The 72089-nt window shown below is 40.1% G+C and overlaps 1 long non-coding RNA gene across 1 annotated transcript; it reads right to left on the reverse strand.

The window, feature by feature from the left end:
* Positions 1 to 30601: 30601 nt before the first annotated feature.
* Positions 30602 to 57149, reverse strand: LOC125696570 (uncharacterized). Its single transcript, XR_007378415.1, has 3 exons — positions 57103 to 57149; positions 30716 to 30776; positions 30602 to 30640 (listed from the first exon to the last, which is right to left on the reverse strand). It is a non-coding gene; the product is annotated as an uncharacterized LOC125696570 (long non-coding RNA).
* Between the last annotated feature and the right edge of the window lie 14940 nt (positions 57150 to 72089).

Here is a 72089-nt window from a genome sequence, read left to right on the forward strand (position 1 = left end):
CAGAGCATATTTCCGCTGCTAATATTCTCACTCACAAGTTGAAGAAAAAAGAGTCTTCTGTGAATCTTCTCCAATATTTGCTTCAAGCTTCTGTGTAAGTCAACGTATTTGCCAGAAAACTTGCTCAATAGCATATTTTGGGAAATGCAAAAACAACAGGAAAGCTACAAGAAGAAACTGAATCGATTTTCTTCATCAAGCTCTATGAGAAATGAAGACAGTCAGATTTGTCTATGTAACTGCTTTCAGGACACAGTCATAGGGTCAATTCATTTTTACCATTCTCAAATATTTAAAATCAAAATCATTTTATTTCCTGGGATGTCATCCATCATTAAATCAATGAGTCTCTCACATCTGAAGTCATAGTACATTTTAGAGCTCCTATTCTCTCTTGGGGATTTTAAGCCATAGAGGAAACATAATCAAAAAATTTTTAACTTTTAAGAAAAATCTTGCAGCTGTCTTTAAAAACAAAACCCCACATATACTGATGCTATCTTACACTTATCTTACACTTCAAAATACAATATAAAATATCAGAACACTGAAAAGAGTGAGGTCTGGTGCAATACTCCTACACCATCCACCCTGTAGACGTTGTAGGACCGTCTCTCCAGACGTCAGGAATAAACTGCCCAGCATCTAGGCCCGATTTCTGATTTTCCTGGGCTACAATCTCACCATCCTTGCAAAGGTGCTGAGATGCATCTGTGATCAGACAGAACAGGTCTGCACTAGGAAATGAAATTCCTCAGTTTCTCATCTAGCTTATATCATCACAGCATCTGGCATAAGGGTGCAGCTACCAAAGCAAGCAAGTGGTCCAGCATTGCTAACTCAGACCTACAGCGCACCCGCACCTCTATGTCCTCTCTGTTTTTCTTCTTGCCTCAGTGTCCCTGGGTGGAGAAGTAGTGCTTGTTTAGGCAGATTCTTATAAAATAGGTCCAAGCTTCAGATAACTTTTTGCCTTCCACAAGCAGGAGAGATGACCGAGTGCTGTAGGCTTAGTCCTTCAAGAACTTCCTGCCAGGCAACGTGCTCACACCTACAGCACCTCTTGTAATAGTCAGTGAGAGACTTTTCAACCGAAAGGTTCTACCCTTTTCTGTCTTGCTACCAAGGATGGAGATCTGCCCTCCTTGCCAGCTATGGATTTCCTTGTCAATTAGAAACAATACCTACTGCAATATAAATCTGACACTGGGGGTGGTGTCACAAGACAGAGATGTTCCTCAGTACATTACAGGGAGGAGCTGAGTGAGCTACAGAAGAAATTAGCCTGCTTTAATTTAGGTCTGAAGCTCACCATGCTCCAAGAGTCACATAGATCAAATGCAATAAATTGTTTGTTGCCAAGACAAAGGATTTATACACTCTGTGTGTGTTTATATTTTACACCCCTCACCTTGCCTCTGCGGGGCTGATTTTGGAAATGCCATGAGAGAATGATAATTATGGCTATCTGTGGCTATAAAAGTGAGGTCTTGGGAAATTTATAAAAGGCTCAAGGAATTTTTTCAGGATTTTTTTGCTTTTTCATGCAAGGTGGATTTCTCCAATGTATTGTTAGGAGAATGTCATAAAATATAAATTAATGATTGCATTTTTGTCCTTTTGATGTGCCATTTAATGAAGTATATGCTTTTTCATACTTGAAATCAAAAAGATAACTTCTGGAATTTTTTCACCTATACATCAAATGATTTTTTAAGTTAATAAGTATAATCATCTAGGCAAAAGAATACCTGCTTTCTTGTCAACTGATTTACAACTGATCTGAGACAGAATGATGCAGTGTGACCCTTGTCAAATACTAATGCTTACTCACTAGCATAACAGGGAAATTTATGTGCAAGTACTGCAGGCCCCGTCCATTTTGCTTTCCAGACTCAAGTGAAAGGGAACTGGCTCCCAGTTTATCTAAGTGCCAGTGAAGGGCAGTAACTAAATGTGATGATGGATTGTGTTAAGCCAAAAAGAAGAGCAGTGTTAGAGTTTTACTTATCCGTTTGCTGCTCTGCTAACAGTAGAATTCAGTAGCTCTGAAACACTTAAAGGGGAGAGGCCAATCCTCGACACATAGAGAACAGCATGAACTGAACTTTGTAGTCTGCTGCTCCCAACTCTCTGAGCTTTTCCATTCCTGAACAAGAGCTAAGTATGGTTTATTGATGAGGCAAGAAATGGAATGTGTCTTGTTTGTCAACATATGGACACAGAGCAATTTGACTCTATTACACATATCCTATGTTTGAACTTTCAAGTATTACTGCAGTTGTTCTAAGCCTTTATTTGTCTCTTCTGGTGCTATTTGTTTATAAAATAGGAAGACAGTTGTTTTGTTTTGCCTCCCGATCTGCTCTGTGCAGGGAGTAGCACTGACTGGAAGGCTGAATAAGAATTAAAATACTTAATGGCTAGAAGTCACACTCAGGCTCTTCACATCATAAACCTACGGGTCCAAAGGAAATCTTCACAATACCAAAAGCCCTCATAATGTTTTTTACTGATAATTACATCTGCAGCTTCTTGGAGCCCACATGCATATTTTAAACGTACTCCACACACCTTTTACTTATCAGTGTGTATAGCTTTCATTTTAATCTATATCTTCCTGTTTAAAGGCTCCTACTTCCAACAGCTCCAGCCTTTATAATTATACCTCTAAAGTGAACACAATTAGTGTGAAAGCACTTAGCAAAAACTTTTTAGATGGTGTGTTGAATATATATATATTCAGTTTCTCATAATAGTTGTTGCTTCTGCAGGTAACTAACATTTTTAAATAACAGTCACACCATAGTTACATCTTGAACAAATTTTGACTTTCAGAACAAATTTCCTCCTAGACAGCAGTACTTTATGTGGCTTGGCTGTTAGACTGGTTTCTTTCCACGTGAAACAACAAGGACATATTAACGTTTCAATTCAGGCAAGTTTTGCAACTTTTGTCACTGATTATGCTCTTGTTCTGGCCCACACGGCTGGAAGAACACACAGAAAATGCCTTCCTTTGGAATTTGTTTCCTCTGTCTTTAAGCAATGTTTTTAACTCTTGGTTAGCTACTAATGCAAGGTCACTCAACTTTTCCCTTTCTATACTGCTTAAAGCTGCTCCTTGTGGGGATGAGTTATTTATCATCTGGACATTATCTTTCACTTCTTGCTAAGCTTGATGTCATGAAGGTATTATTTTTTGCCATTTCTGTAGGTTTTAATGGGACTTGAGCTAATGTCCCAGTAGATAGCAGCATTGCCTAAAAGTGTTGGGAATTTCTATAAAGAAGCTTTCAAATACCCATTCCTAAAATTCACATTATACCTTTAGACTATTCATTCAAACACATGATGGGCAAATTGCAAGATGTCTTCGAAAATATGATTTGTAACAAATATGAATTTCAACATTCATTTTTTGCATGTCTCTGTATTTTATAAACCTGTTCTTGTTTGTGCTATCTGGTCATTCAGGCTTAGCGCCTAAAGATATTTTAGAAAGACCTGTGGAACTACTTTAAAAAATAATGAGAGGAAGCTCTGTTTCATTTAAGAAAAAAAAATCCAACCTGAGGCAATCTTTGGAGGTCTTGGTTTGAAAACTGGGTCACGTTCTCTATAGTTTACTGGTAGACTTAACATTGACCATTAGTTGGACTTGACAACCTTATAGGTCTTTTCCGACCTAAATAAGTCTATGATTCATAATGATTTGATATGCAAAACCTCTTTTTCTACTTCTTCTTTCTATTTCCCAATGGCAGGGCTGGCTGAAGCAATTCCCTAGAGCAGAGCTGCACACTGTTTTGCAGATACACTGGAAACTATTCTTCAGAACTAAACAGAAGGTTGACATGCATGGATCTGGATGCAATTCAGTAAGCACAAACACTAGTGCTGTTACACAGTTTGTTCCTGTTATTTTTCAAGGACGCATCATAAATACATTATTTCAATATAAATTTTACATTAATACTTCACTATTTGTCATCGATTAATTGCTGATCTGTAACTACAACTTCAAGTCCTAAGTTTAACTACCTATTTTCTAAGAGGGGCATTTGGCTAAAGAATGCCTTTTGAACCATGTTTGTAAACAAAGGCGATAAGCATTCAGTTAACGCTCAGATTTTTTAAATCTAATTTCACCAAGTCTTCTCACCGTGACAGTATATTTTATATGTATGAAAGACTATTGTAAGAAACACCAAACTGTTAAGTTGAAATCTAAAGCCTGTTGCAGTGTTCAAAGCTCTTAGACAGAAGCTCATTCTTCCCACAGACCTTCAGCTGACAGGTGGCTCTGCAAGGGTGTTTAAATATATCTTTGAGGATTCAAAAATAGCTTTATACCAGAAGGCAAATACACAGTAGCTGCTTCTGTGAAGCTTATCTTTCAATTGCCAATAAATAGTTTATGGCTCAGGGATTTTGATATAGTTTGGCCTATTTATTCTGTTATACCTGAATGGATTGCTTTAATATACTATTGAGATGAACTCCCACTCTGGAAGGTCGTTAAATGGTAATGAACGATCATCTTTTCTTCTCCTAGATACTGAAGCACAGCTTCCTCAGTCTGTGATAATCTCAGTAGTGGTCTGTGGGGAGAGGTCACTGGGAAAGGTGCTCCAGGCGAGGTGGCTCTGCAGCCAGCGGACTTTGCCTTTTATCAGCGCATCATCTCTCTCCTGGGAGGCTGCCATGTCTTTATCACACAGCAGACTTTAAAACATATCTTTCTCCTGTGACTTTCGACTGCTAACTTCATTGAGAAAGGTGACATTTAAAGCTTCACATCATTTTCTATCATTTTGTTTGAGATAGTTTTCATCTTTTTTTTTTTTTTTTTTGTTAAAGAAAGAAAGAACAGCATGCCATATGAATATTCTTTGGGGAAAAGTAGATTTTAGAAAAAAGCACAGGTTTGGGATTTTTCTCGAAGATCATTTCATATCACAACCATAGAGAACTATAATGACCTCTAATTGAAAACTTTCTGCTTCTCACATATTTCACTTTCTAAATATATATGAATATTTACTGAATAAAATGTGGAGTCTGAATTGAATTGAAAATCAAGGTGAACCTTGATGAACTGGGTCCTTGGACTGCATCACTATAGGTAGTGACTACTGTATGTGGGTAAAAGAGCTTTTATTCAATATTTGACCTGAAGAAGTTTCAGACATAAAGAAATGTCAGCTAGTACAGAGGTTACTGAAGGTGAATAATATGTGAGTTCCTCTCATACAAAAATTCTGCAGATGCAGATGCAGAAAAGACTAATTCTGATCAATAAACCATAGAGCAATCATTGAGATGTGGGATAGCTAGCTACTACTGGAAGGTGGAATTCTGTGAGACAAACAGGTCTGTACATTGGCAGCAGGTGACATTCCAAGTTACACAAAAGAAAACTCTTCTCCCCTTACTCCTTTACAAAACCATTACTTGTTTAATCATTAGAATTAATCTTCTACATTACATGGAAAAAGTATTTCTAGTAGAGGTAAAATGCCATTTTTTTCACTTTCTTTCTTTTTCTTTTTTTATTAATAAGCAAAAGTTCTTTGTTCTTTTAGGGAATATGCTTTTGCCCCACATCCTTTCCAGGGGTTGAGTCATACTCCAGCTGATCTACAGTCTGTGATTTCAAAGAAGACCAAAGTAAATTTCTGTGAGCAATCTGCCTCCTGTTATTATAAGGTAGAAATGGAGCAGGCTGCAAAGGTCTCACCAGAACTAAAATTTATCAGGTTTGTTCTGTTCTGAGGTAAACTACTGTATCTGACTTAGGAAATAGGCTGGAGAAAAAAGTCATGTTCCGCTCGTTTAGATATCACCTATAAATACAGTTAATTCTATACAGGTTAAACATGGTTCTAAGGTGCCAGAAAAATAGATGATGCATAAAACAAGCCTTTCAGGAAATAATGCTCCAGTAAATTGTGCTTTTGCTCATAATGAATCTATATATAAACTACACAATGAGGCAAGTCATGCTCACACTGAACCACTGAGTAGTATGCCAAACCAGCTGTTATTACTTCATTATTCTTGATTCCTCCAGAAAATCTGTTGTTTGCTGCTTTGAAAAGGTATCTTATTCTTTATATAAAAAGAAATCATAACGGTCCTGTATTGTCCCATTCTTACAAAATAGGAGCATGATTAAGCTTTAAAGATGCACAGACAACTCCCAGACCACACATTAGAGAGGTGGCATGATAATCAGATTAGAGTCCATTGTCTACATCTCAACTTCTGGTTTTTCTTTGGTAGTGGTTAAGATCTTAAATTTGAATTTGGCTTTATCGTCTAAAAAACTGAGGTGCACTGATGTTTTCTATATCCATTCTCATTGCGTTAGAATGAATGAGATCTCAGCAAAGTGCAACTGGAGATGGGAAAGGGCTGGTCACTGCCCCCAGTTTACAATTATTCTTGGTAAGCTACAAATCTGTGTGTGTCCTGGCAGGCAGAAGATTGATTTTCATGGTATCATGTGGCTACTTATGTAACAAAGATTGAAAGAACATTTTAAGATATATTGAATTTCTAATTTTACTAAAATAAAGCAATGCCTGTCCCACCCACAGAGCTGATATTTTTAGATAATGCAAATCATCAGCATGAGAAATCATATATTTTTTTTTAACAGGTGCGCAGCATCATTACCGTGTATTAGGAAACATAAAGACATGGCACGTAAAAATGAATCTCTGGTGTCACGTACTCTCAAGTAAATGAAAAATAATTTCACTCCTGTCAGTAGAGCTTAACCAACATTAAACTACAGCAAAAGAGACCCGAATCTCTGAGATGATGTGACATATTAAAGAAGAGATAGTAAAGTATATCAGCAGCTATATAGACTGTGATTAATTATCTATTTCCCCAAACTACTGTTACTGGCCTGAAGTAAACTGCCTGTCTTTTAAATACAAGTAACAAATTCCAAATCCAATTTCACTTCATTTGTATAAGCTACAAGTTAGAACCTGCTTTCATTGTTAAGAGCAACACTAGTAAGGTATTTAGATTAGGGAAAAATGACAATAGGATTGCCTAAGACAGCCATAGCAAAACATGCCCTGTTTGAAAACGGTACATGAAGAAAGCAATGTGCATTAGTAATATGCAAATCCTTGCTAATTATTATACTCAGAACGATCTCCTTTTTGCAGTGATGTACCATAACACCTGAAGGCTAAAAGCAAATTGCTTTCTTGAAGAAAGGAATTCAAAGGCAACATTACTTGTAATCATGTTTATGTAAAAAGCATAGTCATAAAGAAGTCTGTACTTCTATATTTGGTCTCACACACAGTGGGTCTGGGTGAAAGTTCTTAATTATTACTTAATTGAACATATATTTGTATTTGACATATATAAATAATTGGTATGTATGAAGGTGACATAAATAAACAGGTTTTCAGTCCCACAGACTCTAACAAGCATTGAAATAACTCGAGTCTCAAACTATTAGCCATGCAATTAATTGTTTTTCAGTGGTAATTGGAAGCCTCAAAACATTTTGCTGTCTTTTTAATCAGAATTTGTTTCCAAATTAGGGATTCTTGCTCAGACATTGTGCCTGCTGCCTTCTGAACCCCAAGATATCAATCCAAATAGAAAACAATCAAATAAACGTTAGCATACTCCAAAATCCCTGCAGAACAGAAATTAAAATCTCTTTGGTGTTGGTTTTTTGTGTGTGTGTAAAGCTACACACCAGATTAGTCAGACACATAAAATCTTTCTCCATCACTTCTCCCCTCCAGAACTGCTTTGGCAAGGCAGTGTCAAGTGAAAAGTTTTCTCCCCAAATGGGGTTTTGACTGCGTAGGTACAAATGCAGCCTCACACAAGGTTGTTTTTCCCTCGTACTCTCATGACAAGGTATGAGATCAATTGCTGTAATTAAGAATTCAACACATTCTAATTTTAGAAAGGAAATAGCATTTTTATTGTAAACCTTTACTCAGGGGGAAAAAAACACCTCACTAAACTAGAATTCCCAGAAGCCTTTGAGGGAACATTTGAAACCTGGCAGAGCAGAGATAAATGCAAAGAAAAGAAAACACTCTGAAAGCATCTTTCTAGCAATATATTTCAAAGTGCTACCAATAAAAAAACCAACTCACAGTTCCATTACCACATCAGTTTGCAACTGTAAACCTGTGCAAATACTTGGAAACAAAACAAAACAAAACAACAAAATGAAAACAACAAAGAAAAAAATCTACCTCTGAGGAGTCACTACCCATACAGTCCTAATTGCAGCAACCTAAAAGCACACAGTTGTGTTGTGTGTCACTGGAAATGCTGTGGCTCTGACAGCTGCTGGCACTGCCCTGCAGCACCGGGTGTTGCTTTCCCAGCGCCTGCTTCTGCTTTTATACTGGAAGTTAGTAATTAGTTTCTGAAATAACAAATTCCTCTCTGTTCAATATGCAGTAGAAACAAAGTACAAACTGTTGTTGTTTGTATCTTAGGCATTGCAGGATTGAGGGTAACATCTCCAAAATCCCGTTGAGACAGATCTCAATTCCTTATTTTCACAGATAGGAGAGACACTTCACACCTAGAGTATTTTTTGTGGGAGATGTGCTTAGTTAGAAATGCTGAGACACTACAGATGATACAAGAGAAAAAACTTCTGGTTGGCTGATACAGAAAGAGCAACAGCTTATGAAAAGGAAAAACAGAAAACATCTCAGAGAAAACCCTTCTGGATTTGTCTCAGGACAGGGTTCAGAACAGCCACGTTTATGTGAAGGCATAAGGCAAACGCCCTCTCAGATTTACAACTAAGTTTGATAAAGGGAATTACTGATTGCTGACAAAATACTAGCACTGGGTTAAATACAATTTATTCAACAGGTAGTTATGCCATTAATGAAGAGAAGCATTCCTATACTTCAGATCTGTTAGAGAATGAAAAAAAAAGCTCAGGCTTACAATGTTTTTACAAAGTATTCAAAAATCATTTTGAGTCAAAACCTGATATCCCATTTTTAGTATTGTGTTAATATGATGTCTGGTTTTGGTCAGAATATTAGAAAGAGCATCACAAACCGGTTGTTAACTGATTAACGAATGCAGTACACAAAAAGATGCTGTTCTTGCCTCGTGGTTATTTACTGCTTGTTCTTATTGAAAGCAGCTAATTAAAGAAACAAAGTGATTCTTGTCAAAGTTGTCCTACAAGGGAGAAGCAGTTCTGGAGTTAGCAATTCCAGAAGCAGCAAAGAATTTAACCTGGAACCTCAAACAAAACTAATCAATTCTTTCTTGCACAGAAACTTCTGTTGGTTTTTTTTCTGAAGGCATTCATTTTTCTGTCTTTTTATAAGACTACGGGATTTGATTACAATGGGTAAAAAAGAACATAACATTTCATTTTTTCCTGCCTTAAAGTGCATTGGCTCACTTCTACATCTCCTGGAACATTTGGAGCAGAACTGAGTTCCACTGAAGCCAACAGCAAACATCCCACTGACTTCAGTAGAATAAAGATGTCCTTCATAGTTTTTGAGAAGACTAGTGGCAGATTCTCTTAAAAAAGTTATAGTGGTATAATTTTGCCAGAAGATAAGACTTTACACACACCCCCACGTGGATCTGACAATCTCTCGAGTGGCAGTAAGCCTAAAGCCTCTGTATTGGCAAGAAGCAAAGAACAGCACCCTTATTCCAAAAACCTACTTATGTAAAAATTATGGCAGCGATGCAGTGCAACAGGCTCAGGACATACAGACCACACAGACCGCGTTCCTGCTCTGCCACCACCTCTTGGCAACTATTTACTAAAGTTATGTTTTGTTCAGAAACATGTAAGAGATTGCACAAAAAGTGTCCCTGTAGGCCAGTAAAGCAACCCTATGCCCAGTGTTACGGTTTAATGATATGCTGCAATCCATACAGCTGTGCAGTGAGTGCTACAGTGACCCTAGAATGCCTTGGGCTGGAAGGGCCCTCAAAGATCATCTGGTTCCAAACCCATGCCATGGGCAGGGTTACCAACCTCTAAAACAGGTGCTAAATCAAGTGGCTCAGGGCCTCACCTAACCTGGCATTGAATAAGTTTGTATTCCCAACAAATAATTCACTAGTGAAGAAATCATTGATTCTGGTGAACGAGCAGTCCCAGACAGTGATGTTCTTTTTTGACCTTGGATTCACATTTCAATGTGTTACCTGAGGCAGCAAATCTCTGCTGAAAACACATAGCAGTTTGTGCTCTGAGTTATTCCTGTTATGATAATGGCTCCTATGCCCTGCTGGTCTGCTTTTCCTAGTTTTGCCCTTGCTTTGCCCACATTGCCACTAGGGAGTCCTGAGATGGGACTGGACAACCAAGAACAGCCCTGGGACATGAGCTGTGCTCGGTGGTAAGTCAGCCCAGAGAAAGGAGGAGTAGAAGAGCAGCTCACCTGCCAAGTGTGCTTTCTAAGGGAAATGGGCAGCTTCCCTTGCGGGTGAGAAATGGGTGAGAACCAGAAAACAGTCAACTGGAATTCAGCAAGGTCAGGGGACTTCAGGCAGCAAAGTCAATACTTCTCTGCGGCACTAAAACTTAGCATGGAAATTTTTTGCACATGACTTTTACCTCTCTGAAAATAAAGTCTGATAATGAAGCTGTAGACATGAGCTTAATGATCTCAGTGTGAAAGGGCTCCTATAAAATCATTTCTCCTTTTGTTGGCTGTTTCCAACCAACACTTTAGAAACACATAAACAATTTACAGCAACAAAGGGCTTTTTTCCTTGACCTGAATGCAATAATTACAGCATTTACTTTATGGTTCTCCTTTTGGAAAAAAAAATCGATGATGATCAGAGCAGAGGACACACAGAGCCAAAGGAGATAGGTGACAGATGGTTGCTGAATGACCGTGCAAAGTCATAATATCTGAGATCCTGGAAGGGACTCCGGATGGGGAATGAGTAGCAAGATACCGCCTCCAAACCCTAAGTAGGTACTTCTGAAACATAACTCTAACATCACTCTGAAGTATTTTTAAAACTCTTCCACACTGTGCCTGGGGGGAAGCTATTTTTTTTGCTTTGGCGGTGATTTCAGGAATGAATTTTGGCAAGCTCAGCTGAGTTCCCTCACTGCACAGTACATGGTAATGTTCATTGTGATTATACCAAATACGATCCACTCTGTGCAGAACTAAATTTATCTAATTTTGAAATGGATTCAAACTCCTTAATACCCGGGTGTGTTCCAGAACCAGATTTTTCCTGGTAATTAGTCCACCAGTCCTTGATGGTTAATTTTTTTCATACTGTACAAAAAGCTTAGAGCCTTTTATGTTACCGCTTTTAGCGTGGAGAATATTGTAGCGCTGCAATAACTGGGTCTGCTATTCCATTTTCTTTGTTAGATACCAAGCAGCAGCAACAACAGACCAGAAAGAGCCCAGAGCTCACTCTGTGCTCTGTCCTGGAAGTAGCAGAATGCCTTTCCAGTTTCCAGTGCTGAAGCTCTGGAGAGTTTTGAGTGTTAAAAGTTTCTAATCTTTTATTCTGTCTTACTCATCCTGTGATACATATGCATGAGGAAGGTCATTATAGCAGCACCCAGTAGTGTGGCTCAGTTTCACGTGGTGGCACTCCACATTTAACAGCCATATTCACAGAAGAGCATGGCCAAGAAGTGAGTACCAGGGTAGTTAGAAGAAAGCAATTTTCTGAAACCTAATGAAACCAGAAAGTTTTCACTTTCATTATTGGGCTACCAGTGAGAAAAGAAATCTCTAACTTACTTGAGACTGTCTTCCTTCAGATTCTAAAATGCCACTTAGAGATCATTACGGCAGGTGCTGCGTTATCTGTGTTTGGGAGTCTGAGATGCGCTGCAGGGGAGAGCAAGCACCCTGAGAGGAAGGGCAAGGATACCAGCTTAGCCTGGCCTCTGAATTTCAGAAAAAAGCAGGCTAAGATAATAGTGCAAGGGTTCAGCTGGAGTCTGTGACTGCTCCAGAGTTTGACAATGGACTTGATGGCACCGAAAAGCTTCCGGTACAAAACAAACTAATTTATCAGCCAGCGTTAGGTAATGCTCTGACGCAGAGCTGAGAATTTAATGGATGCTTCCTGAGTCTCCCTCTGATCCTTCAGCTCAGTGCAGTCCTACCTGTCCCAGTGGTTCACCCCAGAGCTGTCCACTTGTCCTGAGTGTGAGAACATGCAATACAAGGCATCCCCTTTAAAACAGCTCATCACAAACACCTGAAAGCCCCAGCCACCTCTGAGTATCTTGCCTCACCTCGGGTGATTTGTACTTTTGTCACAACATAAAACTATTTTTTCATGTCTTTCATTATAACAAAACTGCATGCAGATATATAAAGACAAATATATTCTAGCTAAAATGCAAGAATCCTGCCTCTCTTCAATACCTCTCTCTAATTTTGGAATGAAGAGATCAAATTGTGGTCCTGTTTTTCCCTTTCTTTAGCACCAACTTCACCTTCGCTATTATGCAGGATTGGCACTAAGTTCCTTCACCTGTTTGTTTCAGAGATTACAAGGTAAAATTTTGATAACATCACTGTCCCTCGACTGCTGTCACCTGTGCCTGTATCTTTGCTGTACTTACCTATATTCTACCCATGATATCACCCTGAAAAGTTTTCCCTGCTCCCCTAAATTTGCTTTTAATACTCTTGAGTCTGCATTTGAGTGCTGGCCAACCCAGCGGCAGTGATAACCGAAACAAGCTGGCAGTATCCACAGGTCTCTGTACAGCAGGATGACCTGAAAGCCTTCTGCACAGCTGGGGGTGCATCTCTGCTGCAAACCCCACACAGGCTGCTGGCATGCTTGGGACTGCTGCACTCAGTGCCGCAGGGCACACGGCTGTACTTCAGGGGCTGGTCCCACTGGCACTGCAATGGCGTGACGCAGGGGATGCCCTACAGAACTGCTCATTCCTCCTATATTTTTACACCAATTTGGTGGCCAGAAAATTGCCTTTTCTTTTTAATATTTTTTAAATGGCAATCTAGTTTCCATTTTTATGCAGTTTTGTGGGTTTCTTTTTGTTTTTTGGTTTTTTTTTTTTTTTTTTTAATTCGAAGAAAGAAGAGATTTTCCTCTGCTCAAATGGCTTTTATCAGAATATTCTTAAAATTAAACAATATTGCCATTCACTGAGTTAAAACCACTACCCTCTAGAGACTATTAAAAATTCAGTAACCTTGGCAACAAAATAAAATGCTATACTGGTTTGGTTGCTTAAAATGAGGAACATACACCATTACATGTGGGAACATATTGTTAACAGATTGGTTTTGGTTGTTTTTATTTTCTTAATTATATGGCTTAATCTCACATTTCCCTTCTCTTCCTTCCTTGAACACTCCAGTATTAAAAAATACTTTTTGTTTTTGGCTACATACAACCTGTCCTACATCGCAGAATGCTATTTACTCAGGGGAAAAAAAAAAAAAAAAAAGAAAAATAACAACACTACAACACTCTCCCTGCAACAGGACCAGAAAGTGCCCATATAGCAGTGCCAGAGCCTATGGAAAATAAACGAAGAATAAAAGTAGACACTCAAGTAATTTTTCAAAGCAAACTGAGTAGTCACTCACGATTATTTTCATATCTAACCTTTTAGAAATGTTATGAACCAGCTCTATTCTATTTCAGCTGGTGCTTTCCAGAAGTCTAGCACTATATTTGAAAAGACTAAAAAGTGCATGAAGAAGTAGCTAGCATGTTTCTTCAAGCTTGGAAACAAAGAGAAGAAACATTCCCTGAGGTTAAAGTCTGGTACAGCTTCAGAAGCTGATACGCATGTGAAGAGGTTAATTTGGTGAGTGAGGACTGTGGCTGTGAATATGGAAATGTCTGCAAATAGTGGGTAAGGAACAACATTCCAGCAGGGCTCAGAAGCTCAGTAAAACCTAATTTCCTTCAGGTTGGAACCTCTTATTGTAGGTTATGTGGCAGCTGAAGTATACAGCTTGTGGGACAAATGCTTACACCACAGCCAGCATCACCAGTACCACTGATGCCCCATAGCTGGGGAGCTGCGCCTGGCACCCTGAGGTGCCTCTGTGTGTTCATCCCCTCCTACACAGGAGGCTGGAGCCAGTTTATTCGTACTGGTTTCAGGCACCTTTTCAGCAAAACTATCTTGAAATAAAGCCCTATCTGTCCAACTACAGAGTGACAGTCATGGACTTGGAAATGTACACATATACAGAGTGGGAGAAAAACTACTTTAGAGCAGCCCTGCTGAGGACTTGAGGATCCTGGTAGATGAAAATCTGAACAGAAGCCAGTAGTGTGCAATTGTAGCCCAGAAGGCCATCAGTATCCTGGGCTGCATCAGAAGAGGGATGGCCAGAAGGGAGGGGAAGGAGATTATCTCTCTCTACTCTGCCCTTGTGAGGCCCCATCTGGAGTACTGCATGCAAGTCTGGGGCCCTCCATACAGGAAAGGTGGAGCTGCTGGATGGGGTGCAAAGGATGATCACAAAGATGAGGGTGGTCAGGTGCTGGAACAGGCTGCCCAGAGAGGCTGTGGAAGCATCCCTGAAGCCATTTAATATAAGACTGGATGGGGCCGTAAGCATTCTCATCTAGCAGTTGGCTATGCTGCCTGGGGCAAGAGGGCTGAAAATTGATGGTCCAGGAGGCCGCTTCCCATCCCAGCCATTCTATGAGCCTGTGATCTATTTGCTGCTATTAATTAATAGCATTATGCTCTGTCTTAAAAATTATGGAGCAGAATGAGAAATCAAATTTCCTTTTTCAGAAGCAGATATCTCAAATCACATACATTGCAATTACAAAGGAAAATCGCTCTTGTATTTGGCTGCCTGGGTCTTGGTGTGTGCATTTACTTTAGAAATGGTACCAAAGTATTCCTCTCATTCATATATGGGATTTGAGGCAGTAAGTTCAGGCTATCTAACAGCAAACTCTGAAAAGTGCTGTATGTTTTCTTTTTTAAGTTTGTGAAATAATTTGTTTCCCCAAACTACTGATAATATGGATTTGGAGCACAGCTTTTCCAGATTTATTTAATAAAAGGCTGCCATTTTTCTTTCAGCAGAAACAGGCAGAGAAAAGAAAGCTATTCTCCTCCACACAATGGAAGGTAGGATTATAGAGTAAATGCAAGGGAGATAAGAAAGGTGAATCAATTTAAATGACCTTTATTCAAGCTCCATTGAAACAAATGAATAAGAGGATTTATCCCCCAGAAAATAAAGCCGAAATAAGAAAATAATGACTAAATAGCAAACTAAAGGAAAAATTCTAATTATATTGGAAGAGATTTGCCAAGGGTTTCTTAGTTTAAAATTAAAAATAACTAAGAGCATGTTAAAGCATGTATAAATTAAAGCTGAGCAAACATAATAAAGCCGCTTGGATAGTTAAGCTGGGAGTAGGATATAGTGCAGTGCTTGCAGCTGAGAAATGGCTTTGCCTGTTTGCACCATTAACCTTCTAAAATTTAGTCCTCCTACCTTATGGACCAACTGTTTTAGAGATTAATTGGCTCTCTAAACCTGTAAAATCCTGTTTTTATATTTCTTGCCCAAGACAGGACCCTAAACATTCTCTTGCAAAGCCAGACAAAGGATTTAACACATTCATGAGCAATAGGTGGTTTTACGGTTCGGACGGTCAGCTGCCCCTGCCAGGATGGCAGTCCTCAGCATGGCATTCAGTGCCCATTGGGAAAAGCAGAGGCAGCCCTTGGACGTGTTCCCAGGGTACAAATATCTGCTCCTGCAGCCAAGGGGTTTTGTTTGTTTTTTAAGTTAAAAACTTTTATCTTCACTCCCTTTTGATATGGCAATTCACCATCTAAATCCATTAATTACACACTGATAAACTGCTGCCAGCCCACAGATCCTGGGCTAATAGATTTAAGAAAACTGAAGGAATGTGGCAGCTTTCCTTCCGCTGCCGGGTTATGCCAGTTACTCCTAAATCCATTGATCTAGTGAGACAGTAATTAGTTAATTTAATGAGAAAGAAAGGATTCCAGCCTGAAGAACTTATAGCCCTAACAAGACAGTTTATTATTGGAAGCTACTTCCGTTAAAAACACTTCCATCAGCTAACAAGAAAGCTGCCCCTTGATTAAAAAGGCAAAGCATCATTTATTGTTATCTCCTCAGAGTTAGTCTAACATTAAAAAGTACCCTAGGCTTACAGGATTATTGACTACAGATACAAAGTGCCTGCTTTGTTTAACAGCATTACTAGGAATCACATTCACAAACATATTTGTACAGGGCACAACCATGTGCACAGATTGTCTTGGTGCTTCTCATTAACTATTCCCTCAAAAGGAAGGAGCTTGCCACTGCTGCCTAACTGGGATATTAGCAGTGGGTGATAAGTTGGGCAGGGAAAACAAGACTTGGAATCAGAGAAGGGAGATTTTCTTCTCAGCAGAATGTGCCCAAGCAGTATTGGTTTAAGCAAAGGGATTTGGCACAAGGTGGACATACAAAAAAAAAAAAAAAACTTGTTGAACTTAGTCCTGGAGAATTCCTTTTCCACATCTCTGAGCATAATTAAACATTCTGAAGAGGCATCTGCTTAAGTCTGGCATTTAACTTTGTGATAAGTAGTATCTAACGCTGATAGAAGAAGCAAGCAGAAAAACAAGAGCTCTGCTGAGCAGAATAAACCAAGCCACCCAGGACCCACCTAACAGAAAAATGAAGCCCAAAGAGCCTCTCCTTCTATTTGCAAGTACAGGTATAAAAGCATCTAAGATCTCCCAAAGAGAGCTGTGCAAAGAGATTTCATGAAAGGAAGCTATATTCTGTGGGTAAACACTTCCTACAGTCCCAAGAAATCCAAGCTGTAGCCAGAGGTTGTCTCTATACTGTTTGAATTATTGGAAAAACATAATTGATGATTCTGGCTTTTGTTTTTGTAGGTTGTGCTTGCATCAGATTTTAACTATGAGCAAAGATGCTGTGACAGGTTGCAATATTGCTGCTCTGCAGCAGTGTCTCTAATTCTGGCCTTCTCCACATAATTCATGGCTCCTTCTGCAGATGGCTATTTCTTATTCTCCAACAGCTGCTTTGCAAATGACACTTAAAATGGTTTTACAGAAACGTGAAGATGAGAAATATTTTGTGGGCACGAAGTTCTTAAGCTATTTATTTTAAAAACATCTTCAATTTACAAACAGGTCTGGAATCACACTGTAATTATACCATCGTACAAATACTGAGTTTACAGAAAAATATAATGAGTTCATCTGCTGCATTTCTCTGCTTACACTGACATTTGAGTATAAAAATACTATGATTAATGCAGGGAATTATTTGGCTTGCTGAGTTCTTAAACAATTCCCCTACTAGAACAAAATCAGAAACATTCATGTAACGGAAGAGTCTTCTCTGAGGATGCTTTAAGAGGTTATTTAGATCTTATAAATATTTAAGTGAAGGAACAGAGTCTAACAGATTTTAAAGAAAAATAAAAAATGTGTTTATGAGAAGCAGCATCTTATCTCCTCCCCAACCAATTAAGTCAAAGAGTAAATCCTATATTTTGACTGTGTTTCAAAAATTACTGGAACTGAAACAGATCACATCTCTCTTGAGATTCACACAAAGACATGCACATGGTGAGCAGCCACAGGTTTGTCCAGTGGCATTTGGTTCACTGGGTCCTCACACTGTGTGGCTTGGCCACTTGTGTGGAAAGCTTGTCGATCACATCAAGATCTCAGCTTTCACAGAACCAAAATAAACCAAAGCACTTTTATGCTTTATCCTTTTCAGGTAAAAACACTCCTGATTTGTTGTGGCTGAGTGCGCCAGATGCGCATTGTCCACTTGGTAATTAAGTTTGATCACAATGGCAAAGTCATTATTCACACATTTTGAAGAGAAAATAGTATTCTGATTTCATTTACTTCCACACAAAATTGATGAACATCATGCTTAATAGAAAGGAGATGCAAGTCTTTAGTACCATAACCTTTGAATGTGCAGAAAGTTTAAGGTAATGTGAGTGGCGGTTTTGCATGTGTGTGTTTTTAATGATCTCTTTTTTCCCCTCACTGAATAAGTTGACAAATGCTAAGATGAAATCTCAACTGAAGGAGATTCTGCAGAAATACTGTCCCCCTAGCAACACCGTTACTATGCACAAAGAACATATAAAATCTTATTCCCCCAAAAGACTGTGTTTGAGAAGGAAATAAAATTTTACTTCATTTTTAAATAAAGATAAGGTGCTTGCAAATGTTTCACATACCTCTAAATATATTGTGGGCACAATTTGAATAGGAGCAGAATAATATAAACTCAGAATAAAGACTGGAATCCTGAAGCAGATAACTAGTGGAACTAGAGATACAGATCTCTTCTGTGCAAAGTGTGTTTCCACCATTATGTGTTGGGAGAAACAGAGCATTTGATTTTGATTCCAGCAAAATAGAAGTAAAGAGGACAATAGCATCCACAAAGGATAGCTGCTCTAATAATAGGAGAGCAAAAGAGAATGGGGAAGGCTTGTGGCAGCCTAGTTATCTCCTAGAAGAGGCCTGGATCACGCGAAGAGAGATGTCTCACAAAAAGATGTCCTGCAAGGAAGCAAGCTGAATAGGAAAGGAAAATGAATCTTTTCAGTGTCCAGATGAAGGATGCACTCAGAATAATGCGTCTCTGGAAATAAATCCTCTTTCTACTCTTTTGGAAGCTCACTTAAGAACCACAGCTTACAGACTATTAATGATTTCTGGGAGTCAGACAATGTGTGTTGTGCTGGCGCAGTTTAAAAATTGTTATATCCTCCAAACTGTTGTTAAGAGAAAGCTTATCACCAGGCATCTCTAAGAATATTTGATTACATTGCCTCTGTGATTACATATTTTCTCTCTTTATCATATGAAGTGTTTGTGCATTGCTGGATGCTGCAGTGCACTTCTCTCATCTTGCTAATAAAAACTCTTTGAATAAGATCTGTAGGGTGACCCTGGCCCATCTGAGATCCAGAAACAAGGGGCTCCTTTCTGTTCCAACAGCACAAACACAAAAGGTGGACTGAAGAATTGACATCACCTACAGGACAAAAGCTCACACTGCTGCTAAGTGACAGAAGGAAAACAAAAGGGGGTTAGCAGAAATGTTTTGCTCTCCCAGCTGAACAGACCTAACGTAAGTATAACCCAAAGGGCTTCTTTTGATTCTGTTACTCCCACATTCAAAATGAGACTCACTAAAACACTGTTGGCATTCGAGACATAGATTATTGCATGTCTTACATGGCAACTATAAAAAAAAATACACAGTTTGTATATTTTTGCTGCAGTTAATGAATTATCTTAAATGTCAACTTGCTTTACATAGAAATAAGGGAGATTTTTGTGTATTTTAAAGCACTACTATTGTTAGTAAATTGCATTCAGCACAGAATTATAGACATTTATGCGCCATCTGAAAGGAAAGTATCTTCCCAAGAGATCCATCTGACATGATAACCCATGGAAGAGAAGGTTTAGCAAGTTATGAATGTCAGAAGAACAAAAAGACACTAACTTCTGAGCACGATTAGTCACATACCACTAACAGTTTAACAGTTGCACCGTACTGCTATCAATTTCTTATTACTTTCCTCAAATTAATTTGATGGCTACTCATTTATCATTAATTGCACAGCAAGCCTCGAAGGGACTTGAGATCATGGAGGTCAGTTCACAGAGTGGACCCAGTAGTTTGCAGCACTGTGATTAATAGTGAAGGACATCCATCACTCTGCAGGTAAGAACCATTCGTAATCATCATCCTTGTCCTCACTATGCTCTTCTGTATCACCTGGCAGCACTTACTATCAGCTAGGGTGTTTCAGCAAATTTGTTTTCCTCCTGGAGTCCTCTTTGCTCATGTAACAGGAAGGAGAAGATAGATTATCTCCTGTTCTAGCTACAGCCCCCATTTAGAAACCTAAACGTGAGTGCCTTGAGGTGAACTGCCCATCATAGACTACTGCTGCTTTTATGGAAAAACACCACCAACCAATACCATCCAACTTGGATGGAAAGTTTGAGGGAAGGAAGCCAGCTTTTCAGGATCTGGAGGGAAACACGTCCCTCGACAGCACCTGCAATTTGGCCCTATTGATGTAACCTAATTAGATTGGACCAGCCCTCCACCAGCACCACAATTCACAACCTGAATGATCCTCAGCCTCCCAGCAGGGCTTATCATCACTCAAATGCAAAAAGCCCAGAACAACTATGTTATATGATTTGCATTTGCTTCATACATGTTTCACACCGATAAGAAGGGGAATGGGAATATAAACACCCATCAAAAATGCCTAACAGGTTATAATACTTAGACATGGATTCCTGAAAGAGAAAACAATTAAGAAGTATTTCTGTGGAAATCTGCAATGAACAAAGGCTTAACAAAACTAACCATGAAAATAGGAATTAAAACAGCCCCAGGAGGAGTGTGATTTCCATGCATTTTTCTTCCAAGTGCCTTGGGATTTAGAAGATGAACATCTTATGACATTAAATATGAGATTAAATAGGTAGAAGAGAAAGGAAAAAGGAGGAGGACTGTGCAAAATGAGCAAAAGGTAGAAGAGATACATGCATTAAAAATGGTAAATTGGCACTCAAGTAACGGTGACAGGAGCATGATATATTAATCAAAGGATTTTTCCCCCCAACAACAGGATAATTTCAAGCATGTTTCACTATGCCTTCTTATTTGCATTAAAATGCATTTGATCATCACATGCTATGAAAAATGACAGCAACAATTTTTCTTCAGCTAGAGGGGCAGTCTTACAAGGAAGACTGGGTTATAGCAACACTAAGCCTGCAAACAGCTGATGCCAACTTCGCTGTTTCCAACCAAGACTCTGAACTCCATTTGCCTTTTCTGTGAACTAAAGATTGCACTTTCCATAAGCCAGGACAGTTGGGATGAGCAACTAGTTCATAACTTGAATAACCTTAAATGGTGACAAGGTTCACACCTAAAAGGCTTACAAATAGGAAACACACACTTTTCAAGTGCTAGGGCAAGGAAGGCTGCTCTTTTCAAGCTTCTATTCTCTCAGCATTTTACATGGAATACCATCTCATATATCAGCCAGCATTTCATCATCCTTCATGTTAATGCTCGAGTCGTATATCATTTTCTAATAAATCTTAGATTTGCAAGCCTAGCTCACTATCAATAGCCTTACCTTTCAAAACAGTGCTTTCAGCACTGGATACATAGTGGTGGGTTTTTCTCTGTGGTTTATCAAAATGAAACATGACACCTACTGTAAATGATATTCCCATTTAGTGCTTAATGATACATCTGCTTCCCATCATCCACAAGTTCTGATGGTTTGCTAAACATATTTTGTTCAGTGACAACCTGTATGTCAAAGCAAAGGTTCGTTACCATCAGCCTATCAGGAACTGGACGTGCTGCAATCACAAGTTGGGTCTACATGCTAAAATGACTTAGTTATTACAACAAGGGATTTACAAATACTGTAGTTAACACTGCACTGACTTTCTGAAGAAGAGTTTTAAAACTAGAAGTTCCTTTAAGTACTATCATTGCTCTCCATTCAAAGGGCAAAATGGTGCTCTACCAGCAGAGAATCAGCCCAAAAGCTGCCTCTATGAGAACAGAAAATGTAAGAGAGAGGTAATGATATTTTATTTTTCTTTTATCTTCTGTTGTACTTAGTAAGCCCGATAGACACATTCAGAAGGATTCAATTTCTTGAATCTGCGTCCTTTTTAGTGGTCTTCAGGATGGGCAGCACCCTCTGCTGTTGAACACGCCACTCGACAGAGGCTGTCAGTTCCCAGCACTCAAATTACAGTGTAAGTACAGGATGGATTTTTTTGTAAGTAAATCTGAGAACACAGGGTTAGATACAGGTTTCTCTATTTCCGTGTAAATTGACTTATTGTATTTTGTCTTTTTATCCCCCTCATTGAAGACTGTTCTTCTAAATAAACTTTCTGAATTCTGAAAGAATCATTGAGAGTCCTTCAGTGGTGTAAATTGTCTCTTCACTGCAACAAAGCAATAATTTTACAGGAGTTAAGTGTACATGCTTCTGTTGTCATGTGCACTTAGATAACCTACAGTTAGCTAGTGGTTGGTGCCTTGATGCTATGTGCAAGACACATTGCTTACCTTGTTATCTCATATGAGTTCTACTTTCAAAATGATTCCTGAACATTTTGATTATTAACTATCACACTAAGCCGCTTCTCTGAAAAAAGATCTAGAAGTTTCAAATGCAAGGAAAAAAATATTTTTCCTGATTTCAAGTTCATTTCTAAGTGAAGTAAAAACTCACTTGATCAAATAAATAGTGCATAGGTCCCAAATTAAAGTATGCTTCTCACACAATGTACATATTACATAGCTTTACATAGGAATAAATAGGGCGGTTTCTTTAAACTGACAGTACCAGACTTAGGTGTCATTACCACAAATTGTTAGCTTAGCTAAACAGGACTTCAAAAGGAAACTGAGTGGTAGAAGTTGGGAATAAGTCTCATAGCCATAATTACAGTGACTACACTTTAGAAGCCATAAATCAGAAGGCCTAACTGGTCCAGCTTCAGCTGGACTAACTCTACTCTATCTGCTTTAAAATATAAACATTAGAAAGAGACTTCTAATTGCTGACTTCAGAGCTGTCTGTCCTCATCCTGAGCTTGTCCCTACAGACATCCTTACCTTTGGCACAAAGCTGAAGGAAAGGTGCCTCTTCCCAAGAACAATACACAACACTTCCCTGATACAAAGTGGCAAGCTACAGATAACCTTAATTGCTCTGCATTCTTAGCATCAAACTTTCCTCAGCCAGATCTCACTTGTTTACACCAACTTCAGAGCTGCCCTACCTGGTAACAAATTATCCATACAATTATTCACTTGCCTCTATTAAGAAATTCAATCTGATATCCCCAAATTGACTGTAGATCACATACAACATGATTACAACCATTTATATTTCAGAAATGGAAGCAGCCAATACTTCAACCACTTCACAGGACCCAGACATCTTCTCTACTCCCAATAATTTTGACAATTTATCTGCAAAAAAATGGAAATCCAAAACTCTAGAAAAGGCACAAGGGAAATGAGTACATATTAAAGGCAAAATCTTCCTTTTTATCTCTGGAGAGAAGTTCTTCTGAGCTTTGCCCAAGTTGGTGTGCAGAGAGGTAGAACTGCTTCCTCTCTCCATTCTGCTCACGCTTACGCTGAAACCGGGAGCAGATGGCTCTCCAGCTATCACTCAGAAACCTCACGCACACTTCTCTGACAATGCATAGAGCTGTTAGAAGCTGACCGTGATCCTGAGTGTCCCAGGGACTTGACCTTGTCAAAATAAAGATGACCCCAAAATGAAACTCCAAATATTAAGACATCTGAGGTGCTACTGGGGGAAGGCAGAAAGTTGACTTAATGTGAGCTTTTCACCTGAGTTTTAAACTCTTGCCATACTTGCATGAGGTTAAAGGAAGAGTAAGAGACAAATCATTATTTTTGAGCTTGCCTGTCACTCAATACATTTCATTCCAATAAGACTGATAGCTCAAGGAATACCTTCCAGGTACCATTTTTTGGCATCTGTTCTAATGGATAGAGTAGCAATCCATAAGTCTGAAAAGAGTTCAATATTTAACATGATTTTCTTTTTTAATATTGTACTTTTTAAAGGTGAAAATTCTACAGTGCCTTGAGAAAAATCATGTCTACGTCATTACTCAAAGTCCCAAGTCTATCAACCTGAACTTCTGCCATAATGATCCTCTTTGTCTCAGAGCCAACAAGAAGACTGGGGATAAGATGTGTAGCAAGTGCAATCACTTCCATTCATCCCACTCTAGATATAGGGCAGAAAGCTGGTTTCTGCCTCAGTGCTACAGCTCGGTTCCCATTAGCTTTCAGAGGTATCACAGCTATTGAACTCCCTCCTCTCCTCAAGCCACAAGTAAAGAGAGGGAAAGGAAAATGACAAGGGGGACTGCATCAATCTCAGACTACAGCAGCACCTGGCAGGCCTCATGGAAGTCTGTCTCTGATTCGCTGATTTGAATTTATCACAGAGGAGTTGCTAGTAACTATAAAAAAGACAATGTCATCACTCAAATGATTGTTAAAAACAATATGATTGAAACACGGAAACATTTGCAAGCTTAGGCATATCCATTGTTTGCATCACATTCTTTAGCCCACTTCAACCATGTCCTGAATTTGTATGCAATCTACTCTGATTACTAAAGGAAATTCAATTCACACCAATTCTAAAACTCAGAAGCAGAAGTTGCATTGAAAACAGCTTGTGTAAATCAGTTGAGGATAGGAAGAAATGATAGCCATATTGTCTTCTCTCATCTCTCTCTGTCCTGTCATTCTCTCTGCTTGGCCTGGCACAGTCTGCATTGAGAAGAGAAAGGCTCCCATTGATATCAATGGGCTTGGAATCAAGCTCTTCATGACTGCACTTTTGAGAGACTGAGCAAAAAGCACATTTGTACCACACATATCTCAGTTCTAATTGTGGCAGTGGAATGAAAAAGCACCTGTAACTAAGGGACAGAGAAGGGAAAGTTAACAAGGTGCTGTGTAGAGCTGCGAGACATGGTGAACTGCTGACAGTGGAAATAATTAGGGGGCCAGGAGATTCTTTATGTTTAGTCTCTGCCTGTTCTTCATGTAAGCATATACTGACTTTTGTTAACAGCTGGTTCACTGGTCACGCACAACATCCCTTCTTGAGATTCAGCAGAGAGCTGAAGACTTTTCCAGCTTTCCTCACCCAACTTGTGCACAGATTCTAACAGCTACGTATCTGCCAGGTGCACCTTTTCTCCTCAGGACTCCATTGCATTCTCTATGCTGAATTCCTCTAAAGATGCAGGGCGATTTTCTCACACCCCTCTGCTCCCACATGCATTATCTTCAAGACCTGCCTCAGAGTGCTGCAAGTAGGATAAGCCCGATGAGACAGAGAACACACACTTGAAGGATTAGCAAGGGTTTCACACCACAGGGAGCTGTATCTACCATAATTTTCCCTTGAGACAGGAGATCCAGTCTATCCTGCTGCTTGATCCTTAAAATAGCTTCTTTGGTTGTCTGTTTGCAAACTAGTTCAATTTTCTAAAGATTAAATTCTCTCTGCATTTAATGATGGAGGTGAACAGCTTTTATTTAAGGTGGTTTTTTTTTTTTTTATCATTTACCTCAGCTACAGACAAATCTAAGCTTTGAGAAGTTCTATTTAAGCAAGAATGCTTGGAGCTTGAAACATTCATGCTCTTAACTGGGTTACAGGTCACTGCCCTTCTTAGCATTTGCCAAAGCTGAAACACTAAAAAGCTTGTTGTTTCTCTTCGGAAAAGTGCCTGTGTTTGCACCAGTAGTAACCTTAGTGCAGCAAAGAAAGATTAAAGATTCATGTAATTTAGCTCAGTTTAAGTTCATTTTCAATTAACTGGAAAAAATGTCCTCAGATGTAATAGGCTATTTGACATGTGGTTTATTTGTCTGACAAAACCAAGTATTTAGCTTACAAGTTAAAATCACTAACACTACTCATATTAAGTATGTTAAATGAAAGAATGATGAGAAAAAGTGATAACTAAAATACTGATTTCAATAGTATTTTCAATTTTCAGGCTTTTTTCTTAATCTAAGTACTCCAGAATGATCAAAATACAAAACCGTTCAGGGAAGAAATCATACAATCTCTACAAGGTTTGCTTCCTCATCTTAAGTCTTTCCATGTCTAATTACTGCACTTAGAACATTTAACCTGCTCACACCCACTTTGCCTAATTCATCTTTTCTCCTCTGATACCACTCTTGGCTCTTCCCCACACTAAACAGAGAAGGTTTATCCAACTACCCATCTTCCCTACTGCATTTAATACCAAGATGAAAACATCTTTCTAACCTTGCAGGCCAGAAGGAATTTGGGTCCAGAAAATCAAGAAAGCTGGCTTTTCAGCATCTCCTATAGAGGCTGCATACCTTTTGATCAAACAGAAAAGAAAAAATAGCCTCCGTACCTGTTGATGTTTGTTGTTAGGAAAGTCAAGCTGTCCTATTTGTGTGGCAAATGAGGTCCAACAGTTTCAATAGGTAGAAGACAACAAAGTATGATGGTGAAGAAGAAAACAGGTACTTCAGAACTCTTGGGTCAAACCCCACTTAGGCATATTTGGAAGCACCTGCATTTCAATATTCCTGGTTCTGATTTTTCTGTTAGGGAATCTTTCTCCCCAAATAACATATGCCCAAGCTTATTAAAATCTCGGGCTGCAATCTCCCACTACCCACATTGCTAACAGTTATGCTTTTATGTATTCCATGTATTTCTCCCTGTCTCATGAAGGGATAAACACATCAAATATTTCTTTTGATGTCAAAACCCAGCAAGAACTCTGGGATGCAACAATGAAAGTTACAGGTGTGTACAGTGGCAGCAGTAAAATAGACAATATCTGTGAGAACTGCGGAAGTGACACTGTTCTTAAACTGATTCAACAGAATTTAAAATGAATAGTTGTACAAAACAAGGAAGCATTTTTGTCAACTCTCCTCCTGTTCTCATTAAGCAAGCATTTCCTCTTGCCCTCTCACTGTGACAAAAAGAAAGAATTGCATCCAACTCCTCAGAGACGCAGATATGCTCCAGTTCCAGTGAAATCTACATTCAGAGAATCAATTGAAGTGAAAAGGAGAATTTTAGAATTTAAGAAAAGTTGGAAGTTAGTGCTCCTTTGAAGTCCAAAGACCACAATTACAGTACTCCTTATGGTAGACTGAGAACAGCAGCTACTACCCAAGTAAACATTCTGGAAGCCTCTCTCAGAGCACTGAAGTTCTCCTGACAAAAACAAACAAACAAACACACACAACAACAACAACAACAACAACAACAAAAAAAAAAAAACAGGAATATAGGATCTATGAGAAATATAAGGTGGTCACTGTTTTGGGGTGAAAGCAAAAATCATTTAGTCCCTTTCTTTGTTCTTGGTTTATCTAGAGAAATGACAGGTTGAATCTCAGACTTGATCATTTCCATCCAAATCAAATTTCACTCTAGGTTTCTGATTTTTATGTGTGTTGCTTTTCATTTCATCCTTTAGTCCTGAATAGCTCATCTCCTATAACCTTCCAGCTTCCTTCTGTTCATCAACAGCCTCTTAACACACCTTTCATATTCCTAAAAAATAAGTCTTAATTGTCCTACGGATTGCTCTGCCACCTGCTGTTGTGGTTTATAAAGTCCCATCACCACATTCAAGTGTCAGGCTTGTTCATTCAGGGAGCAAGCATCATCCAGTGGTGCTACACAACTTACTGAAGCCTTGGATTCTGCACTAGATTTGAAGGACCCAGGATATAAGGTAAAATATTTCAAGTCAAAATGTGATGGATTGGAAGTGTGCATTATCTGCCTGGAACCATCCTCGCGTCCCACAGACTGGTTTTTCTATCTACTGTACTGTCAATCCACATTCTATAAAAGAATTTGTTGCATCTGCAGAAGCATTCCGTAAATAAGTTACTATCTCCTCTCTTGCAAGCATGCCCCTTTATAGAAGTTTGTGCAAATTAGAGGAGCCTCTCAGGTGCCTGACATGTTTTCTTTCTCATTTACTTTCTCACAATCTGCCTTCTCCCCCATCCAGCAAGAACAAGAAACAGCCAGCGACATACTTCACCCAATAGGAAATTTTTAATAATGACTTCAAAAGAATCAAATATTAATTCTAAGCTTGAGAGCTATGATGTCCCATTCTTGATGAAAATGAATCAAATCCATTTCTATTTTACACAATGTTACTAACATGCCTAACTTGAATTTACCGTTTTTCTGCCCTGCAGTGGTCATGCTTAGAACCATAGTTCATATCATATCATAGAATGGCCTGGGTTGAAAAGGATCACAATGATCATCGAGTTTCAAACCCCCTCCCCCCCCCCCCCCCCCCCCCCCGCTATGTGCAGGGTTGCCAACCACCAGACCAGGCTGCCCAGAGCCACATCCAGCCTGGCCTCAAATGCCTCCAGGGATGGGGCATCCACAGCCTCCTTGGGCAACCTGTTCCAGTGTGCGTGAAAACCTTCCTCCTAATATCTAACCTAATTCTCCTGTCTTAGTTTAAAACCATGCCAGTTCCAGGTTAGTCCCCAGAACACAGAAACATGAAGGCCACCTGAAACATTTTCTCCTTTCTTACTGATTGTATACTAACTAACTTGTAGCAAAGCAACCAACTGCATTTCAAAACATCTGCCATTCTCTATACACATGGGTCAAAGAAACTACAGTTGAATCCATATCATAGTTCTTCCCTCTGTGCTCTATAAGCTTAAGTCTAAATGCCAGTCTGAAGTCTGTTCTACACAGTGATCAGACATAACTGGAATGCAGACTGATGCAATTTGTCTTACCTAATGAGGAACAGGGGGGAAGGCAGGAAATCCCACACTTCAATCTCAAAGCCTTAAGTGTTCTGCTTTGGAAAAGAAACAACATGAATTCTCAGAAAACAAGCCACCATCTCAGCACAGCTCCTGAAATGGATGAGACAGCAACTTGTGGGATTGAGTGGTTACTGCTCCAACGCTGAGAAAAGCGGGTCACAGTGAGCCTAGTTCAGGATGGGACAGTTTTCACACTTTTTTAGAAGAAAAATCTTGAAACCAAGACTGAAATGTTAATTTTCCTGATTGTTTCTACTGCAAGACAACTTCCTATCATTTCTGATTCATTTTCTCACTTCAACTTCATAATGAGTTCCCACCCTGCAAACTGTCAACATTATCTGCATATCAACCACTTTACTGAAATTTAACAATATTCAATTTTATTACTGGGTTTATAAAAAGAGATTTGAGGACTTTTTACACAGTAAATAAAGTTCAAGATGGAAAACATTTCTGAGCTGGCGCTCTTTTATATACAGAGAATTTGAGTCTGATTTTTCTCTCATGCTTGAAAAGAAAAGGAAAGTCTTTGAAGTCACTCCATCAAAGTCAACAACCACACAGTAATAAAGAAAAAAAATGAGCTGTTTATATCTTCTTTTTTGTTTGTTTCTTGCCTTAATCTGGAAAAATAATAAAAATCATCTGATTTATGATTGTTCTTTGTGTATATAAGGCATAACAAATGCATTCAAAACTGCAGACCAAACACAGTTCTGATAAAAAATTCAAGATTCTTTCCTTTTATTTTCAGGCTGCGAGTTTCAGCATTTCCTTTTGATTTTCTTTTTTAAAAATTCACATTTTACAGTACGGCCTCCTTTATTTGTTTTATTAATACTGCTCATGTCATGGAAAGAAATGACTGAGGTTCTGCTGCACCTTTGACATCTAGAATAAAAAAAAATTGATTCAAAAATAAGTGAATCTCAGTAGCCTCCTTCTTATTTCTATGACACAAAAGAGTCAGTTTTGCTGCGGTGGTCACATGAAACACTTGAATAAGGGGCAAAATCTCATGTATAAAATTAAAATCATAAGATAATTGAAACAACTATTTTTTCCATTGGATTATATTAATTTATTTGCAGGAAGAAATGGCAAAGATATTTCAAGTTGACAAATACAGTAGCAAAAGGGGAATACTGGTGTATTACTCCGGGACATTGATTAAGAAAATATTTCAACCCCAAAGGATTATTTTTTTCATTATGCCAAATTAAATTGCAATTACGCTATGGAGAACAAAAGGATGGACAAGATTAACATTTTGGCAGGATCTGAATCTAGAAGAGCCAAAGTTTTGCACTTAAAGATCATAGAATCAAGCTTTAAACTGAGAAATGCTCCTCAGGCCACAGCGCTGCCCAGCCCAGGGGCAGGTACGTGGGCTCTCTCCGGGATCTCATCCCCTCAGGCCTCTGTTTGTTTCTTTTACAGCACGGAGATGCAGATCTGGAAACAGATTATCTGCTTCCAGTCCCATATGGCAGCCATTGAGCTCTACCTCCCAGTATCACAATATGGAAAAGGACAGGATGCTTTTGAATGCGAACTGCTGTTTCCCCTCCTAGGTGTACTTTACCCCCAGAAGGAATGCTGGGGGTAGTTTGTGTTCTACAGCATTTCAACCTAACACTTTTCAATATTATTTTAATATTCTCTCCCTTCCTACCTTGAAGTTTGTAGACCTATTCATATGAACCAGATTTCATGGCAAAACATAAGCTTGCGAAATATAGCAAAAGGAATTCCAAAAGAAGTAGGGAATACTTCTTTGGTGATGCTCAAAAATGCAGCCCATCAGCTTAGTGTTTTAAAAGAGGAAATTTCCACTGGTAAGTTGACCTGAAAATACAAGGCTGATTCTTCTGGCACTCCACCTCACCCTTTTCTATGCTTGTAAGATTCACCTCTAACTTCTCTACGTCAGATTTGGTTTGACTTTTGGGCTACATTACCCTTTCTTTGCTTTATTATTTGTGTTTACAATCAAACAAGCAGAAAGCACCTGGCAGAGATTCCAGTGGATTCCAATCTCTCTGTGTAAGATTACCCCAAAACTTCAGTCTTGGATTTCTTCTCACAGATGAGAAACTGCTATTGCAGGAAAGGTTCTGCAAAGACAACCTCTTGCTGTAAGGGGTTTGCTTGAACTTTTTGAAATTTATCACTAGTAGCAAGTTACTCACAATAAGCTGTTTTCAAGGCTTTCTGAATGAAGATTATTAATCCAGATAAATCAAAGACATTCTAAGAGAAAGAACAAAGAAAAGTATACATTACAGTGGTGAAAAGAAAAGCAGCTATTGAAACAGCAGTGGGTGATGTGTACACTAAAATCATGGGGGAACGGACAACGTGGTGCCAGTGGGTACATTTACAGTGGATGTTGCTTCATCTCTGAAGAAGCTGTTGCTCTGAAAGGATCAGCAGCACTTGTAGTGCTTGGCATGCTGACCTAAATCAGATTGACTAGAAAAGTGAATTTGCTTTAGCTTGGGTAGGGAAAAGGGACACATTTTTTTATATGGCAAATCTCTTTGGGGATCTGAATTATCTGCTTTTCCTTGCAGTCATAAGAAAGATGTGTTCATCTTCTGTATCTGAGCATGGTTAGTGGCTCCTGAGGGAAGGAAAAAGATGTTATCCTTGTTGCCTGGCTAGTATTTTAGGAGTCCCTGGGGCTGTTCCACTTTTGTGTATCCTCAAGAGGGCAACCATCACATGCAAGCACAAGCAAATCAGTCAGAGACTGCTCAGAAGGAGGTGAACATAGTAAATGATCCTGTCATCATCATGCACAGGTCCTAGAGCAGATTGTACCGGGAAGATGTAAACACTACAACTTTCAGGAGGAAACAGAGCCAAGAATCACTGAATACAAATATGACAATAGTTCTAAAATGGGTGTAATAACACAGCAAATGAAAAAGTGCAAGCTTCATTATTTCTTCTGAAGAAATATTTAAAATAAAGATGAGATTCAGAAGTAAGGAGATACAGAAGTGTCTGCGAAGCATCTTTCAGTTATAGTAAGAAAGATTATAGCTATACCTGCATGGGAGATTTAAAACTTATTTAGCAAAGTATATTATTCAAAATGTGTTTTCAAGAATAGTTGTGTTTTTTTAATCTCTCCTATTTCAAGACTTCATGTAGATAAATTGAGAGCAAGTTTTGTTTAAGAACAATGTTTCAGTAAGATATCATTGTAAGAGTTCAATTTTTAGTAATAAAGAATAATTAAAAAAAAAAAAAACAGAACCACCTCTTGTTCTAAACAGACCTAATAACTTAAAAATGTGGTTTACTGTTAACCTCCGTCCTATCTTCCAGTTTTGATATCCGTGACACATTTGCAAATGTTACTGAGACTTCAGTGGAATTATATCCTCCAGTCAAAACCAAGGTTTCCAGGCTTCCCAGTAGTTCATCTGTCCACAGAAGTCTCCAGACATACATAGACTGCTCACTTCTGATCTCCTCTGACTAAAATACAATCAATACCTCATCATCTTTTCTTCTAAACAGTAGCTCACAGGTTATTTAGCTTTAAAATACCACTATTGAGACTGTCACTGTCAAAGGGAATGACAGGATTGTCCTGCACTAATGTGATTCTGTTCCTAATGCAATGGCCTGTAGAAGCAGACCATGTCCGTCTTTCATGTTATATTCAAACTGCGTTCCAGCCTTCATCCATTCCTCTTAGTGAGGTGCAATTTTTAGTTCTGCTACTGGAAATGAAGAAACTGAAAACTCCCTTGATAATCTCTTGCTGACCATCTCCAAAGGTTACACAGGTGCTCTTATTTAAGAGCACCTCCTAATATGATCTACAACATATCTACAGATGAATGTCAGTCATCAATTAAATCATTTCAAAATCGATGTTCACTATTAGAGATATTTCCTTTATTCTGTTTTTAAAAGTTTTCCTCCATTAAAGTCTAAATGTTAATTGTCTTGGGATAGGAAATGATGGTATGCAGATAGTGTATTGTTGGGATACTGAGTGGCTTACTCTTGTAACTATTCTACCATATGGGAATAGGAAGGATTTACACACATTTACTCCTGCTCAATCTGATTTAATCTTGGTTTTCACTATAGGCCAATTTTCTCGTGCTCCATCTTCACAAAGAACCAGAGCTGCTAAGGTTCAGTGCTATTATGCTTTCTAATGTCTGTGCTCTCCAAAACAGCTTACTCTAGTAATGACCTCTGTATTCAGATCACCTTGTCTGTAGCACAAAACACACTTGCTAAGCTACACAGCTCAAGCACAATCTCATGTTCAAAGTTTACTTTATATTAACATACTTTTGCAAAGCTGTTGGCAACTGCCGAATACTTTTCATTTCTATTGAAATCTGAGAAAAACGTAATTAGCACCTCATACTAAAAAGAAAACATCTTGTTAGCCAGCCAGGAAGTGGGCAAACACCACCTTCCTCCAAATAAACAAAAACCTAGATGTGGCCACAAATTCAGAACAGGCTGGTGTTACCAGCCATGCAGCACTGTCACAATTAAACTCCATGACCTAACATTTCCACTTACTCTTCGAATACAGCTTTTCAGATGCTCAAATTATGTCAGTAAATGTTGTTTGGGGTGAGAGGCCTTTGAGGGACCTCTGCTAAAATAAACTAAGCATCACTCACAACAAAAAGCATGCAAGTTGCAGATAAACTTATAATTCAGGAGTCATTTGTTGTACATGCATGCTGCTCAATTAATGTAGCAGCGTTTTCTTATTGTAGCTATTAGGAAACAGCTTTCAGGAATGAAATTCTGTTAACAGAGAAAGCTATTAAGTGAACCCATATGTCGTTAAATGTGCAGGTTCACTTTCTGGAGATTGCAGCATGCTCTAAAGGCCACTGGAGCATGGATCCCTGGCTTCCTCCATTCCCAGTGGAGTCTCAGATCTGCTGAGTTAGGGTGGGGAGACTGAGAATGCAAATTACTTACCCCTGTCCTAAACCAGAGCAATTTCAACCACCAGAGGCCTCAATCCTGACACACGGGCTATTCAGAGCTGTTTCTTAGGTACTACAACTTCTGCACACCATATTTTCTTTTTTCTTTACTAGACTATCTTCAAGGTCCTTTTCAACCCAGGCCATTCTATGATTCTTTGGTGCTTATCCTGAGAAATGGAGTCTAATCTACCATCCAATCTGTGTTCTTTTCTCATCACTCCATTCCCCTCTGCTTGATTTTCCTGCTTGCACAAGTCTCTTTCTCCTGTATTCAGATCCACAAATATTCTTAATAAATATTTAAAGGCACACATGCATACACTGAAATCTGAAAGAAGCCAAAGGAATTGCTTTTTAGAAGTACATCAGGGGACTATCTATTTTCTTTTGTTTAGTACCTAATGGTGCCCCTCACCAGTTATTACCGCAGTAGCATTATAGTGCAACTGCTTTCAGCCACGGCAACTGCCCTGGCAATGGCTTGCATGTCTGCAGAAACTGGCAGGTAAAATAAATCAGAAATGTCACAAACATGCACTTCCATTACCCTTAAGTTCAACCATTTCTGTGGGTATCTAGGTATACCTGATAGCACAGTGCAACTCAGCAGTGATTGCAAAGAATTGTCTGTCGTCATTGTGTGAAAAGGCACAGAATGGAAGTCCAACATGCCCTTTACATTCCTTCACAAAGGAAGAATTTTTCATTTCATGCATCATTTGCAGCTACCTTCAACAATTCAGCTAAGTCAATACACACCCTTGATGCAAAGTTAAGAAAAAACCCTGAAGCAAACAGACAAAAGCAAGTAATCCAGAATGACAAAGCACAGTTAAATCTTTCTCCACTTCACCCTCTTCTTGCCACATACTACCTGTAAGCATCTATTACTACATACTGCTTTTCTGTATTAACTTCAGTGATCATGGAAACACCCTGAAATGAGTACACATGCAACTCAAGCACATTCACTTAACACAACTTCAAGGCAATTTGTAGCATCTTTGTTTACTCAGATACTTTATGGTTCAAACTGCTCATCCCCCTGTGGTACAGACTAGAGGACATGTAATCTTCAATAGTAAGTAGAAAAACTCACCTGAATGTTTCATTACCACGACCTCTGCCTCTCTGAGATTGCAGTCAGGACAAAGAAGGGATAATACAGGAGTGCTGATGTCACGGCACAACAGCATAGTCCACACTCAGCTAAAACTGGCATCCTCCAAATTTGCAACGTATCCCTTTTTCCTCAAGTGACAAATTCTTGAGTTTGGAAATCAAGTCTAATGAGATCAAACGGTGTGGCTATGGCTGGAGAATAACTCATGAAAGTGACAAGTAAAGGTAGAAGCTCCACAGAATGCCTGTAGAGAAGAGGAATATTTGGGGCACAAAAGGTAGTGAGGTCACCAAGTTAATAACGTCCAACTTCTCCCAATAGTGGCTTACTTAAAAAGCAGGGAAAGTTGTTCCAGAAGTTGGACAACTGAGGTAGGACATTTGCTCCCACGATTCTTGATTATTGAGGCCACATTTACGTGATAATGTGTATGATGTGCAAAAGGAACAGTCTCTTCTGCCCCTCCATCGCTCTTGGACATGGCACCAGAATGTTAAAGTCAGACAGCATGGGAAATACTGCAGTGGAACAGTCACAGAAGCCACCTTTGTGGACAGAAGAGTAAATTTTCTTACTCATCACAGCACTCCTTAATTATAAACGGCTTTCATTCTCAACACAATTTACACACTAGTTATAAAACAAGTTTATAGCAGACCTCTATAAAGTAGAAGATACATTCACTGCTTGGGGAAATGAAAGGGAAAGCCTTGATTAATCACTCCATGTAAAGGGCATGCTGGACTCAGAGACTGCTTGAGAAAGAGTTCTTGGAGAAAAGTATAGACAGTGTTCTGGGGGTTAATACATATTTTTTTCCTTCAAGTTTTCTCTCAAGAGACGTCTTTCCTGCTAAGAATTCCTTCCACTCCTGCTCTGCCCTCCTGCTTCAGCTGAGCACAAACATTTCATTTCCTTTCCTGCCTAGTGGGATGCTGAGAAGATGTGGTCTCTGAATTGGTATATGTTTCAGCTGGTCCATATTACAAGCAAAATTTATGACACATGCCAGTGCCTCAACTAACTGATTGGATACAGCCAGGGAAATGGAGAACGCCTCAACTCACTGAGCTTCAGAAAATGAACTTCACTTAAATGATGTATTGTTGCTTTGCAGTAAAAAAAAGGAACACCTGGTTTGTAGAGTAGGGAAACAGAACAAAAATGTAGCATTCAAAAAAATGACTGAAATGGGACTGGAAGATACGCTTTTTTTTTTTCCCTGCACATAGGAAAATACACAACAAAACAGTGCTTAAAGTTATAAGCTGGTATACCTGTTGCTTTAATTTGATATAACTGCATTGGTATGTCCACTAATTCAGCTTTTATTTGCATTAACAGCTCCTGTACTTCTCACAGAACAGACTTCAACTGATACTTCCCATGTCACTTGGAAGATGTGCTAAGAAATTACTATTGCTTTTCCTACAACACTAGATAATGACTTCTTCAGACATAAAAGTCATTTATATTGTGCTTTTTGTTTTTGCTTATCCCACTGTACATCTTCAGTGCAGATGCACTGGATACGTCTTGAAAAAGCAAGAATAGAACTGACTCACGCAAAAGTCTGTTTTTCTAATGTAACTTCAGTGCAAAATGGGTTTGCACGTATTAGAGTTAGGAATGCTGGATATGGAACATACATTTCATTCAGCTAAAATAATAGAACCCAAATTGGGCAGAGAGAAGCAGGGAGGCTGCAGAAGAAGAGTGAATGAGTGGAGAAGGCTCAAAGGTAAGCCTTAATATCTTGAACTGCAACAGAGAACATTCAATGCAAAGTCTGCATGTGTACCTGCAGGACAGATAAGACCTATAGTTTGGCATACATACATAAGTAACATATATACACCAAGGGATGCATTTTTAACAGCAGGATATAAAATGCTGCAATACACACTGATTTGATTTCAGAATGATACAGGAAAAAACCCAAAACACTGCAGTAGATTCAACATGAATATATAAATACCATATCATTTGTCAAAGCCAGATCAGCCCTTTACCATAAAATAAGCAAACATAGCTAACTGACTCTTATTTACATGCAGACTTTTTGCACTCTGTGCTGTTTAGTAAAAAAATCAAAAAATTTTAATGCTCAATAAGAGTGTTAAGGGATCTCAGCACAAATACCAGAGAGGTTCCCAAGAGTGCAGAGGTGCCTTACGGCTGTCCATTTCAAGTGTGTAAATAAACGTTTCTGGCATCTGAGCACTGGTGTGGAGCTGCTGCCAGAGAGCATTAATACAGTGTCTAACAATCCTAACTGCAAATGCTCCCCCCAGTTGGTCCAACAGTATTCATACAGTCGCGGTATCCTCATCTTCACTGGGAAAATGATACCCATTTGGGTCTGTATTGATCTTGGGAATCACAATCCATTCTGATGCACATCTTTGAAAGAACAATTACTTGCTGCTAAGTGCTGCTCCCAGATGAAACCTACTCTGAAGTGAACAGTACTCAACCACCCATCCCTCCACAGAGTAGGATAGTTCTGCAATACCTTTTATAACTTTTCACTTAGCTTGGCTGTGTTTTCAATTTCTGCTACAGAAGAGACTGACAGCAGAGTGCAGTGAGCAACAGAAGAGTACTGGCAAACCCTCTAATCCCACTGCTTCCAGAGACAGGCAACAGGCTGCAGTGCACAACACTACAGATTTAGGAATTACAAACACTGTTTTCAAAAAATGGTGGAAATTAAATAGTATTAACACCAAAAAAATCCCATGTTTTTTCTTTTTATTTTAAATATTCCATTTATAGGTTCCTCAATATTTTACTTGGACAAGAGTCCATTGACTCTTGCATTGGATTCATTGACTGAAAGCATTGCTTTCTCCTGTTTGCATGCCATTAGGTGAGTTATCTGCTAAGTAAGCCATTGCCAAGGCTGCAGCGGAAGCTCCGCTCCACATATCCACCTGCCACCAGGAAAATCAGAACGCACCCAAATTCCTGGCAGGCTGTCAGGTCCAAAATACTCCAGCAACAATTGTGTGCAAGCAACTGGTACCAGTATAGAAACCACAATACGCTTCAGAACAATGCACCGACCACAACATGAAATAAAATGGTCGGATAGTTCGTTCATTATTAATGCAACCAGTCTTTATTTCCTTCTCAAGACAAGTCTGGGGGAAATAAAAAAAAAGTGTATCAATAAATATGCTTTTTAAAAAACACTGGATAAGAAATTATCATACCATTATTGTCAACACAGCTACGGAAACACCTTGAAATTTGTATTTCAATGCAGGAAAGGAACTGCTCATATGCAAATTGACAACAAATATAATAACAGTGATTTCTTGGTATTACAGAGAAAAACAAGACAATTTCAAGAGGCAATTTGGAAATAGGATGCTAGACACACTGCTGTCACCAAACCAAAGATTAATTGTTTAACAAAGGCCTGGTGGTCATACCAACAATTAGCTTCTGTTTCATCATCATAATTATAGTGAGCAATTGAAAAAATGCAGTCCAGGCAAAGACAATTCCTCAACTGTTGATTCCAAAATAGCAGCCTATTTGTCTTTTGGAAACAGCAATCAACTGCAGCAGCATTTTCAGAATAAAACCCCGTTCCTTTTAAAAACAGTTAACAAAGCCTCCATTTATTCTGGAAGAGGAGAAAAAAGAACTAATATTTCACCTTTAGTTCTATTTTCATATTTACTACAATAATTTGTACAGTCCCTTTCACATATAAATTTATCTATTTAAACATGGTTCTTTCCCATGGTCTAGCTATTGAATGTGTAATAAAGCATATAAGACTGGGAAAACTGCCTATAAAGCTACCTTGTGATGCTCTTTTATACATACAGAAGATGATCAGCAGAATATCTTTGATTATCACTCCCCCAGAGGTTAACTTGTCAGTAACGCTAGTTAATGACAAATTAGAAAGCCCATTTGCATCAGAAAATGGCTACATTGAGTAAAGCTCACAGAACTGCAGTTTGAGCTCTAGGGAATGCTTCAGCCCTCGTGGACGTACATTTGATGCTGGACCAGATTTGTATTTCTCCCTGACAACTCACAGCTTACTCGTACAAATCCTCTACTGTTCCTCAGAAGAAATAATTTGTTAATAACCAAAACAGTGAAACAGCTACTGGAGATGTTAGCCTGTTACATTTGCTGCTTCAAAGTAACCCAAGAAATGCTTGAGGTATCCTCCTCCTTGGCAGATACCATCCTACAAGATTCCAGTTTCATACAACTACAACTGCAAAATAATTCATATATAAAAAAAAAAAAAAAGCTGTAAAGAAAAGAGCAACAACCCATAAGATAGACACCAAGACAGACTAACTCTCCCATCTCCTGGCTCCCAGGAAAGACTTAGACCACAGTCTACTCCATGAAGTTGCACCTAAGATGGAGATGGGTTATCCCAAAGGAAGGGCTGTGCCAGGCCAGCATCAGAGGAGCTGTAGCAGCACAGACCATGACTGCTCACATGTGAAAATATCCCGAACCAGGGCAGCATGTGACCCACTGGTGGATGATATCTCTGTGCTGCCTGGTACAAGATTAATGCTACCAGTGTACAACCTATGGCTTCTGCTGTAACTCTAATTTTCTATGAAACTCTCTTGTCATATCCAGTAAAAACCAAATTCTCCTGTAAACTTTTCAGCAGCTCATCCATCCTCAAAGCAGTTTCCAGCTACAGGGACATCCTTCAGGCTTCAAACTACTGCTTTACAGAATAACTGCTGAAAGAAGGGTAGGGGTTCGGCTTCTGAGTTGCTTCAAGCATTTATAAGGAATTAGAAAACCAAACCTGAATTTCACACCATGTGAAAACATTCATTCTGTTTCCATCACTAAAAGCCTAGTCCTGGAACACTGACGCCTTTTGTACAAAACACAAAATCACAAGAGCTTGCCACAGCTTCAGGATCAGCATACCCACTTGTTGGGGTGACAGCTGCCCCCTGTAGTACCTTGCAGCGCTCTGTACACTTGAGTTGTTCTTTTAGTCTTTGTGCTCTTTCCCAAGAACAATATTAAAAGCGCAATAATCAAGATAACTTGTTCTGCAAGTAGTGACACAAGCCTTTTTCTCTATTTGGCATTCATTTTGTCAGCCTAATTAAGTAGCATCTGTACAGCACTGTGAAAATAAAAAACACAACTGAAGTGCTAAGCGTTATTATTAATATTAGCAGCAGCACCATTTTGCTCTATTGAATGCATTTTCCAACAGACTTGCTACAGAATAAAATAGTCAAGCCAGCTGAACTGGCATGCTATAAACTCAAAATGCACTTAAATCTTCTTCACCATATTTGATTACAGCAATCCAAATGGCTGAAACATCTGCATAGCTGTGCACTTTTTTTTTTGTCTATTAAAAAATGGAATCTCACATAGCATGATCTGTTCTACATTTGCCAGCAAGGTAGATATAGCTTTGCAGAACAATTTCAGGGTTGTTTATGAAAAGGATTCTGAGATACTACAATGCTGAAGACTACCTCTAATTTGCATATATCCAAATATACCATCAAGAGAAATAGCTTCATGAGCTCTTGTAATTACATCTTCCACATCTAGCACAAAAAATCCCCAAAACTACTTATGGTTAAAAGGCACAAACGGTTCTCAATAGGCATCTGATCCCTGTTGCCCTCAATTTAAAATATAGCCTTAACTTGTAAAGGCAAGAGCTTGTGGGACACATCTTTCTTCATTTCCATTTGGTAGCTGCTGGTTTTGGCCGTGGCAAGAAGATATCAAGCCTTAACTTTCTGAATTAGTTTCTATTGCAGAATCAATGACTTATCCCCCACTTTGGCTATCTGATGCTATCACGCATGCTAACTCAACATATGAGTCAGTAGCTACATTCAATTCAACACTCACCATAAGCATCTACCTTCACCTGATAGCAAGAAAGTTTGCAGCCTCCTTTGTAGGCATTTTTGTCCCACCACTGCAGTCGGTATGTGCTCTGACTTGGTAGTAGAAAGCAGAACCCATGGTCTTGCAAGAGACTAGTCCCTCAAACTCCTACGTGTGTCACTGCTACAAAAGGCATGAGTAGACAGCAGGGGTCTGAATTGACACCGTTTTGGGCACCTAAGGTTTGATCACAACTAAATACTTTCTTTATTGTCCTGCAAGAATTCCCTGCTTACTGACTCCTATGTCATGGTGGCTAATTAAAACAAATGCAATTGAAGTTCAAGTTTGTACTTAACAGATCACTCTCAGTGACAATGGTTCTGGCCAGACTGGTAGAAGCAGGTTCCATAGGAAGGAAATGATCATCATTTAATTCAGTAGAAGAGCACTAACATAAATTCAGACTACACTAAAATCAAGGGGGCTAAAATTAAAGCCCAGGTTGCAGGAGCTGCCTGATGTAACCAACAGCCAGGTAGGTACCCCAACATCACCAGCAAATTAGGTCAAAGAAAGCCTAAATACTTAAGCATGAATCAGTTACTGGAGACAAGTCCAGGAACTGGGAAACTGGACAGCATTTTTTTCCTCTGTAGTGATCCATCAACTGTTTAAAACTTTCATACAGGTTATGTCCCAACACAAGCAACAGAAAAGGAGAGCAACTTTGAACTCCAAGGAGATGACAAAACCCAGTATTCAGTCCAAAATACTTTGTGGCTTTACTTCTCCTATGTACTTCACCTTCCCCTTCCAAATCCCCTGACAATGAGATAACAAATCCCCCTTCAGGATGCATAATAGCAGAAAAGAAAGATCTATGTAATTCCAAAGCTTTGCACTGCAGCGTGCAGCCGGTGCTAAACTGCTGATGAAGATCCGTCTGACAGCTTTCTGAATTCTGAGAATAATTTCAGAGAAGACCTACTAGGAGACTGATTCACAAAGCAAAGGCAGCTCTTTTATTTACAGGGTTCAAAGGAAGGACCCTATAATAGCGTAACTGAGTACTAATATTACAAAATTCCAGAAAATGAAGGGGGAAAACATGCCTAAGAAACAAAAAACCCTCAGAAAATCACTTATTAGAACTCAAACCAAGAGAAGCTGGTCTTTGAATACAAGACCAGCATAATACATTTCAAATCTTCAGTCAAATGGTTGTGCGTTGTTTTTGTTTTTCATTTTTGCATATGAAAGCTCTTTTTAAGTTTTGCTATCATCAGTGTAAGCTTCAGATGCATTGACTTTGACTTAGTAAACAATAAATTAAAAATAATTGCATTTTCTACAGATGCGTAAAGATGCTTTTAAGGAGTTATTGCTACCTCCCCTAAACTACTTCAGGAGGGAACAGCCATCTAAAATTGGCAAAATTGTGGTTTTTTGTTATTGTGTTTTTGAAGAAAGAGCATTTTGTTGTTTGTGGTTTTTTTTGTTGTTCTGAATGACTCTTCTTGGGGAGAAAAGGAGGACAGAACAGAAAAGAAAGCTTAAAAAAAGAGGGGAGATTGGGAGATAAGGGGAGATTAGGTAGCAAAATATACTTAAAGAGCTCTCAAAAAGTATATGCTACTTCCTAATTCAGACATGAGGAATTAAACACATTTTTAGAGGTGCACTGTTTTGGAACAAGTAGAGAAAGTTTTGTACATTTCATCTTTTTCAAGTACAATACTTTGAACATTACTCATTTTAGTTGCCTCCTATTTGTTTTCCAAAGAATTATTTCTTTCAATTCATTATTTAGTGTTTGGAAGAAGTACAAGAACGCTCTTCTCCAAATGAAAAGCACTTCAGTAATATTCCTTTCCAGCAAGTTGAACTTCTGGTCTCAGAACCACCCCCAAAAAGCCTAACATCCCAGCAGCCAAAACTCCAACATCTTCCTCCCCTTGAAGCAGCAGGAGCACGCTCATTGAGCTACACAATGCTTTCCTCTGTGCCCTGTGAATTGTACCAGCTTTCTCTTCAGCTAGATAGCCAACACACCACTTGTGCAAGAGAACACAAAAGGAAGGGGCAAAATCTGGGGGTCGGGTGGTAAGCAGTGGCAGTCTAGGAGAGGTGCAGCCAGGCTCCACCCCTTCCTGTCACACAGCTGAATTGCCTTTACCTGTGCTCCCAAGGCTGACTCAGTCCTCGCCTCAGGTGATCAATCAGTGGTTCAGGCCATGACTCAACAGCCCCCATACACTTAACCCCTTTGCAGCATGAACCAATGACTGAGCTAGCTAGAAGGTGAGCCTTCCCTAATACAGAGGTCCGACACATCGCGACATTTACACCATTGTCATGATGCAGGTTGACACAATTTAAGACAAGTGATAATTGGTGTATGGCAGAGGTTCATGCTCTTTCATGGGCCAGTGCTTGATGATGTCACTGGAGGCATGTAGTCATGTGGAGCATGTCCATCCTATGCTCCATCAGTCCCATGCATACCATCACTGGGCATCGCACATGATCTCACAGCAACACCGGAACTCTGATGGCATTTCATCCCTTGTGGTGATTCTAGAGGCTCACAGACTCACAGTAATATAGATGTTTCAGTGGTACCAGGAGGGGAAGGTCTGCCCTCCAGGGCAAGATACAGGCCGTATTTCTATCCTGGGTCAACACTTCTGCTTGTACTGGGGCATGCCCTGGCCACCTGTACCGTATCCTTTGGCCAGATACGCGCAGCTGTACAACTATGTCAAGCTCCAAAGGAGGTGTCCTGCCACATGGACATGATGGAGGTCCCTTTAGCAATGAAGATTGGAATGTTAGCCACAATATCAGTAGGCCCTGTACCAATTACCAGAGGGACTACCAAACCTCCCAGCTCCAACAATCTCCCCCAAGGTGCAAGTAGGCCACACCACTTTGTTCCTACCTGCACCTTTCAAGGCCATTTTATTCTATGGGTACCTGGTTCAAAATTCTCAGGGGCAGGGAGCAGAAGATTATTTTCATTGCCAATCTAGGGTTTATACCTGATTATCAGTGCCTGTAATTTGGATTCTAAGTGGGGAGGCCCATGTTGTCTGCAGCATTTTCAGGGCACTGGGTCTGCCACCTCCAGGTCTTTCGTTCAGGTCCCACAGGGTTTCATAGAATCTTTTCATCGACTCCTGCAGGGACTGGGAGTCTGTCTTCAGGGCAGCCTTAAGAACACCATCATAATGTTCAGTGAGGCCTGCCCCCCGTTGGATTATATGGCAGATGGAATCACCATTCGATGTTATTTTCTTCTGCCCAGCGTTGTATCATCACACCTACAAAATGTGTCCCTTGGTTGCTCTTGATGACTTCAGGTGTTCTGTAGGCAGACATCAGCTTAGTAAGTGCCTTGATGGTATATGCCTGGTTTGCTCTTGATACTGGATACACCTGCATCAGCCCACTTGTGGCATCGATGCAAGTCAGAGCATATCTCACCCCCTCAGACCAAGGGAGGGGCCCAGTGTAATCAACCTGCCATCACTGGAAAGGGCCGTATCCTCTAACAAGGTGGGCTGTTGTTTTGATCAATAATCTCAGTCTTACCTTTCAGCAACAGTCACAGTCTCAGCATGCCTGGATGATGTCAAGTAGCTGTATGGGCAGCCCCCACGCTTTAGCAGCTGCCCACATTGCCTTTTGTCCAGCATGCTGTAGCTTCTGATGTAACCAACTGGTGATATTCTCAGATGGTGAATTCTCAATCCATCGAATTTAGGCCCATGTGTCCACTTCATCATTTCTCAGTGACTGTAGGGGCTGGTGACCAGAAACACGGTAGACACATGCACTCCTGTGTTTAACTGTATTCCATATGTCTAACCACATATCTCTGCCCCAGATTGGTCAGGTGTGGACAGTCATCCCACTGTGCAATCCAAAGAGCGAGCCCCCAGTACACAGCCCAATTATCTGTACAGATATTCAGGATACAATCACTGGGTTCCTTAGTTATAACCATCCACACGGCGCACAGTTCTGTCCATTGGCTGCTCTGACCACCCCCCTCGTCAAACCAGATTGTCTTGGTGGAGGGATGGCATGCTATTGCTCTCCACTTGCTCAGGTTGCCCTTGCTGGATCCATCTGTGTACCAGGCATTTTCAATAATAGGGTATTTCCCCTTTTGAACGGGACTCTTCTCTGGTGGAGCAACTAACGTTTCTCTTGGTGCATCACTGTAACACATCACTGGGCCTAGGATCTTCTGAAGTTCTTCTAATGGTGATGAAGACACACTACTCTGGCTGAGACAGACAACCCATGATGCCACGGTTTGCGCCTGAGCTACCCCGTCTTTGGAATTTGAGTCAGATAGTTTACCCAACCCTGAATCAGCAAGGTGGTCTTAACTACAATTTCAGCAATTTGAGTTATTGGATCTGCTGCCTGTAATGTGGAGTAGGCAGCCAATAAATGTTTTTCAATCATACTGTATCTTTCTTCTGCTCCGTGCCAGACCTGAGACCAGAATCCAACAGGGGTCTGAACAGAACTCTGGAATTGCCACATACCCCAGACAAAGCCATCCTGAGTAACATGAACAGCCAATTTGGCTGGGAGGCTAGGAACAAATATACCAATGCCTGGGCTTCTTTAACTGCCAGTTTTGCCAGTTGGAAAGCATCCTGTCCCATTCTCTCCCAGTCCCATAGCCACCCCTTTTCTGTGAGTCTGTACAATAACCTCAGCAGCCACGCTAAATGAGGTATGAAAGGAACACCAGTATCCCAGTACACCTAAAAACTCCTGCAGCTGCTTAAGGTGTTATAGGGTTCAGGCATTCCCAGTCCCTACATATTACAGCACTGGGTAGCACTTTGGTCTTTCCTGACCAAACTACCCCCAGGAGTTATAAGGACAAAACCAGACCTTGCACCTTCTGAGGATTTGTAGCCCATCCTCATTCTTGCAGATAGGTAGTTCATCTATCAGCCACCTGTCCTACTGCCTCCAGTGAGTCAGTTGTCAACAGAAGATCATCAATATAATTATGTAAGTTAACATTATCAGGTTTTCTCCAATTAGCCAGGTCACACACCACTAGAGTACAGCAATATGTTGGTAAGTGCATGTACCCCTGTGGCAGAACCTGAAAGGTCCACTGCCTGCCTGCCCACGTAAACGCAAACTGATCTTGCCATTCTTCAGCAATTGGAATACTAATTATTGGAATTTACTGATATTGGAATATACTAATACTATTGTAATACTTGACCTGTGTTGCTGACTCAGCCCTTGCCTCCAATGCTCAGTCAGTGGTTCAGGTTGTGACTCAACAGTTCCCATACACACGGTCATTACCTGAGGGCTCACGTCAGCACAACATAAAGGCTAGTGTATGGTACTTCATGGTCAACCCCACACTGTAACTATTAAGCTTGTTTAATGTGTTTTCTTTCCTTGATATGACATCTTAAAGCCTAAGCAGAGTTCAAGAAGCTCATTTAATTTTAATGTATTTTATCCCTCTAACCAGAACAATTTTTTCTTCAATTACCTTTAGCAGAAATCTAATCTAGCAAGCAAGTACAGCAACAGAATATGTCATTACGAATGATTTTTACAATTTTGTTGTTGCTCTGATTTATTATAGTGTCAAGCTTTTTTTCTGACTTTGTTTCTTGATTGCACTTTTAGGAAAAAATGTGTCTTAGAATTTGCAACAATTGCCAGCAACATGTACGTAAATATTAGGATGTAGAGAAATAGTTTCAATAGCCATTTAAACAGGATAAAACACCTGCTTAGGTTCTTAGCATAATGAACTCAGGCAGTTTACCACTGGTTTACAAAAATAACACAGCTCTCTACAAAACTATTACAGTGTATAACTGATACCCAGAATTTAAAGAGGGACAAATACTTTCTGGCAAGGTCATAAAAACAACTATTGTCGGAAATTTAGTCTTACATCACAGAATTATACACATAATCACCAAGCAATAAACAGTAAGTTGACAACAAATGCGGTTATTTTTTTCCTCCCTTCTTTCTTTTCCCTTCTGTTAAGAGATTCAAGTATCTCTACACTTGCAAGTCTCACAGGACTCAGCAGACCCCAAGAGCACAACACTGAAGGACTTGTGTGCATCTCCAGCACATTCCCCAGGGCCTCATGCAGCCCCACATACTACTTAGTGTGCACTGAACATTTTCTCCACCACTTTTCAGGCTCAGGGTAGATGAGTTAAGTCAGGCTCTTTCTAGCCTCCTACAACCAGCCTAGCCAACAAACAGGAATCTCTCTGGTAAGACCAAACACAAACATCACATTAAAACTAATATTGCAAACAATATCATCTTTTCACTTGCAAAGTTTTGTGTAGATATACACATGCAGCTCTGAGAATATTCTCTGGCCTTGATTTCTGTTGTTTTACTTGCGCATAATTGGAATAAAACAACGTATGGAATTACATTTCAGATCCAGAAGAATTACAGAATGCAAAAAAGTATGGTTATATTACTTGTTTCTGAGATATAAGTAATGACACGTAAAAAAAACCTCAAATTCCACCCCACAGCAAAAGTTACTTCACTTACTGCACGGAGCATACAGAAAGGAAGGGGAAGATGGTGACAGGAGCAGTTATTCAGAGGACTTGAGTGTGAAAAAACAAAATTTTGACATAAAACTGCTAGTTAAGCACAGAGGGGATGCCTGCCAGCCTGAGCAGCCGGGCCAGAAGGCAGGCCCATGGGGCAGCTAGGTCTCAGCCTGGGGACCCCAGCACCTCACACCGGGGGCACGCTGAGTATAAAAAGAAAAAAGCAAAAAACAACAACAATGTAGAAACTGAGAAATAAGTTACTACAAAATGAACCCCACCACACACCTCTGATAATCACAACACCTCCAAAATTCACTGTTGCACAATCTTCACACACCCACAGGTGGCCGCCTCCATTTAGTGAAGGCGGTTGCCAGAGCTGGCTGCTCCCTAAGATAGACACCAGGGCCCAAGTGAGGCACAGCGCAGAGCTGCTCGGAGGTCCCTCTGCTCCAGGCCCTTCCAGCCAGCTTTTGTGCTCCTCCAGCTGCATGCTGCTATGGTAAACAGCACTTGGAAGCCTCCTTCTCCAGCTAAACTACTCAAGCAATATAAAACAATGCAGACAGACCCTCTCCCCCCTAGTTATTATGGGTTATTTAGTTTTCTGGATATCAAAAGCCAATGAAGGTTAACACTGCCCTGATCACTAAAGTAAGCATGCTGTACTAACAGTGAATTGCCAGTAAGGAGCATCTCAATTCAGTTAAAATATAATTATCATGTTTTGGTGGCTTTATCAAAGTCTTGTAGTCTCAAAGTATCACACAGAAGATCTCTGCTTTAAAAAATTGAGGGAAATGATTAAAAAGATCAGCTGAGGTTTGAATTTTTTTTTTTTTTAATGAAGAAATCCCTTAGATTTTATCAGGCTTAAAAAAAAAAAATAATCAAAGATGGAGTCCTATTTCAGAGGAGACTTTGTGGTTTTATTTTTAAAATTAATACTTACCAAAACATTACTTTAAGTTGTTGTCAGGAATTGTCTCCTTTTTTCCCCTCAAACCCCCAGAGGCAGTTTCCTAACATCCCCATTCAGTAAATAAGTTGTCTAAGTGGTGCCACGGTTTTCTGTGGAATATAAATATCTGACATTCAGGTGGCTTCCTTTATTAGTACCCAGGTAAATCAAGGTCATTTCACTCTGCAGTTGTCCATGAAACATTCATCACATGGGAGGAATATCACTAAGTTCGTATCAGCAGCTTTCCAGCAAAGGCAAAAAAAAAAAAAAAAAAAAAACAATTAAAAAATGCATCTTAAGCACTTAAGCTTTTTTTTTCTTCATTTGTCTATTCCCTAAGAAAAGTGTGATTTAGAAATCACATTTCTTGACTAATTTGTTTTTCCTTAGATCAGATGAACACAAGGCACTTCAGAAGTGCTCATGTGGATAGCAACTCCTCTGCAATCGGCCTTGACTTTCTGAAAGTTTGGAAGTTGAAATGGGAGAGAAAGGAAACAGAAAGCCAGGAGATAACACACCATTATCTCTTGTGGATTCAGGAAAGCCAAACCACAGTTTCTGCAGGAAACGGCTGAAGGAGGCACCTGGCTCCCAGAACAAGCTCAGCCCTTGCCCCACCACAGAGCAACAACTGCTGTAAAAGGCCCTTGTGCACACTTCACCACTAGAGAATCAAAACAACGCCTGAACACTGCGCAAAATGAAATGATAAATCATTGTCCCTTGGTAGCCTGAAGTTTCCATTTCATAAACAGCTGAACACCCTGAGCATGGGATATCACACTCCCCAAGGTTCAAACAGGCAAAAGCAATTTAGCAGTTGTTCATATTCACTAAAGACTGTCTTTAAATGCTTCACAGTTATGTGTGATACTGTGATACATACACGTTTATGTGGGCTTATTAATCACACCGGCAGAGAGCCTTCATAGTGATGATTTTTAAGCCTTCACAGAGTAAAAAGCAACTACTCCAGTTTCCTAGAAACTGATAGGAAGATCTTAAATTGTAGACTGTATATTTCCACTGCTAGTCTGATGCTTCCTTCTAAGTACTGAGCAGAAGAACAGCAGTTTGTATGTAAACCAAAAGCCAACCGCCCTCTAAACCAGGGACTGCAGGCTTTCCCTTGCACAGACCTTGGAATATAGTGTATATCCTTTTGTAGCTAGAACTAATAATAGACCCAAGCTTCCAGTTACCCTTTGTTTAATCTCAGATGCTACTCAAGGGATGGAAATTTCTATCCACTTTTGCAGCTCCTTCTTAGCTTCTGAAAAGGAAGCTCAGCATCTATAGTATTTACTGCCCTCAAGAGAGGCCTCTTGATGACTTCTGATCCTTCCGATTATATTACCCACTGTGCTCCCCACATACATGCAAGAATATCAGTTAAAGCCACATCTTTACTTTACAGCTCTAAGAGGGTATCACACAGAGATTGCCATATGTTGGTCCTTTCTGCATAAACTCAGCTTAATGCACTGCATCTTTCCTTAAAACACATGGAATAAAGATAATGTAAAAGACATTTGGAGTTGTCTGATAGCAAAGCGGAAGCGTTCAGCACCATTCTGCTTTGCACTATGTGTGAAATCAACATCACTCCAAATTACAGATTTCTTTAAGGGCAATTTGCTGAAATAAGGGGAGGAAGGTAGAGCTTGTCACATTTTCCATCCCTTTGCAAGTGCTCTTAAATAAATTTAAGATAGAGACTTCAAAATTCTGCAACATAGATTATGTTCTGAATTCTGTTAAAAAGAAGCAGACAGAAGCAATGAACACAAAAAATTATCTGGACATTTTATCTTTGAAGAAGTGATCTGACCTTTGAGTAATGTTTCCCTCATAACATTTTCAGCTATAGCTTTTAGCCACTGATGATGAGCCCTGCCTTCTACGTTTCTTCTTAAAGAAAATGTTCCTATATATTTGAAACTACTGCATAAAAACTACTAAGAAAAACAATATTTTGTTATTCATTTCCTAACTGAGTAAACTAAGCCTTGGTGAACATAAACAGTGCAAACACACATTCTGTTGTGTTCTTCTAGTGTGTGCAGGTTTGATTTCTTTAGTTTTTTTTTGTTTTTTTTTTTTTTGTAAATCTCAGTTGCACTACCAAGGATGGAAGGAAACCTCAAGTAGATTTACTCCAAAGTGGTATTGAGAATTTGTAGTTTCAGAGAAGAGCAAAAGAAAACTTAACTGAGTACTAATATCATGTAGTATGATCCAACACACCACAGATTACATCATCAGGAAGTGGAGTTATGCACAGCATACGACAACTAGCAATCAGACCCACTCCGCATGCCTGGGGAAGTTTATTTTCACGAAAAGCTGGGATTAAAATTTACAGAGAAGCAGTTGCAGAACATCCCATCCATTTCTTGCTTTTAGCTAGACTGCAAGCAAGTCTGTTACAGTGATTTTTAATGGTGCGATTTGAACCTGACAGCCAACTGCCAGCTAAAATGAGAGGAGATTACCTTTTGGCAACTGCCCTCTCCATTTCCTAAACAGAATGACCTCCAACCAGAGCAGTAGTGAAAAATCACAGCTGTCTAATCTTAAATGAACCCTGTGGTGAAAGAGCAGTGGTTCATATTACAAGTAAAATACATAAATGCTTTGAGAATCACCATCAGATTAAATGCAAAATGCCACAGTGTTAAAAAGAGTAGCTATTGCACAAAGAAATGCTGTAGAAAAAGCTTAACGTCAGGAGCAGGCTAATGGTCTTCTCCATTTCTTTCAGATCCATGATGATATTGTTTCTCTTCTTCACCTCCTCAATACAGATCATGTTCTACAGATTTTCATCTGCACCAAAACCGCATACATAGGCTGCTACTTGAATCATTACCTGAGTTCCTTTACGATAGCTTCCCTCCTCCCTCCAGTGGCCACCTTCAGCTCTCCCATAACACAAACAACCCAACTCGAAGTAATTCACCTAACATTCTATTTCCAGCTCTCCTAAGAGTTTGTCACAGAAAACAGTTAAGCAAATTATCCTGATTGTTGTCTTGTTTTCAGTAATTGTTTCTGAATAGGAGAAATTTCTTTGATGTCTCTGCTCAGCTACCCCTCCAAAATAAGGCTCTTCCTCCCATTCCTCTGGTCTTTCCCTCACTCTGAGGTACCAGACTAAAGCTCTTCAGAGTTGCTCTGGGGGCACTTAATAATACTGATGACACTACCTCTTTCCAGAGGGGGCCACAAATCTGGCTAAGGTAGATTTGAAGCACATTGGACAGCCCTGCACAAAGCAGCATCAAGAGTGAAACAAATGGGAAAACGCTGCTGCAAGTCCTTTCAAAGAAAAACCGCAGCAAGGTGTGAACCTGTGCCCATCAAGCTGTTTTTGAGCATTACAAAACCAATGCTCTGTGTTTTGTTTCCGCATAGTAACAGAGCACTGCTACTTATCTCTGCACCATCAAGCATTTTTGACTTAATGGCATACCATCATCTACTTGGCACCTGATCAGATGCCATGCTGATTATACACTTGAGATGAAAGCTCCTTCTGTGAGACTGCTGATTTCTTTAATGCAGGTCACTGTATCATGGTCAGTTAACACACTGCTGCCTGTACTTCTGCAGGCACACGACCTTTCCGGCATTCATGCCCGGGTGCTGCTGAATGCTTGCAGAAAATCAAATTTGAATACTGCCAGAAAAGCATCAGATAGTAGGGAAGAGTTGCTATTTGATCCAGACAAAAGGGATATGTGAATTTAGGTGTCTCTCAGACCCAGCTGGATTCAAAACAGCAACCTGGCATCAGACAAATCCTTTAGCTGAACATAATTGTGGCACTACAGGATTCACTTTGCACAAAGTTGTAGAACTGCATTATTTCTAGAAGAAAGGAGGAATGCAAACAACTTTGCATCTACATACTGATTTCTCCACAAAAATTACCTCTCAGTATTTATTTTCTTTGAAATAAATTACACATTTTTATTACAAAGGACTAAATCTTTGTATCCTCCCAGCTTCAGTTAAACTCCCCTGTGTGGCAACAGATAAAGGATGTTCAGAAATTAAAATGTGTGACTTGTATAAATACATAATGAAACAATTGGCAAAACATTACAAAAAATAATATCCCTACTGATGGAATAAAGAATTTGAAGTCCCTTTAATAACACTAAACATTTGGTCTCTACAGAAGAGAAAGATCCTAAGAAGCTTAACAGCATTAAGAGAACAGAATAAACTACTGTTAACTTAATTTCCTTTAAAAAAGTTAATCCTGCAGCACCCATTTATATTTTTCTGACTCAGAGGTACCACTATGATTCACTTTCATTCCCAGCTCCATTCCATTAAATGGGGTTTAGATGTGCCTATGAGACTGTTGATTTATCATTCCATAAATCCCGTATTTTTCATTTTTACAGATCAGTTCGTTTAAAATCTTTGTGAGATGATTCCGTGCTGGGAAAAGTCTATGTTTTTCTTCTTGGAACAGCAAAAGAAACCATATGGCTGAGCCTACCATAATTGTGCCAGAAAGCACTGGAGACTTTTTAAAGGCTATTTTTTTTTTTTAAATTGTAAAAAAAAAAAAAAAGTCAAATTCAATTTCAGAGCTGTTGCTGAAAATATTAACTAGCTTTTCCAAAGACACTTCAACTGAGCAGTGATTTTGGCTTGAATTCTTTTGGCTCAGAAAGACCCACAACCTACCAAATGTCAGTCTTTTTGCTTTTCACTGTCAGAAATCACAACTAGTGATCATGCACTTCATCATATCTCAAAGCAAGAAATAGTACAAGATGGATATCCAAATCCAGTGTGTGACAACAGGCTTCAAAGAGAGAAAATATTGTTCCTATTGTTAAATTCACTGCTGCTCTTCACTTTCAGTTCAGCTGGGATAAACATCTGATTTGTCCACAGCAGGAATTAGAAGCATAACCTAAACAACTTCACACTTGCTTCCTCTCACCTTACCCACATTGACTCAGAAATTCATCACATTTAAATACAAATTTAGAGTGTTCACAACAGCTTTTAAGAGATAACAAGAGATACCTGCAAATGTCGTGATGCCTTCTGGAAATAAAATATATTCAGAAGAACCATTTTTCTGAGAGTAACTCAGAAGTAATTACTCATTATCAACAAACAGGAGATACTACCAGCTGCTAGATATGCTCCATCATCACAGAGACACATCTAAATGTGTGACCATGACACGGGGGAGCTTCTCCCAAAGGAATTCTGACTGCATGGGAGTTTTGTAGGTTGGGGAGGCCTGTCATTTGAGCAGTTCTTAACTCTACAAACTCTGAGTACCCTGATTAGATAGACAGCAAAACCCAAGAGCTTTGTTAACTATCCAGATATCAAGATCAGTGAGGTTGGATATATGAAAAAAGATGCTACAGTAAGGATGGTGAAGCATTAGAACAGACTGCCCAGTGAGGCTGTGGATGCTCCATCCCTCAACAGATTGAAGTTCAGGCTATAGCAGACTCTGAGCAATCCTATCTAGCTGTAGTTGTTTCTGTTCACTGCAAGGGAGATGGACTGGATGGCTTTTAAAGCTCTCTTCCAAATCAAATGATTCTATGAACTCAACACCTCACAAAGTAGACTGAAAGTTCATCATCACATAGATCTTTTTCCCATCCTGTGCAGAACAAGATGCCCTCCCATATGCAAGCACAAATTGCTCCATTTTACTTGTAAAGCCACTGTGTGCATCTGAGCAATACATAGATTCTGAGTTCCTCCATGAATAACTCAGAAAAGCAAGTCACAACAGAAACTTACACTTCCAGCAAGCCATATGAGAGTGTAAGGATCTAGGGTCATTAAAAATTGCTTGTTCAAGACAAGTGCAACAATGCTTTAAAACACTGGATAGGATGATATAAACTACAACACATGATTTGTATCAGCAAGGCATCATTGCACACAGCATGCCGTTCAGCATGGTCCATTAGGAATCTCCCCTGAGGCTGCACAGGAGGCTGTGCATCTAGGGACAAATGCTCAGGAGATATTAAGGGCTCTCCCTGATGACAGAGTTGACTTAAGTCCATTTACATAGTAAGCACAGCATACTGGGATGCAATATTTCTGTCCCAACCTCGGGACAGCCAGTGCAGCCAGATAAAGCTGCTAATGCAGTTTCTTTGTGTGATAGTCCAGCTCCAAGGGGCAGCTCAAAGGCAAAGTAGGAGTACTTCACCATCCCCACAGCTCCCACAGATGACCTTTACTCTTCACCTGTAAGCACACCAGCACTGTGGAGCCACAGTTCTTCACTGCTTGCTGTGCACAACAATGGCATCCACTGCACTGAACTACGCGCAGTAAGTCCAAAGACTTCGAGTGAAGCTGTGCTGATACTTCCTGCTTCACAAGCCAGGGCATGTCCCTGAGGCTTACACCTAATTCATGAACACCTCACAATAGGCTGAGCAGGGCATCAACAAATCCCTGTATGACAAACCCTGGGACAAGCAGCAATAGCTCACATAGAACACACCACGCAGTAAAGTCAACATTTATTCTCTTAAACTTCAGAGCTGGATTTCAAAGGACGCCACTTCAACCAAATGCCCGTTTGCTAGCTTATACAGTTCTGCGAGGAAAAAGTATTTAGCAATATGTCTAGCTCTTATCTCATAAATTTACTTATCCCCATCCCCTTATCTTTCTGAAGAGGTCCTAAAACATAGATATTCCAGCAACATTTTTGCAAGTATGAGACAAAAAGGAAAGGAGAGAGGCTTATCATCCTGTAAGTAACACAGACTCTGGCTTTTGATTTGTATGCTTCTGCAACAGGTGCTAGAAAAAGCAAGAAAAGATTTTGATATGAAATATTTCAAAAGGTAGTGAGACAATCTAAACAAAAACCGGAAAAAGAGCAAAAATAATCTATATTCATAAATGATGGAAGACACTGAAAAAGAAAATCCTCATGCAGCAAGAGATATTGCTCTGTAATATCTGAAAAACGTAAAAATGCATTACTTCCTACACACATTCACACCATTAAAGAGTTTACTTTTCGTATTCCTTGGGATCTAACTAAAACACATTTTGGAAATATCCTTTTTCCTAACTCCTACAGTGGACCTCCCAGACTCTCCCATAACTAATTTCTAGCAATTTAGGACAGCTTCCTTCAAGCCTGCCACTTGACCATAAGTATAAAAGAACATGCCATTAACTGCTCCCCAGTTCATCATCTTGCATTTTGTTGGGAGAAAAACTTACTGCAAGGAGATCAGAAGCTGCTGGTGCCTAGCTGGGTTCTGCACTGCCTGCATTCATCAATAGGGAAAATAAATGGATATTTCTGGGATGCAGAAAATTTGTCTTCCTGTAATAAGCAGGATAATTAGAATTTTCTTGAAAAAATTTGGAAGTCAGAAATAAGTGAGAAGATCCAATTTAACTGCCAACCAACCTCTGGCCAAGACCAGGACCTCCAAGTCTCAGTTCTGTTTTAAGTATGGTTCCTTCAATTATTTTCTTCTTGGCTGGAAAACAAGTGAGGTTTAGCTCTGAGTCCTGCTTTTCCTCAAACAGTGCTGCAGGAGCACGGCAGAGGAAGCAGTGGATGCAAGTTTGCACACCCCCACAGTTGAAGACAGTGGGATTTACTTTTGTATTCTGCTCCTCAAGAGCTACCTGCAGACCAGAACCCTGTCTCCACCTCCTTACTCTCTGCCCATAGATTTGTGCACAGCCTCCTTCCTGGCTTTATTCCAGAAGTGTTATTTCACACCTCTCAGCATTGTGCCCTTGTAGCAACCAGAGTGACTTCACAGGCTCACACTTGACAAAAGAAATCCTTGCTACAACTGAAGTTTCAGTTGCTTGCTGCAACTTCAGGGAAGCTGTAGGAACAGCATGCTTGCAAACTGGCAGCCTATCAGTTTTAAGTCCTGAGTTTTTTTTTTAAACTCACCTTTACTAATTTGCTTACAGTAGAGAACCTGAGATGACCACAGTGCAACCATAAGGGGTTTGAAAAACTCAGTTTACTTATGTTTAATATTTCATATCTGTTTAATCAGCTGTAGAGTTGTAACTTCATTGCCTCCTTGAGGAGTGAAAAAATTCCTGTCTCCTGAAGGTCACATAAAAGTTTAATATGGATACTTCCTGAGCACCCACCTGCCTTCATATCAATATTACAAACAGCCAGAATAGAGGAAAAGAGAATGTTGCCCTTGTTTTTGGTTTAAACATGACTTTCTAAAGACAATAAGGCAATGATAGCGCTGTCTAGGTTAAGAGTTTCTCGTTTTGCTTTCTGAACTGATACACCAGTTAAGCCATTGCATATTGAGGAAGATCATAAGAGCCCCTCATCCTGCCACCAAAAAACAGATTTTTCTTTAATTATCATACCATACATTTCCGCTAAGAACACATACAGCTGTAGGTTCAAGAAAAAACATGAATCCCTCAACTAACACTGAGATTCTTCATTTTCTTTATCCTAAAATGCAGGCTGTCAGAACATCAGTCTTCAAATTGTGCATGTTCAATCACTAACATTAAAAATCCCTAAACTCTCCCAACATACCAGTTCTAGTTCAGGACTCTTGCAGGACATGTTTTTTCTAGAAGGATTTTTGAATTTACATTTACACTGCAAGTTTCTCATTAATAGATAGTAGAACTAAGGTTTACCTCAAATTTGCCATCTTTCCTAGAACACTCATTTTCTCACAGCTCAACCTATTTTAAACAGCTCATAAAGAAAAAAAAAAAAGCCCTTGCATCTTCCTGTGTAATAGATTCTTCTTATTCTTTATATCAAAGAACACCTAGATTCTTGAGCCCAAGAAATCTCAAATGAAGATAAAAAGTAGAAGTGCCCTTAGTGAACAACAACTATGAAATATTGTTTCTGAAGTAAGAAAGATTCACCAAGTAACACAGAAAATTTACCATTTTAAATCCTTAAGCCACTAATAAACTGTAAAATACTAATACAACATACATAAAGAAAGAAAAAAAATACCTCTAGTTGGACAGAAGAACAAAGAGCCCATCCAGTCCACATCAACAGAAAACACTCCTCACTTTGAGTTCACTGTGGGTCTCATTTATAGCCTCTGAGCCCTCATCGTTTACATGTTGAGCATTCGCACCTGGTTCCCTCACTGGCAACTAGCAACAGTGGTCTGCCCACAGGTGCAGGTGATTTCTTGCTTCGTCTTTGTGTGTTTTTTAAAGAAGCATGAAGGCATTGATGAAGATATCTTCAGAATGAAGACAAATGAGAAGAAAGGTTAAAGCTGCTACGAGGAAATAGCAAACTCCACGTGTGCTTGAGAAGTAGCATAGAGAAGGATGAAATAATGGCAACATTCTAATCTTTTAAAAAGAGAAAATCAGAACTTCCACATTCATATGGAATCTTGTAGGAGTACATTGAACTATTAGCAGTAAAAAAAAATTGCAAATGCTTTCTAGGAAAGTGCTTTAAAACAGTAAGAAAAAAAGAAATGAAGAGTTTCAATGAAGACTCAGGAAATTAAGAAAACATCATGGGAAAAAGGGCTTGTATAAAGTCAGGTTTTCCAAATCTTATTCCAGCAAAATCTGTTTGCAAACATAATATTCTTTGATAATTTTAGTGGTGGTCAGAACAGGTTCAAAGCTATGGAGGCAAAATTAACACAGCTGAAACCCACCCATTGGAAACTTCAGTTACTTGGCACTTGCCATCCTATGATTTTTGCTAAAGTTCATCTACATTTGCATCAGAATTTTTTATTTTTTTATTTTTATCTGAGTGTGACCCAATGCACAGCAATTCTTGCAGTTTCTGCTTCGTTTGAAGCTCTTGCCATTGGCAGTTTATCCAGGGCAGTCCTGGAGAGTGCTGGGCATGGTGCCATGGTTACTTGTCTACCATTCCTGGTTAAAGCATTTTAGGGTTTAAGTGACTGGAGTGGGTATTATATACCAGCATGTTTTTGAAGGCTCTACGCTTATTCAAGGGGTTTCAAGTTGTTAGGGGTTAACAAGTCTAAGACAGGCATGCATAAGGCCAGGACTCAATACACGTTAGCCTGTATCTAGCCTTTATGTGTTAGGCAGTTTCTTTTTAGGTGGTTGGGACAGAAAATAATCTGTGTTATACCCAATTTTAACTTGATTTTTTTCCCCCAGATTTTTATTCAACAGATATATTCCATTTTCTTGATGAAGGTACCTTTCTTTATCCTTACTCTAGAAATTCACTTACTCTTGGCACGCTTATGGAAGACTTTAGAATAAAAAATAAATGAAAAAAATACAGCATAACACAGTGTTTTGGAGTCATTTCAGCCGTTCTCCCAGCAACCCTGGGGTGCAGTCCCCAGGCTGAGGTGACACATTGCACCACATACTGAGAACTCTCAATTCTTGGAACAGAGCTTCCATCACATACTGACAATTTCATTTTGTTTTAGAGGCGACTCTGCTGCATCAGCCTCCAGCGAAGATAAAACTTATCAGCTCAGCATCAGCAAGCTGATAAAGAAGGGCACAGGACTATTCCGGCATGAGCCCAATACTGATGCTTGCTAAGCAGTGCAGTCAGGTTCTTCAGTGGCTGATGATTGCAAACAGAAACTTAATGGGGTGAATGTGAAGGAAGAATTAGAATAAATACCATTGTTTCAAATGGAAAGCAAATGGCTAAACAGCTTGGGTGAAACACAAAATAGACAGAACAGAAAGGCTGTTCTGCAAAGGAAGGCTGGATTTCAAGTTGAGACTTCTTTGTCAGCTCAAATGATGACATCTCTGCATGACAGTAGGTCTTACAGGAAAAAGCACACATTCCGCTTACAGGATTTGATCTATTTCAGAAATATATTGTTTTCCGATCTCCTGAGAAAAACTTCTTTTAATCAAGCATTTCTGATTAGAGTAAGACACCCCAGTTGCTTCTACACATATACAAAACTTCACCCTGATATATTTTCAAGCTTTAGCAGGATAAGTGTAATCATTTATGAAAGCTTGCACAAGGTAATGGAGAAGGAAAGGATTTTATCCTTCCATGCTTAAATGGACTACAAGGGCTTGGAAGTGGCTTTCCATTGGTGGCAAGTGAACTGAACCACAAGAATACGACCTGCTGGAATCATAGCACATCAAGCAGTACAGCATTTACAGAAATTTAAGAGGAGAACTGGCACAAATGGCTCTGTACCTCCTACTGCAGGAGTCATTACTCACGGGACATCCTACTGGGAAAAGAATGAATTCAACAGACTGACTCCTGGAGCAGCCTGATCAGAAGAGCTGAGCTTCAAATACAAGTCTGCCAATATGCTAGCTAACCAGGGCTGGGCAGATTCCTACCATATAAGGTGGCAGGGGGAATGAAGGTTCAGATTACTCAAGGAAGAACACAGGAGAAACCTGGACACCCTTGGCATGGGAGATGAGTGCAAGATTTTTCACCCTCGTGTGTCTCAGTGAGCATAACAGAAGAAATACAAGAGTTGGGACATGGTGTTGGATTCGTGCAAGAGCCTGGAGCAGAGCTTGTGCCGTGGCTGCAGAGGATGAAGATGAAACACAACCGCACACCAACGAAGGGGCACATGGGTTCTGATGTATCTGGCCACAGCGCAGCTGGGACTAATAGGAAAGCTCTAACTAACAAAGTGTCTTCCCTACCATTTTTCTTCGAGTGGTCCTCTCATAGAGAGTGTATGATGAATGTAAATAACTATGAGCCAAGAAAGGAACAGACCTTTGTTCAGTTTGAAGGCTGTCCATAAAAATAGTGAGCCAAATTTCAGAATAAACGAATGCTTCAGTAGACTTCTTCATTCTTAGCCAAGAGAAAATATTTGGCTGCTCTATCTGGCAGTGAGAGTAAGGGCAGTGTCAGCTGCTGTCCAGATAAGGCAGCTACTAACAGACTTCATCATCAAACAGCACACTGAAATCTGTCCAGACATGCCTGGGTAGGCAACATTCATTAGACAGAAAAGGGGAATTTCTTTGCTGTAAGAGAGGAATGGAAAGCACATCATTTCTACACATCTGAAGGGAAACAGCTCTAGGCTGACTGCGTTCTCATCTCCAAATGCAGTGGCAGGGATGCTGGCCTGTTTTGGCAGTACTGAGGACTGTTTGATGACTGTAAATATCTGCCAGTCCTTTGGTGTCAATATGCGTGAGTAGCTAACTGACAACATCTAGAATAAAACAGAACGTGTTATGTACTTGCCATGTTTTAAAGTGGATTAGAAAATATTTGGGAAACCAAATATGAATCAAGAGACTGAAGTCAAGCCTGGTGCTTGTTAATTTCAATTTTAATACCATTTGACACCTTGAAACAAAGGTGAAACTGCATTCAAGTCACTTCTAATTTTATTTCTATTTTTTTGCCACTTGTTTGCATCTAAATAAAACTAGGGACGTGTCCACATATCTGAGGGGGAAATGACTGCTTTTACATACTGATGCCCGGCATAAGTAATATATAGGCATTCATTTTAATGGCCAAGTTTGTGCAGCTAAATTCCTCACATTCAGCATCAACTGTACGATAACCCTTTTGACAAATGAGTAAAGAGGCAAGGTGCTGCTGAGCATAAAATGCATTACTGCATTGCACAGATCTAGGGCATGTAGATGAGTGAGGATTAATAGTTGCAATTAGAAATGTGAGAGCAGACTGTAGATTGTGAAAATAATTAGCACATTCTGAAAAGAATTTTCAACCCTACAAAAATGTTTTAGTGCAGGATACGTTTCAAATGGAAACAATAAAAGAAACTCAGCTATGCTCTTCTTGTAATGATACATTTGGGATTGTTAGGACAGAATTTGAAAGCTTGCTGGCTCCTTAACAAAGATGGCTCAATGTTCTCAGGCAGCCAAACAGCACAGCCCAGGCCTCCATTTGTCAGGAGCACTTGGTTTTAGCCCAGACTCCACAGAATTAGACTTGCAGCAAGGTGGAGAAGTTGGCAAAGTGAGCAGTTCAGAGACAGCCAAATGTACAGGCCATGCTGAAGCAGCCTGGCAAGAAGCAGTGCTGCCAGAGGCTGAACTGCACGTAGTGGAGCTGCATGTATCCCTGCTGGGGTGCTACCACAGCCCTTGTGCTGCTGTCCTTTACCAATCAGCCACTCTGCGGTGGGCTGTCTCTGGGACTGAAATAACTAAAACACCATTAGAAAGATCATGAATCATGCTTGCTCAGCAGCAGAAAACAAGACTAACACGTCTTTCTTCTCTCTGTTTGAAGTCAATAAGTGCCTGGAGTTTGCAGTCCCTTAAGAAACTGCAGTTCAGTTTGTCTTTCCAGAAAGCTGCCCTCTCATGGCTCTCCTTTCACAGTTTCCAGAAGACTGAAATATTAAAGCAATCCTGAAAAATTCAGTTAGGAGCATCTGGGCTGGGCTTCAAATAACTTTACTGGTAAAACCATGGCTCATTGTCAGTGGTTTCATTCAGATAAACCTTGCTTTTGGCCAGAAGACTGCATCTCCTCCAGCTACAGAGGAAGAGGGGATGCCTTTGCAAAGTTTGCAACCCCATAACTCAGTGATGAGTAAAAAATTCTGGCAGGAGAGAACCGTGTAATGATCAAGAGTAACAAAACAGTAACAATACATCTCCAATCAATAAGAATGTTCTTTTTGTGGGAACATATTCCTCATTTGATATAGATCACGTAGTTTGTGCAGAAGAGGGGAGTTAACAGTTTTCAGTCCGGTGCAGGAGAAAGACTAAATGATAATGTGAAATTACTTGGAACACTTGATCTCAGAGATCAAAAGAGTGTGTGTTTTTTGTAAGTACAACTTTAAAAATTGTATTATCCCACTATAATTCCCATTGTCGCTGTCAGTGTTAAAGGTCTAAGTGCCAAATATAGCTAACACAGATGTGCCAAAGGGCTACAATTAAATCACTGCTCTCATCTTCTGGTACCAATCAACTTTTTCTTCTCTTGAAGAACAGACACATGCTGTTTTATACAGACTCTGATTGACTGGTTGATATGAAAACATGATGTGGCAGGAGCTGGTGAAAAATGTTCATTATTCTTGCTGTTTGGAACTACAATAGAAGTGAGTAATTGCTTCTGATTGGGGCAGCCCCTCTCATGCTAGCTGATGAGTATGGCACTGGCACAGACATTGTGTGACACAGGATGGTAACTCATTCATAAGATCTCCACACAAATTGAAGCAACTTCAATTACTTTAAATACAAAACCTTGCTTTGAATCATTATTTTTTCCTTTACCTGGTCCATAGATGTCATTTCGACATCCTTGACAGACTTCAAAGGAGCCTTAGTCCAATACTACGGCTCAGAAAATTGAACAAGAAAGAGGCAGAACAGGTTTTTTGTCACTTTTAGATAACAGAGCCAAAATAACCCCCCGCTGAAGAGTTCTTATCCATCAGACTTGGTACATAATGCGGGAAACTCACAGAATAGCAGCACTGTAGGAGACAGAAGGGACCTCAGGAGATCACTGAGTCCAGCACCCTCCTGAAGAAGGCTCCCTACAGCATGTTGCACAGGTAAGTGTCCAGACAGGTCTTGAGTATCTCCAGAGAAGGAAACTCCACAACTTCTCTGGGTAGCCTGTTCAGTGTTCTGTCACTGACAGTAAAGAAGTTCTTCCTTGTGCTAGTATGGAACTTTCTGCATTCCAGTTTCTGCCCATTGCTCCTTGTTCTATTGCTCCACATCACCAAAAAGAGTCAGCCCCCATCAACTTGACTCCCACACTCTAGGAGAAACCTGTCTTTTTTGGGGAGTTCAGAACTGGTCACAGTATTCCAGGGAGGAGCAGAAGGAGAGGAACACGTCCCTTGACCTGCTGGCCACGTTCATTTTAATGCATCCCAGGATAGCACTGGCCTTCTTGGCCACAAGGGCATGCTGTTGTTCACCAGAACACAAAATCCTTATCTGCAGAGCTCCCCTCCAGCAGGTCAAACCCTATCCTGTACTGAAACATGAGATTATTCCTTCCCAGTGCAGGACTCTACACTTGGCTTTTCTGAACCCCATGAAGTTCCTCTGTGCCCAAATCTCTAGGCTGTCCAGATTTCACTGAATGGCAGCACAGCCTCCTGGTGTGTCAGCAGCTCCTCCCAGCTTTGTATGATCAGCAGACTTGCTGATGGTGGACTCTAGCCCCTCACCCAGATCATCAGTGAAAATATAAAACAAGATCAGACCCAGCAGTGACTCCTGGGGAATACCACTACCTACAGTCTTCCAACTGATGACAACTCTCTGAGTTCTGCCAGTCAGCCAATTCTCAATCTAACTAACTCATTGTCCACTCATCCCAGACTTTCTAAGCTTCATTAATGCTAGAATAAACATTTCCTGAGCCTAAATACATTGTACCAAAAACTAAAACTGATGCTTAGATCAGGTGAGGAAGAAACTTCTATCTGAAAAAAAGATCCTCCTCAAATATCTCTGTGCTCTGATGAGACAGAAACAACCTTACCCTTGTCCTTCTGATCTACAGTCTTTGTGGTCTCTGAGGTCTTGGCAAACCTGTCCTGCTTCTGCATTGCTCTCAAAAAAACCAGAATACTTTGGTAGAAAACTGAGTTAGTCCAAGGAAAAAAGGCGTCTACATCAAAATACTACATACTGCTTGGAAAATAGTAGGAAAACACATTACTGTTGAAGCAAATGGAGACTATGGACTCTTTGGAACGGAACACTTGTTCCGGAGGGAAGGGAGTAATCAATTTAATTATGGTTCCCAAGCACAAAATGATATTGCACCCAAATTCATTCTTTGAAAATAGTTGGGACTTTTAGTTACTTTTAGAATTAACATCTCAAAGAGCAGATGCTGCGAAAAATGAATGGATGGTAATTTGGTCTGAATACAAAGGTTCTTATTTCCAGTGCAGATGCATTGGTGCCATAATGCCTGCGCTCAGAACACTTGTGGGACTGCAGCAGATACTGAAGTGGGTGATTTCTGTGCCCCAAGGGCAGAATTCACTCGCCATATATACCCAGGCAGGGCTACTGAGAGCAAACACTGGGTGCTTTTTCTGAACTAAGTGAAAGACTGAAAAATTACAACATTGGCAACCCATCCCTTTTCACCATGAAGCATGAAGAAAAAACATGGAAATCAAATAGTTCGAGTGCACAGTTTTGTTGCAAGTGCTCAACTTTCTTTTCTTAAACAAAAATAACAAACTTTTCTTCAGCAAACCACTCAGAACAAATGCCAGAATCAAATTATGAACTTTTGTCTTTTGTAAAGTGATAAAAAAAAAATCCAGCTTATAATGGTCATTTGACAACTGGTGGTTCCCATAAAGGCTTATTTAGTAGCATGTTGCAATGACAGAACTGCATTAAATTTCTCAGTAGATAATCATAGTTTTACATTAGTTTAAAATATTGCTGTGCTCTTTAGTGGTCTTTGCATGTTTAACTGCAATTTTTTTTGTGTTGACTTATTTTTAATCTATTTTTATTTGTTGGTGGGGACTGCCAAAGTTTGTGTAGATATTTAAGCCCAAGACGGCGCCTTAGCTTAGCCATCTGTGAAAACAAAAACCTGGTAAAAATATAGCTTTGAATAAATGAAGCACTGAGGGAATTTCATACTCGATATAAATAATTGCAGCTATAGCTTGTTGCTATGCGGTTAAGGAAAACGTCTCTTATCCTTGTTGAAGAGACACTTCTCTAAAGGGTTTCACTTTTAAACATGAAGACAATGAAACATTAATATTTTTCCATCTTCCATTTTAAGTATGCATGTGAGATAGATGCCTTGCTGTCTGTTTTGATAGAAACAAATGTAAAGGCTCTGGAGAGGCAGTAGGTGATGCTCACTGTGCACAGAGCCTCAGCCAAAGGCCAGCAGGACTCAGCATCCATATGCATTATGGAAGGACCGACCATGAGATCTTTCTCTTTCAGGTGGGTAAAGGAGAGCTGAAAGTTGTCAGCTTTGAGAAGGCGGCACGTGCTTCTGGAGTATGCAGGGAAACTCACTTTAAAATGAACGCATGGAAAATACACCACGTGAAGTCACGGAGAAGAATAGAAAAGAAAAAGAATTCAGCAGCAGTTCCCTTCCATTTTCCCCCTTTCACATCTTCAAAATGTGCAAATTTTGTTGCAGGTTTGTACTTGTACAGGAGGACTGGCTCAAGAATTTTGCCTCGCACAATTCACCATGACTGATTATTTAACCACGATGCCGAAACAGGAGTTCCAGCTCCAGTAAAAGAAAGCCCACGACGCCGGTGCTTTCTGGGCCTATTACTGCACTGGACACAGTTCCCAGAAATTCCAGACTCAATTTTCAGGCAATCAAAGTTGCCTTGTGACAGCCACCCTAAAGCACAGAGCTGGGAACACCATGCAGTGTTGCTGAAGGAGGGCCAGCCAGCAGCACTCATGCCAGGGGCTGTACGAGGTTGCTGTATATACCCCAAATCAGGGGAAACAGATACCACAAAACAGGGAAAATGCTTGAATGATACTGTGCCACAGGCCACTTCCATTTTAGGCCTGAGAATGACGATCACCTGTGTGATAAAAACATATATAAATGCAAGAATTATTATATACCCCTCACTAATGCATTTCTTGGAGTAACTTTCAGCCCCGATTTCTCCATTTCAAGCCCCCAAAGACCTTTTCACCTCATCGCTTTGGACTGATGCAGGTCCATAGCTCTCAGGGGGGTCAGAACTCCCTGCCTGCACACATTGGGAGCATATGTCACTGCACATGTGTGTATATTTGTGGAGAAAATAGCAAAACCCAGAAGGTTTCTTCAGACCCAGGGAAAGCTCAACATTTTTTTGCCTTCTGTTTGTCATGTTTTCCTTAAAAAAAAAATGTTGGACTTTCTTGGCTGAAAGCTGTCATCTCCATTGAAAAGCTGATTATACAGTGGAAGTAAATAATAAAAGCATGATTCTGCCTGGCTGCCTAGGCTAAATTCATGAAAAACTCAGTTTGTGCTCAATAATTTCCTCATGAACAGCAGTGTTTTCTTAAGGAAATAGTCACAATTTGCCTTGGAACGAATTAGTGAAGATATAATCTGTCTTCACATTGAAGATGTCAAATTTACATGCAAATAATCGTGGCATGAAAACCGGTGGCATCGCACAGCTTTAATGATGGTTTGCAGGAAAAACACCAAGCAAACAAACACCTGCTCTGCAGCTTCCGTGGGTTGCCAGCGTATTATTATTGGTTCTGACCTTCTAATTGCCTCTTTATTTCTGCTCCCGGCTGCACGGTGAATAACAGGAGTGCTCTTTCAACTCCTACGTGTCCCCCCCCACGTTCCCCACTTCATCTCATCTCCCTCAGAAAACAAATAAACTACCAATTTAATGACTAACTAGCTTGTGCTCTCAGAAGAATTTCCTGAGCTTTTGTAAAAACGGTGAGCTTTGAACATTTTTCAAATGGAAATCAGTATTTTTGTCTCTCCGTCTCTTAACTTTCTGTACATGCCGGCAAGGAGCATTTTAATTAGCGCTCTGCCTGCCGCGATTCTGCAGCCTCCCGCCTTTGAAGGGGCTGCTCTCGGGGCGGTGAGCTGCTGGCCGAGCACCGGGATCTGTTTGGCTGCAGGTGGGAAGCGGGGGAGATGCCCGCGGCCAGCAGCAAACCCTGAGGAAGGCTCCGAGCCCTGCTACAGCCCTCCTGAGCATCGCCTGCACAGGGGCACTTCTCTGCTGAGATTTTGGGAAGTGCTGTCAGGAAACAAACGGCACAACTGCAATTATGCGGCTGGGGTGGGGAAGGGTCAGGGGCTGACCCCATGGTGGCAGCGGGTTGAGAGCTCGGGGGCAGCTGCAGTGACTACCAACATCCAGGCGATGTCATCCTTGTCCCGCACAGAAGCAGGCACGAGCTAATTTGTCAGACACACCAGAAAGGCTGAGATGTGGCCTCATCGTGCCTCGCTTTATTTCCTCAAAGCCGTGCTGTGGTAGCACGGCCACCTCTTCTGTCCCTGCTGGCGTCCCCAGCCCGGCCCCAGCTTGTCCCTGTGCTCTGTCTGCAGGCAGCGCATCCCCACACACCCCTTGTGCCACCAGCAGAGGTAGCAGAGACAAAGATCTGCATCACTGCTAACACTAAGCAACTATGGATATTTCACATCCATGCTTTCCGAAGAGAAACTACCGAGCTTTGCTCATTATCCTGAAAGGCTCAAGCAAAAAAAGCCACAGTTGGGCCCACTTAAATTCTGATCTGGTATTTAAGGAGCCAATAACAAATACTATGAAACCATGGCCTGAATGAAAGCACCTGCCACAATGCAATTCCTGTAACATAGTTATAATTTTCACCTCAAATATTGTAAATTCATAGAATACATGTTATTGGTAGAGCATGAGCTTGGTATTGCTTTTTGTCTGCCTGCAGCTAGGCTTGATGCTCAGCTCTCCAGTGTTTGCAACAGATATAAACCCTCAGTGACATTTGCTGGCAGGGAGGAGGCTTCATTTTCTGAGGAGTTAACTAACACAGCTTTACTGTCAGAGCCCATGTGCCATGAAGAACTAAAAGTTCCATCCCAAGCCATTCAGGCACGTGTCCTTCCTCAGTGCCTAGAAATCCCTCTCTTGTCCACATTTCAAGACAACTGTCTGCAACTTTTGCCCTAGATTAGGCAACATGGACATGAAGTTTAGCCTTGCAGCAACCCCTCCAAATCAGAGGCATGCTCTTTCATTGCACAGGCACTGCAGAGAGGCAGATAAAGCAGGCAGGCCCAGGAAGCACGGCCTAGCTGAGCCACGTAAACATGTATTTTATTAACAGCTGTTTATTAAAGCAGATTACAAAACACTTTTCAAAGTTTGGATGAATGACTATCCTAGCCATTAACTACCTCGAAAATACTTAGATCAAAGTTTTATTAAGGCAGATAGCGCTACCTGAAAATGCCCACTTTTGAAGTCTGTGACAGTCAAGCTCCTTATTTAGACAAGTGATTTGACATTCTTGCATGAGCGAACATTAAAGATTTTGCCTTCTTAACCTCCTAATCCTGCTGCATAAATCATTTACAACCAATTCTGTTCTACGTGTCTTTTTGGTGTTATTGGATTCTTATCTTTCATTCCAGTCTAGGTTTCTGATTTAATATATTAAAAACTTCAGCTCAGATTTGCTTTCCTTATTAAGATACAAAAGAAATTGAAGCTTATAAAGTGCTGAAAGGGAAGGACAATATATAATATTTTTTAAAGCAAATGAAAAAAGTTTTAGTTTAAAAAGAAGGAAGATTATGAAATAGTCTCATGTGGCACCCCTTTCTGATTGCCATACAAATGCAGATAATTACTTTGTACAAGTACAAAATGTGCTGTCCCTTAGCTGCCATTGAGGTCAAGCCCTGCAGCCTGAGTCTGCTAGTGGGCTCGCCAGCAAGTTCTGCTTCTCCAGCCTGAACTTGGAAATGTTCTCCATGGGGACCTGCTGATGGAATCAGTCTGAAAGGACAAAGATGCTTGAACACAACACCCTTCTCTACTATCCCATCTTGTCTTCTCCTTCAAGCACTTACCTTATAGCTAGGTGAAAACATAAAAGCAAGGCACAATCCACCAGCAAAAGAAGCAAACAAACCAAAACAAAAAGGCCACCCTAAATATTTACACCAATAATTGCAAGCATATATATAAATATAAATTAGTGTGGTTTGTGTCTCAGGAATGCCCTCTGTTACGGTTTCTTATGACAAAGAAGGGCTGACAGCTGGAGGGTTCAAAAGTTAAGGGAGAACTCAGAGGAGCAGCTGGTTCTGCGGGGTTTGTATTCAGAGCCATTGCTCCATTCCCTGTATCAGCATGACAGACTAACAACTACCAAGCTAGCTTACGAAAGGCAGCTCTGATCCTTCATGTGCATCCAAGATGCCTAAGGGTTGGGTGAACCTGCAACAACAGCAGAATCATACTGCAAATTAAATATTCACCCTGTACAGAATTAGATGCTTGGGTCACTACAGGACACAGAAAGAGAGGTGATCAAAAATGCATATTTTTTGAACAGAGATGAAAGGTAGAGCATAGAGAGATTTTAATCCATTGTAAATGAAATCAATCTGCTTTAAATAAAAAGATCTCGTTCATGCCTGAATTGTATTTGCAAACAAATGAACTTGAAAATCAAGTAGTCTCCATGTCTCAGGGAGGTAGTTTTAAAACAAACTTTCTATACATACATTTCATACCATTATGCCTGCTACCTGACTTGGCCACCCCACTCTCACAGATCCTGGCAGCAGCTTTCCATCTGCTAAGTAAGAGAGGGCAAACTCATATTTCATTTTCTGTTTGTCTGCCTTGAGTGTATAAACCAGACACAAACTGTAAATGAAACAGCACGCAGTGGCTTTGTCTTAGATATAGGTACTTAGCTGAAAGTGAATTTTATTCAGGTTGAAGGGAATGAGATGTTAATGGTCATTTGGGCAGTGACATCTATCACCACAGAGCCCTGACCAAGGTACAGTGTGGGAGAAGATGGCAGCTGGGTTCTTCTGGAAGGAAATCAGAGCGCTGCATCACTGTGCTAGCCACTGCACTAGGATCCAGCCACCCCATGAAGTGCTCTTCTAAGATGTTATGTGAAGAAGTTCATGGAATGGATAGCACTCTGACAAACCTTCAATGGAGCTTTTCAGGTTACCCTACTTATTTTCAGATTTGGGACTTCACCAACCAACCAAAAAAACCCCACAAACTTGGAGCACAGCCGGGTGACTCTCGTCTCTGACAGCTTCATAGAGCATGGCCCCTCTGCACAGGCTGCAGAGGACAGCTGTGTCCAGGGCTTCAGGTTTCCCAGAATGGATGAGCCCTGAAAGCCAGCTGCGATCCCCTCCAAAACATGGGGCTCTACCAGCTTCACAGTGCTTCTGGCCCACAGTGGTGAAATCCTGACAGATCTGACTACTGTTGTGCTGTAATTAATACCTGCTTCAGATGCCAGTTATTGCAGATGCCCTTCTGCAGAAAAAAACAGGATTTTTTCCCCCTATTTATTTTTCTGCAAGTTCCCTGACCTGGAAACCTGACATTTTCTGGTTCACACTTATGCACATTTCAGCTTTTCTTGAATCCTATTTCGGATATGTACTGACAGCAAAATGGCTCAGAAAATAGAGTCTGCACCCACCCAGAGGAAATGCGAACATCACAACCTTGTGAGAATGCTCAACCTCAGTTATTTCTCCTTTACTACCTACATTCATTTTTTCCAGCATCCATTCAAAGCGACTGCTTTTCTACACAACATTTTCTATGTGCTGCCCAGCTGCACGACTGCTCTCTCAGTACAGCAAATTAAAACATTTGTCCTGCTGCAACATTCACACACAGAAACCTGCATTGGCTTTTCCTTGCTTCTTGAAAGAAAATGGCAAAAAAAAATCAGGAGGAATGTATTCTACAAGTTGACAAGCTTGCTTCTGTTTTGAGCATTGTAGAAACTGCCAAAGTGTGCTGGATTTATGTGAGAATAATACCTGTGTACTGCTGCCAAGGTCAATCAGCCCTGTGCACTGGGCTGGCAAGTAGAAGTTCATTACATAAGCAATGGCCATCGGCAGTCAACTTTAAATTTGGTACGCTTTTCTCTCCCCTCCCTTCCTCACCCCAAATGTTAAAGGAAAAACATACTAATCTTGTTCTGCTGTAAGCTCTTTTTCCTCACTTGTTTGTTTTCTACATCTCTTCCAGCTCAAGATGCTCACATTTCTGGCTATGAGGATAAGAGTCAGTGTTCAATGAAGGCATGATGGTTTTCTCAGCTTCTTCTCAGAGCACTGGGATTTCATCTCATTGATGGCATGAAGATGCCAATAAAAAAGCTCATGAAAAGAAGCACTTTGTTTTTTAAGTTTGGTCATCACAAATTAAACCTCCAATTTCATCACGTATGTCTGGCAGATGCTGAAAACTGGTATTTCATGTTCTAACTGAGTGTAGCCATTGTTATCATTGATATCACCACCGCTTGAGACAGGTTGATCACCTGACATTATGTGCCTTCAAAAGGAAGGCAGGTGTGGTAAGCCCACTTACTTTTCCAGGGGAGCCCTCAGGGCTGAAATGCAGCTCCTGCACCTCAGGGGGTGCCTGAAGGCTGCTCAGTGTCCTTAGGACTTCACAACAAGTCCAGCAAATGTTTCTGAACTATGAATTTCTCCTCCCTGGAGATGGGAAGTTGCAAGCAAATAGCAGAGCTAGTGAAAAAGTGGTTAACGGGAGTTTTAGCAGAAGAATAGCAGAACATAGGAATAAGCCCCCGCCATTTTTTACATTATCTGAGAGCTGTTCAGCCATGGATTGTCTGTAATAATTAGCATGAGAATATCTCCTTGATGACATTCATACTGCATAAAAGGGTCTGCATTTCCTCCATCAAAGTGCATATTTATGAACTGAATCTCCAAAAGACGGAGCCTTTGATAGTATTATTTTAATATTTTCCACATGTGATTTAGGAGTTTAAACTTCAAGAAGCCCCAGTAATAAAAAAAAGGCTATCACATTTCTGCTAGTCAGCTCGGTTTCCAGTAAACACAAACACATATACGAAAGTCACTGTTTAAATATGAAAGTGATAGAATGTACAAGATAGAAAGGCATGAATAAATTTACTTTTGATCTTTAATGATCCTGTGAACAGTGACTAGAAAAGCCCGGCCTTGAATGCTTAAACCATTATTTGGCATATGATTTTCTCATTTCCTGACTATTCCTTGACTGTGGTGACAGTCTATTCTGAGTTTCAATAAAACCTCTTTTCCATGTAAGTCCGTGTGGGCATATGCTTCTCTCCCTTTGTTACTAAATCCCTGATTATTACAATTCCTCATAATTTAAGCCTGATTCAGAATGAGATGCATGAAGAGCAAGTCCGCAGCTCTCACCTCTTTGTTAGAAGTTGTAAGTTGGGACTGCAGCCTCCAGCCCA

Source organism: Lagopus muta, chromosome 8 (assembly GCF_023343835.1).
Source record: "Lagopus muta isolate bLagMut1 chromosome 8, bLagMut1 primary, whole genome shotgun sequence".
NCBI classification, from domain to species: Eukaryota; Metazoa; Chordata; class Aves; order Galliformes; family Phasianidae; genus Lagopus; species Lagopus muta.